At 53.8% G+C, this 55,746-nt stretch overlaps 1 protein-coding gene across 7 annotated transcripts; it reads left to right on the forward strand.

The window, feature by feature from the left end:
* Nucleotides 1-3,759: 3,759 nt before the first annotated feature.
* On the forward strand, nucleotides 3,760-55,430 carry C2CD2 (C2 calcium dependent domain containing 2). 7 transcript variants are annotated; one of them, XM_036351410.1, is made up of 15 exons: nucleotides 3,763-4,454; nucleotides 13,696-13,794; nucleotides 24,447-24,566; nucleotides 30,358-30,462; nucleotides 33,899-34,021; nucleotides 34,719-34,842; nucleotides 36,239-36,476; nucleotides 37,937-38,001; nucleotides 39,600-39,724; nucleotides 40,149-40,323; nucleotides 41,069-41,182; nucleotides 43,969-44,096; nucleotides 46,336-46,654; nucleotides 48,995-49,031; nucleotides 51,730-51,869. In XM_036351410.1, the coding sequence occupies exons 1-14, from the start codon at nucleotides 4,182-4,184 to the stop codon at nucleotides 49,018-49,020; spliced, it is 2,034 nt and encodes a 677-aa protein (XP_036207303.1). In that variant the 5' UTR covers nucleotides 3,763-4,181; the 3' UTR covers nucleotides 49,021-49,031; nucleotides 51,730-51,869. The 7 variants fall into 7 exon arrangements, with proteins under 7 accessions (XP_036207297.1, XP_036207298.1, XP_036207303.1 ...); XM_036351407.1 differs by lacking the exons at nucleotides 48,995-49,031; nucleotides 51,730-51,869 and adding exons at nucleotides 4,735-4,867; nucleotides 47,173-47,567 and having other exon boundaries at nucleotides 4,325-4,454; XM_036351404.1 differs by lacking the exons at nucleotides 48,995-49,031; nucleotides 51,730-51,869 and adding an exon at nucleotides 47,173-47,567 and having other exon boundaries at nucleotides 3,760-4,454.
* Nucleotides 55,431-55,746: the final 316 nt, after the last annotated feature.

The raw sequence follows: 55,746 nt of genomic DNA on the forward strand, positions 1-55,746 counted from the left end.
GCCTTCTGGGTCAGGGCCCGGCTCTGACCACAGGTGACCTTTGACTGCGTTTCGGGCTCCCCCGGCCCACCCGAGGGCATGACAGGAAACTGACCCAAAGCACACCGAGCCTCCGGACTGTGGAAATGACTAAGCCCATGCCATTGCAGCCAAGGAGATTGGGTCAAATGTCCACACGGGCCCACGGCTGAGGGCACAGAGCCAAATCTTAAAAGCATTTTGCTAACAGGAAATTCTCGGAATGTCTTCCCTCAGGGGCCACGGGAGGAAGCAGGCCATTTGTACTTACAGGTCGTCTGTCCATCCCAGGTCATCCATCAAAGCCCTGCCGGGGCCCAGGGCTCAGGGCCGTCAGGGCATCGGGCATAACTTGGTGGTTCAAGCTCTCACCACCACCACCAACCTCGTCGTCACCCTCGTCATGCAAACTGCTACAGAGCAAAGAAGCTCCTCCGCCGGGTTAGAGACGAACGACAAACTCCCTGGACCCCCTCCTTTCCTCTTTCAGAAATTTCCAATAATTTATTGGAAATTTTTTTTAATCAGATTGGTTGGGGTGACATTGGTCAACATGAACATATAGGTTTCAGGTGTGGGTTTCTATGCTACAAGATGTTTATATTGCACCATGTGCCCACCTCCCAAAGTCAAATCTTCTCCTTCACCATGTATTAGGACCCCTTTCTCCCCTCATCCCCTTCCCTCTGGCAACCACCAATTTCATTGTAAATTTAACAAAATTTTGAACAAATATTTATGCATACATCCCAATTTTTGCTAAGTATTTTTATAAACTCATAAGGATGTCTGATTCAATGGTAATGACTAATTTCGAGTATTAATAAGTATTACTTTGATTATGGATATGAAGCATCAATAACACTGGACATCTTTATAAATTTTTAAAAATGCAGCATCATCACGTTTCTTCCGGGGGTGTCAACATCAGCCAACAACCTCTGCCGAGCAGAGCATGGAGGACCCGGCTCTGCGGAAGGAGGGGTGGGCGAGAACCGGCGTCGCTCCTGGGCGCCTTGGGTGGGAGGGATGGCGAGCGGAGGAGAGGGCAGTGTGCGAGGAACAGGCAATGTCACCACGTGAGTGGAAAGTGCTGCCCTTAGAGAGCTGAGCCGACCAGGGCCCTCCACGCCCTGGGTGAGTGGGACTGGGAGCCTGGACGCCAGGCTGGGAGCAGAAGGGAGGACAGTCTGGTGTTTTTCATAGATGTATTCCTCGTGCATATCTTGCTGCATTTTTCCTGTAAGCCCAGGCCATCCCTTATTCTCTCTCTACTTGGTTCTGCGCAGAAGTAATTCGATACCTGAGTGTGTACACTCCTTTGTAAACATTCCAAACCGGAGGTGTTTGTTAGTTTACAGTTTGTTACAAGCTTCTCAATGAGCCAGGGGTTACATGCCTTAGAGACACGGGGTGAGGAGGGAGACTGGTTCCACCAGTCACCCAGGGAGGGCCCTCTCGTACCTGCCAACATGGCTAACAGCCGTGCGCACGTGGACTCATGCTGCAATAGGGAGACGGACAGTCCGAGGTTTCCAGCATCCCTGGATTTTGGCAAGGAGGCCAGTGGGACTTGAATTATTCAACTGCATAGGTCTGGCTGCAGATCGAAAATAATTAGAGGCTTGCTTCAAATAAGAAGAGATTCCCAGCCCAGCCAGTGTGGCTCAATGGTTGAGTACCCACCTATGGACCAGGAGGTCACGGTTCAATTCCCGGTTGGGGCACATGCCTGGGTTGTAGGGGGCATGTAGGAGCCAGCTGATCAATGATTCTCTCTCATCATTGATGTTTCTAGCTCTCTCTCCCTCTCCCTTCCTCTCTGAAATCAATAAAAATATTTTTTTAAAGAAATTTATTAAGAAAGGGAGAGCCCCAAACCCGCAACCCTTAAGGACCTGGGAGCTGAAGAGACAGCTAGTGTTTAATGACCAGGTGACTTGTAGAAAGCTCATAGGATCATTTTAGTTCCACTTTCTAATATCAGACCCACCTAATGACGGCTGGTTCTCCCCTGCCCAGCTCACCTGGGCAACCCGATGATTTCAGCTCCCTGCCAGCTTCCTGTTCTGTTCCCCACAAGGACTCTCAGTCCAGCTGCCTCCCAATTCCCTCCTGCTCAGAGAAGATCGGGGCTCTCAGATGTAAACTTCTTTTGCCCTCCACTGCTCTCGGCCCACAATTTCAAACTCAGTCTCATTTCCTGGCTTCCAGCCTCTAAGCGAGGGATCCCCTCGCCTGTGAGGGCCCCGCCAAACCCTCCTCATGGACCCTGGGGTTACCCTCTAGCTAAACTCGCTTCCCCTCCACTTCCTTCCAACCTTGCCTCCTCCACCTGCTGCTTGGAGTGATATTTACAAAATGCAATTTTTTTTCAGTCTGTGCTTCACATAGCGTGTTGCTTCTCCTTTTCAGTGGCTCAATCTACTACCCATAGCTTACTTAGGTGCTCTAGTTGCAACCCCACCCCACCCCTCACTGCCTCCAGCCATCACACATCCCCTTGCACTCTCTGCCTCAGGGGTGCAAAGCTACATGCAGGCCTCAGGGCCTTTGCGCGCGCGCACACACACATACACACACACACACACACACACACACGCACACACACACACATACCAACCTCCCCCTTCCTAGGTGGCACTTCACTCCTCCTCTTTAATACTTGGTATCCAGGGCAGATTCATCATCATACCTGTGGTACTCTTTGCTCTCCTGTTCCAGGGATTTTGCATAATAGGTGACAATAAATGCCACTGGCCTATGAACCAGATTGAGATCCTAATCTCTGATCTGCCAAACTAAACAGCTTTCTTAGCAAACTTCCCCTGAGCCTGGTTCTAAGGCTTCTACTCTCTCTACTCAGCCCCGTGGCAGGAAGGGGCTCAGGAGGAACCAGTGAGGACCCCCCTGCTGCAGTGGCAGAGCCAGAATCAACACTCGTTTACCCACCAGACTGGCCCATCAGCAGACCCTGTCTAGGTCAGAAGGCCTTGCTCATTCAGGTCTAGCCAACCCAATTCAAGGTCAAATCCCCTTCGTCCAGCTACAGAATACACCAGGGAGTCATTATTGTATTACTTAGGCCTTGGAGAATCTTAGGCTAGTGTTTCGCAGCATTTCCTAATGATGGGGCTCACTGCAAGGTGAGAGGCGCACACGCTTCTTAACAAACAACACATCCACTTGAGGCCCTCCTGGCTTTGGGGTGCGGAGTCACGGATTTCTAGGGACTTTCCAAGTATGTTAAAACCAGGCACCATCTTGCTGGTGGGCAGATGGTGACCCTAGAAATCACTTTTCCACACGCGAAGGCGTGCATGGGAGTGCGCGCACACATGCACACGCACACATGCACACGCACGCGCACACGCGCACATGCGCGCGCACAGGGAAGGCCAGACAGCCGGCCCCACCGTCTCCCTGGAATCCCGCTGACTAATTGGAAAGTCCCGCGCCCCGCGCTGTCGCGTCGCCACGCCGGGAGCATGTCAGCGCTGGAGAGAGCCGCGCCAGGCGCGCCCAGCAGGGCCACCGCGCTGCCGCGGCCGGGGGTCCGCAGGAAGTCGCGGGAAGGGGCTGGTGTTGCACGCACGTGGCGGGGCGGGAGTCCCGGATCGCGGCAGGAGCGGTGTCCACCGGGGCCGGAGGCGCGGGGCCTTTAAGGGGGCGAAGACCGACCGAGCGCCGGCGACCCTGGCCCCGCCCCCGAGGCCCGGCCCCGCCCCCTTCCCCGCCCCCGGCCGCAGCCTCTCCGGCCACTGCTGGGCAGCGGGCGGGACGCCGGGGGCGGCGCGCGCAGGAGGAAGCGCGCTGGGCCGCGGCCCGGGATCTGCCCAGACGCCGAGTCGGGAACGCCGGCCGCCGCGTCCCCAGTGCCAGGTGCGCGGGGTTGGGGGCGCAGTCCCGGGCGGTGGCTGCTGCGCGCGGGCCGGCTTTTCCTTCCGCTCGCCCCGCCCGGCCTCCAGGCTCCCTGCTCCCGGCCCCGCGTCCCGGGCCCCGGGCCCGCTTCGCCCGCCGCCCAGACCAGCCCGCTACGCCCCTCCACGCCCCCCGGCCGGCCGCGCGCGGGCTGATGTCCTGAGCTCGCCGCCGCGGGCTCCGCGTCCCGCCCGGGCTGCCCTGGGAAGTTGGGCGAGGCGCGCCGGGTATGCGCCATCACCATGTCCCGCCTGGACGCGTGGCTCGGTGAAGTCCAGTGGCTGGTCTTGGTGTCGCTCTTCGTCGTGGCCTTGGGCACCGTGGGCCTGTACCTGGCGCAGTGGGCGCTGGCCAGGGCGCGAGCTCGGCCCCCGCGGCGGGCGGCGCAGCCGGCCGAGGACCTGCGCCCGGAGTCGGACGTGCTGCTCTCCTGGATTCTGAGGCTGAACAGCTGGAGGAGCCAGTGGCAGGCCGCCTGGGTGGCCGCCCTGAACCAGGAGGCCAGGCGGAAAGGGGTGAGTTTCTGGGAGGGCGTGGTGGTGCCGCGGGGCCGGGTGCGGCTGCCGGCGGGGTGCGGGCTGGCGCGCGGAGCTCTCCTCTGGAGCCTCCCACAGCCCTTGGCTGATCCGAGGGCGCCTTCCCTGTGGGGGGGACCTTGAGAGTTTGGAGAAAGACCCTGGAGTGCGGACCGTCCCGGATGGGGGGGTCAAGACTAAGTGACGGAACCTTATTCGCCCCAGAGGAGGCGTGTCTGGCTGGTGGAGAGACTTGTCAGAGGGCCCGTTCCCCTTCTAGCTTATGGCAGCCCTTCCCGGAGTCCCAGGTGGATTCTGGTTCCCAGCTGGACACTTTCGGCCTTTGTACCTGATGTATGAATACCTGTGACCCAAGCATGCTTCCATCTAGAGAGCTGGATTTCACCAACGATGTACGTCTAAGAGGTTTGCTCGCGTTCCCTGGCATATAAAATTCGTGACCATTGAGAGCCAGCCGCTTCCAGACATTGTACTGGGGGCTTTGGGTGCACATGTCATGTGAATGCTCACAACTCCTGGGTCTGTCATCACTTTATAGGTAGGAGCTGAGGCCAGAGAGGTTAAGGAACCCACCCAAGGTCACACAGCCTGTGCTGGGCCGAGCTGGAATTGGACTCCAGCCACCTCCTGCCCCAAACAAAACGTAGGGACTTGTGACCCAACTGCTGCCGCACGCTCCCGTGGTTTTGTTTCTTCCATGGTTAAGGACGTGGGGGCTTATTTTTACTTTTAAGGCATCGTAGTTTAATGACAGATTCCTGGCGTCTCCTATTTCTGGTCATCCCCGTAGGAACTGGGGCCTGGTGGGATCGGGAGGTGCCTCCCAGCCTTGGCCCGTCCTCCTTGCTTTCATGGTCCTGCACCTGCTTGTGCAGTTCAGTGGAGAAGCCTGGGGCCTTGCTTTGGACATAGGGAAGGCAGTGGGCCTGTTCCAGAGACTCCCGGGCCTGGTCTTTGCACCAGGGTTTAAAAAACAAGAAAACTTTGCATATAAATGGCCATCCATCCAACAACTTGAAAGACTGACCCTGTTCTGAACTATTGAAAACGAATTGTACCTTTTGGATGAAAAAAAAGGCTTCAAGGTCAGTTGACTGCCAGCTGTCATGGTGCCTAGAAAATGTGCCCCTGCCGTTCAGAGCTGGATGTCTCCTGGCCAGGGACACCACCCCAGTTCTTGTGGGAGCCCTAACGCCATGTGGCCTCCCACTTGGGAGCACACCAGGTGCTGTCATTGACCCCTGATTGAGCTGGTGTCACAGGCCAGGTTCGGGGGCTGAGTGAGTCCACCTTGGTTGGTGGTGTGAGCAGGTGTGAGTCTTGTCCCTGCTCCCTTTAACATTCAGGGGAGCGTTGGGTGCGTGATTTGGCAGATCTGGAGGAGTTTCAGGCATGGAGGCGGGACCCTACCTCAGATGTGTGCGTTGGGGTAGCCCTGCTTAACCCGTTCTGCCTCGTTTCCTGGCATTTCTCGATTGGCTTCAGAAAATAGGATTGCCTTAGACACTGTTTCCAGATTGCTCCTGCGCCCGTGGTGTTGCAAGTTCCTCCTGGAATGCCTGGTTGGTCAGGTAAGGCTGAGAACCTTGAAGGAACTGGAGGTTTTGAAAGAAAACCTTTCACCCAGTCCCCTGACTCTGTGGGAGCAGGGGCAGCTCTGTTCAGGGAGTGGAGACAGGCATCTGGCTGGTTTGCCTTCTCTCTGTTCTATCTGCTTGTTGACCATGCACTGCAGCGTCAGGACCTCCGTGTTTCCACACTCCTGCCAGGAAGGCGCCCTGATGTACGGGGTTCGAGCTCAGAGCGTGGCAGAGACCTCCCAGACAGTTTGGGTGGCTGTGGATTGCATCTGCTTGTGCTCCCTGTGCCTGCGAGTGTTGCTTGATTTGAATTCAATTGGAAGGTGTTGCAGGAAGATAGGATCTGGGGAACTCCCGGCTACAGACTTGTCACACACCCTCCCTGTCCTCCCCCACCACTGTTGCAGCACTGATGACAATAAGGGTGAGCAGGCTGGTGTCTCTGGTGGCTGTCCTGACCCGGCAGCCCGCCCTGCAGTTCATCATTGCCCATTGCCCATTGCCCTCCCTCCAACTCGATTCCCACTAATCCCAGATTAGGGCTGATACTTCATGGCAGAGATGCCCTGCCCTGGCTGGGGAGGAAACCACTTCTTAGCCAGTCCCTGGGGGTTGGGGGCACCCTGGAAGTCACAATCATATCCAGCGTCTTCGTGAAAGGTGGAATTCTCTATCGAATGGAGACGGTAACTCTTGAATTCTGTCTTACCCCAACTTTGCATTTTAAGACCAGAAGGAATCCTACACTCTTCTAGCAAAGCCCCTTTCTGCTGCAGAGGGGAGACTGAGTTCCATGAGGTGGAGAGACATGCCAGGGTTGACCCAGATCCTGGTCCAGGTCCCCTGCGGGCAGGAAATTCGAAGTTGAGACCTACATGATCCTTTTCATGGAGGCCCAGCAAGAAGGATAAAGGGTTTGATTGCTTAGTGAACCATCCCTAGCTGTGGGGCTCCTTTCTCCCAGGACCTGAGGCTTGAGCACCAACCCGTGGAGCCTCCTTTGACTCTGAGTGACCCATGGCCATGGCAGTGCAGGTCCCTCCTGTTGGGCGGCCCTGTGGTTCTGACCCTTACTCCGAAACTATTTTTAAATTAGACAGGATGGTGAGTTGGAGAGACAGAGAGGAAACCATGGCTGCTCTGCCAGCTGGCCGGCCAGATGCCAGGTGTGTGGGGAGCACAGGTGACTTGCCTAGAGAGCTTTGAAAAAATGCACATGCCTTCCCCCTGCAGTTCGGACTTAGCAGGTTGGCAGGGGTGAGGGCGCACACTGTAGGTTTCACAATTTCCCCAAGCTGGCTTCTTCTCACACTGAGAGGCTGCCAGCTACACGCCAGTCCCTAGGCCAGCGGTTCTCAACCTGTGGGTCGTGACCCTTTTGGCGGTCGAACGATCCTTTCACAGGGGTCGCTTAAGACCATCCTGCATATCAGATATTTACATGACGATTCATAACAGCAGCAACGTGACAGTTATGAAGTAGCAACGAAAATAATTTTATGGTTGGGTCACACCATGAGGAACTGTATTGAAAGGGCCAGAAGGTTGAGAACCAGTGCCCTAGGCCAACTATCTGTCATTCACCCCACAGCACCTCTCCACTCTGGCGTCCCAAACACCAGTTCCAATTGATCTGATCACAGTTCAGTCATGAGAACAGACAGCCTAGAACTGCCTCAGTCACTCACTTGGGACGAACACATCTTGTCCAAAAGCAGCAGCTGAGGCTTTCCCTTTAGTTCCCCTGCGTAACTGTGACATTTACAAAATGGTTTGCCATGGCAGTTACCCCAGCGATGGTCCACACCCCGGACACCCACCTGGGAAGCTCTGGGTTGCGAGCTCTGCTGGTGAGCTGGACGGCGCTTCCCTGCCCAGGTGGGTGCCCACACGTTGTGAGTATTGACCTTAGAGTGGGGGCCGCCTTTCGGACTTGTCCAGCCGTGGGCCACCCTGAAGCTGTTGGGTTCTTTGGTCCTTTGCCCCAGGGTTTCTTTTCAGAGGGATGTTCTAGGTGCAGGTGACCAAGGTTGTGGGACAATCTGTGGTTTTCCGAAGAAAACAGGAAAGATGCTGTGTGAACCTAACTTGTAGATGCGCTTCAGCAATTTAAAAAGGAAACACAGTGATAAGACTTCAGAGTTTTCCTATTACATAATGAGCTCCGAGTGGTGATCACAAAAATCCAAACTCCTGGCCAGTGACAGAGGCCACGCTGTAAGAGGTCAGTTGGCAAGGATGTGAAGGCAGCCCTGGATAAGGGACCTGACCGGGCCCCTGCCTGCACCCTCCACCCCAAACCGGTCTCCTTTCTGTTCCGTGAACATGTTCCCTTTGTCTCAAATACTTACTTAACCTTTTTCTTCTTTAACTTCTATAAAGCTTTCAGAAGATCCCTATCCTCCCATTTGCCAGGTTGCTGCCCCACCCCCACCCCAGCAGCCTGTGCTTGTCCCAAATAGCATTGGCACCTGGTGCTCACTGGTGTCTCATGGAATTGTAAGCTAGTCTAGAGCCCTGTCTGCCCAGGCACAGCCCACCCAGCGCCCAGCACAAGGCTGGCTCACAGCAGTGGGTGTGGGGGGTGGGATGAATGGCAGGGCCTGTTAGAAACTTGTCGCCGGTGGGGAGAAACAGTGGCCATGAGCATCACCCCATCTGGACACAGGCCTTCCCTGCTTGGGAGCCAGCCAAGCCTGGGCAACTCAAGCTGTTTAATGTGCTTTGTTTTTCACTTCTAAAGAATCAACATTAAAGGAGGCTCACTGATGACTTTGCAAATTGTCCGCATGAAACCCAGGAGTAGGCGCCAGTTCAGGTTGTTCCCTGCGCTCACCCATTCTCCCAGCCTGACCAGGGCTCAGAGGAAGGAAAAGTGGGTGTAGTGTTCACTAAAATGCAGCCAAAGCTAACTTGACTCCCATCGTGGGCTGCTGAGTTGGGAGGGGACTTCTTGAGCCGCTTGGAAGAACTGTGCTCCCTGCTCAGGCTGAAAGCTCTGGGGCTGTGTGACCTGGGGCAAGTCCTGGCCTCTCTGTGCTTCATTTGGAGAAGAGGGAAGGTTTGGGTTCAATCTGAAGAAGAGAATCCACTCTGGATGAGATGAGATCGTCATGAGGCATTTAGTAAATTGCGTCAATAAAGGTGGGCTGCTTTCTTGTAAAGTCTCTTTTAAAAAAACATGATTTTTAAATTGCTCTTAGATTTACAGAAAAGCAGCAAAAATAATTCAGCCGAGTCGGCATGGCGTCGACCTATGAACCAGGAGGTCACGGTTCGATTCCTGGTCAGGGCAGATGCCCGGGCTGCAGGCTTGACCCTCAGTGTGGGGCGTGCAGGAGGCAGCCAGTCGATGATTCTCTCTCATTATTGATGCTTCTCTCTCTCTCTCTCTCTCTCTCCCTTCCTCTCTGAAATTTATAAAAATATTTTTAAAAATAATTCAGAGTTTCCATGTATTCCTCACTCAGCCTCACATAACCATAGCATAGTGATCAGAACCAAGAAATTAACATTGGTACAATGTTACTGTAATTTATAGTAAAATGATATTAACATTGTAACAGGACAGAAAATTAACATTGGCACCATGTTACTATAATTCACGGTACAATGATATTAACGTAAACAGTATAAAGACATCAATAGTGGCACAATGTTACTATAACTCATGATACAATGATGTTAACATTGTAACAGGACAAGAAATTAACATTGGCACCATGTTACTATAATTCACGGTACAATGATATTAACGTTGTAAACAGTATAAGACATTAACGTTGGCAATGGTCTGTAACCACTGAAGCCCTTATATGAATTTCACAGCTTTTCCACCAGGATCCTCTCTCGTTCCAGGGTCCCATCCAGGCCCACATGGCATTAAGTTGTTGCTTCTCCTTGGTCTCCTGCAGTCTTGAACAGTTTCGTATTCTTTCTTTGTTTTTCACAACCTTGCTAAGTCTGAAGGACATTGATTATTCTTTTGCCAAAGGTCCCTCAAATTTGGTGTTTTTAGATGATTGGACTGAGGTTATACAAACTGCAGAAGTGATGCTCCCCTTTCCATATACTAAAGCACAGGGTTCGTGATGTCATTGTAACTTACTGCTGGGGACTTGGGCCTTGATCCCTTGGTAAAGGTGGTTTGTCTTCTATCTTATGGCCCCTCTTATATCATTCCCTCTGAGGTTAAACATCTCGTGGAGATACTCTGAGACTGTACACATCCTGTTACCCCTCACACTTTGCTCGCGGACTCGGGCATCCCTCTGTGTGACGGGTCTGCAACAGTTACTTCTGGGGAGTTTGCTTAATGATGGTTTTTTTGTTTTCATCTCCCCTACATTTATTCTTTGAATTCCACTGCAAGAAAGGGCTGCCACCTCTCCTCCATCCATATATTTCGTTGGTTATTTCCATCAGGGTGGACTCACGGTGATTTCTGTGCATATAACCAACACTGTCGCTGTTGGCTGTGTTTTTTCACTGACTGTTGTTTGGCCACGGGCAGCCCTGTTAGCAGTAGCCTTTGTGTTCTGCCATCAAGACAGAAAGATGTGTGTGTGTGTATATTTAGCACTTCCTTCCTTCATGGCTCCACAGATGTTTTTTTCCTAGACTCATCTTGTGTTTTCCCTCTTCCGGCCCTGGATTCAGCCCCTTCTCCAGGCAGCCCCGATTCCTGCTTTTGGAGAAGTGTTTAGGAACCGAGATCCGGGGTCATTACTGCTGGGGTTTCATTGCTTCTAGACTTTTTTAGTGGACAGAGCTAGGAAGTGTATGTGTGTACACCAACACACTCACGCACATGTCTGCATTTCTCTTTCTGTCTGTATCTTCAAAACCATGACTTTATACCGATCCCCTGGCCTCCAGGTCAACAGCACAGAGTTCGTTTTATCTTCCCCTTTCCGTGTTTTTAACTTCCTTCTCCAGGAGGGAGGCATTGGGTACTCGCTGTCTGGAACGTATTTATTTACCTGGTCAGTTCTGGCCTCCGCCTAGAGTAGTTTCTGAATTGGCAGCCTGTACCCCTGCGAGACACACATTTACTGCCGAGGTTATGGCATTTATCTGCGGTCAGGGCACTGTTTCCCAAAGTGTCTTAGGTTAGAGCTGTGTTTCCCGCCCCTTCGGGGGTTATGATATTCATTGGTAATGAATGCAGTCAGGTCCATGTGCTAGTGTTGGGGTTCCATCGGGGGCTCCTCCCACATCCTGATTATTAAAGAGAGAATCCGTCTTTACCCAGTGATCTGGGATGCCACCCTTGTCCCCTGCTAAGTTTGCTCCTGTGTCTGGGGCTGTTTGGGACGTCCTGTTCCCGTCCACTGGTGTTTGTGCAGCGGTCCACACAGCTTGAAATGCGCAGGGTCTGCAGTGGGTGCTGATGTTGGCAGGGCTCGGCCCCTCGTGGCTTTCCTTGTTCAGTGTTTCCCTGGCGATTCCCAGGTGGACGTAAAGTCTGGCGCTGGCCTAAGCGGGGTAGCACCTGCACTGGGGCTGTCTGCTCACCGACAGTACGGACGTGTGGCAGTTCGCCGTTGGGTGTCGTACACACGCTTGCCTTCCTGAAGCTCAAGGAGTAGGCAGTCGGAAAGGGAAAGGGAACCTGTGTCCTTGTTTTAACTTAATTCCTGTCCTTTGTGAGACCACCTTTGACGTGAACTTTCCTGGTAGAATCTTTCCAGGGTTTTAATCCATGAGGGGCCTGCCATAGGTAAGAGGCTATGGACAGCGCCCCCTGATGCCCAGGGCAGGAGCCTGCGTCCAGGCTGCTCACAGCCGGCCGGCAGCCGTGCTCTGCAGCCTGGGACAGAAGGTGCATTGTTTCCCTCGCGCTGTCCGGCAGCTGTCACCACTCCTGCTGACGGGTGGCTTCCCTGCCTGGCACTGCGCTCCGTGCTGGAGGCTGTTCTCGCAGCCGGACGACCCCGTACTCGGACCCATGTCATCCCCGGGCTCATGGCTTCCCCCTGGCCAGCAGGCCACACCAAAACAAGCACAGCCTGGAGGGCGTCCGCCGAGCAGCCCGAGACTGTGACTTCATCGCTCTTGGGGAGTAGGTTTCATTCTCCTCCCATGATTTTTGGGGGGTGAGATCGGTGTTGCTGAAACAGGGCGAGGTTGGAAGCATGGAATTGGGAGTGTTCTGTGCCTGTTAGCTTTCCTTTGCGCCCTGGGGGATTCTTAAGAAGTAGCCCCCGATGAGGACATGGCCTGCTCGTGTGGGCTGTGCCTGCCAGCAGAGCTTGAGCGTCTTTTGCAGAATTTTGTTTCCCCACCCCGATCGCGTCTTGTAGCTGGAACCAGCTCACCACGCAGAGCGTCTCTGAGGTAGATAGAAAGTGGAGGGAGCTGTGGGGTGGAAGTTTCTCTTGCAGCCAGTCAGAACTTCCTTGGCCACGATACACGTCAGCCAGGAAGCAGCTTAAGAAGAGTTTCATGCCAGATTGTGTTGTTGGCATAAGTGTTTGGCCTCTCGAGATAATTTATTTTATTTATTATTATTTTAAAATATTTCTTATTGACTTTTTTTTTTTTTTTTTTTTTTTTTTTTTTTTTTTTTTAAAAGAGGGAGGAAGGAAGGGGAATAGAGAGAAACATCGATGATGAGAGAGTATCATTGATTGGTTGCCTCCTGCACACCCCACACTGGGAAGTGAGTCCACAACCTGGGCATGTACCCTGACCGGGAATCAAACCTGCGACCTCTTGGTTCATGGGTTGACACTCAGCCACTGAACCACACTGACTGGGCTCGAGAGAATTTATTTTTAAACGGACAAGCCCTGGTTTGTTCTTTCATAAAACATCAGTCTTGTTGCCTTGGGGGTCATATTAATTGAATTGCACATCTCACACGGTCAGAGTTTTAATTGCAAGAACCTAAATGGACATAGGCTGACAAGCCCCGGGGAGTTTACTGGAAGGGTGCAGAGGGTGCACAGAGCTGAAGGCTGGGTTCAACCGGGAACTCTGGGGGCAGGAGCTGGCAGCTCTGAGGTCTGCAAGGCACAGCCACCAGCCTGGCTCATTGCCAGCCAAGGAGTCCCAAATTCCAGGGAGAGGTGGCCGCCCCAAGAGTTCCTGCCCACCCACCCTTGGGCGGTGGGAAAAGAGAAGGGGGCACCTTAGGTGCAATGCCAGGGACCAGGAAGAAGGAGCTCTCTACAAACAGGGCTCTCACCAGAGGAAGGGAGGACACAGCCCTGGCACCCACTGTGTGTGGCCAGACGCTGTGCTAGAGCCGCAGACCCACAGGCCAGCATGGGCACCCCACCCCCTGCAGAGCCTGCGTTTCCTTACACTGTGAGCCTGAGCATTCAGAACGCCCTTCACTGTCTTCATCGTTAGATTTGCCCTTGTTCCTGGGAGTCTCTGCTTCCCATCCTTGTCCCATAACTGAACCTGCCCCTGAGCGGGAGCCAGCCTGAGCTGGCGCACAGGTGCATGCACAGGTGTGTGCACTGGCTGATAATTGACCTTTGCTACTGCTTAGAAGCCCAGGTTAACTAAAAGGAGCCCTGTTACGTTTTCTTGGATGTGCAGAGCTTTTCTAGCAGAAGCCTGACTTCCTCTAAAAAGCAGGCATCGCCGCTCTGCACACGTCTCCTCACTGCGCTTCTCTCTTCCAGGGCCCGCTGTCCCTGTCCTTCGAGGAGGACCCGCAGCAGCCGCCCCTGGAGCTGGCGGTGCAGCAAGTCTCCAGTGGGGCCCGGTCGGCTCAGGAGAAGGTGAGCTGGGTGCGGTCCCCTGTGAAGGGCCTCTCATCTAAAGCTGATGGGGGTAGTTTATTCTGTCTGAGAATTATTTGAAAACGTAGATGCCTTACATGAAGAACATCTGCTCATCAGCTGGTGGATGGAGACATAAAACGTGGTATAGCCGTACAATAGGATATTGTGCAGCCTGTAAAGGAATGAATCTCTGACATGCAGCAACGCATAAGCCTTGAAGACGTTATGCTCAGGGAAAGAAGCCAGACACAAAAGATGACTTATTGCAGGATTCCTTCTGTATGAAGCATCCAGGATAGAACAATCAGTAGAGACAGAAAGTAGACCCGTGGTCGCCAGGGCTGGGTGGGGAAATGGTGGTGACCGCTGTGGGTACGGGGTTTCCTTTGGGGGTGATGAAAATGTTCCAGTGGTGATGCTAGGCATACAACTCTGGGAAGCGTATTTTAAAAACATTTAATTCTACAGTTTAAGTGGGTGAATTATATGGTATGTGAACTTATATGTGTATGTGTACAATACATATGTATATATTCTGCAATATGACATATAGATTTGAACCATTTAGATAGTGTGGAGAGTTCATTTTACAGTTGCTAACCACTCACAAGCTGAAATGACTTACTAGACTCATCAAATACCATAAATAATTTTATTGATTTTTTAAAAACGCAAAGTGTCTGTAAAACATCCCAAAGAACCACATCCACTTAAAAGCGTGCCACGCAGCAGCCGGGGGAAGGGACACCTTTTGTGACCCCAGGTCAATAGGCAGAGCGCTGCTGGCCCCGGACGCCCGCCCACATGTACCTCCCCCCGTCTCAGCGGGAGTGTTGTTCGTGCATTTGTGAAGAACATTCACCGCTGTGTGTGAGGCTTTACAGCCAGCTTTCTCTGTAGAGGGCGTGGCAGTTCTGAGAGGCATCCGGGTGGACTTAGGTAGCTCTGTTCACGGGCTTCAATACGGTCAGGGCTCTGGACGGCCCGCAGCTTCCTCCTCCGTCCACTGCCGACGGGGCCTTAGGCGGTTCTCTCTTTGTCAAGTGCAGCAGCTGCATGAGCCTGACTGTGCGCAGGGTCCTAACCCTCAGCCAGGCGTGGGACTGAGGGTGGGGGTGGGGGGTGCGGCCAAGCTGTGGGTACGCGGAGTTTTCCAGAACTGGTCCCCAAAGTGCTGTTCCAGCCGACTCTGCCCGCAGCACAGGAGAGCGCCTTCCCCTCCCCTGGCCAAGGCACTCACACGGTGGTACAATCCTGGAGCCAGTGTGGGGAGCCTCTGGAAGGTTTTGGGGTGACAGGAGGAAACCGGCGGCAACAACGCAGGATGCTGAGTCCGGCATGGCCCACAGCGCTGGGAGGGGCCGGGTGAGCAGGGGGCACAGGTGGGCACTGAGGCGCAGACCCCCGCAGGCCTGGCCTCCTGGATGCCCCGGCGTGGGCATGTCGGGGCCGGTCCCTTTGTGGTGGGCAGTTCTGTTTGCTGTTCTCTGCCACTGGCCCAGCTAAGAGAGCAGAGCGTCCGGGCTGGCCCGCAGGTGCAGGGAGGAGCAGAGCGGGAGCAGCCGTCGGGCATTGTCGAAGGTCTGGCTCCGGTGCCAGGGGAAGTGGATGGTGAAAGTTCGTTTGCTTTAATACAGTTGCAGCACGATGCGCGCCCGTGAGGAAGTGCACAGCCGCTCAGCGGTGCAGAAACTCCTTCTTTAAAGTCTGTGCCGAGCCCTCCTCCCTCGGCTCCCTGGGCTGGGACCGCTGACCGCTGTCCACAGGGGCCCTGGAGGCTCCCTGCCGACCGCAGGCAGACGGAAGAGTGCGCGCACGGTCCTGTTTTGTTTCACAATTATCTTCATGTTCTTGACGATTATGTTCGTGGCCAGGCAGGGAAATGAGCCTTGTCATTGCCTCGTGCTGCGGCTAGTGCTGTCCCCCTCGGACAAGCTGGCCAGCGGTTGGGTGACAGGCGCCCGGGGCCCTGCACAGTGTGGGAAAGTGGGTCCGGTGGTGTCGTGTGTCGCAGTAACGCTTGGCAGCCCGGGTCGTGTGCACGCCCACGTGTGGGGACGCCCTGCGGGATCGGCCTGGCTCCTGGGAAGCTGGGCTGGACTCGCCGGGCGCGTGGCTCCTGCGCACGGCCTTTGCCGCTCTTGGACGAGCAGCGTGGCTGAGCTGGGCGCATGTCAGGGCGTCCTTTTGCAAAGGGATCCAGCCAGACTAATCGGAGTTTCTCCTGTAATGCGTCTCCGGTGGGAGGTTCCTTAATCTGTGCATTAAATGGAGGGGAGCACACAGGAGCTGGTGTTCCCCAGCAGCCTGTGGGGCTGGACGCCAGTGGGCTGTCCTCCTCCTTTTAGGATCTGACCTACGCACATGACCCTCCCCCCACTTAGATGGAACCCTGTGTCTGCATCGTCATGTTCTCTCTGCTCAGCATCGTTCTTGAGAAGGAAAAAGACCAACAGACCCCGAAGCCCACAAACACATGTTACGAAAGAAATACAGGTGTGATTTCAAGGACACGGCCCGCCCCTCCTAGGATCCCCCCACAGTGCCAGGCTGTATCTTTCTCGTCTCTCCGGCTCGGCCCCGACGTGGACCTGTGGATGGCATTGGAGCTAGTGACAGAGACCAGCCTGCCTGGGCCTGGGGTCTGGTGTGCAGTCGCATCTCTGGTCACTTAGCCGAGAGCGGGGGGCTCTGGTCAGCCTTCGGAGCATCTTCCTGACTGTGTTTGGTCTTGAGTCTCCCTGCGGGCCCCTCAGGAACAGAATCTGGCCCGCCCTGCTCTCTGGGTGCCCTGTGCGTGGACTTTCTCCTGTGGCCCCCTAAAGACCCTCACGGCCTTTGCAAATATCTTGCTCATCAGCAAACCCACCTCAGCGCCCTGCACAGAGACGGGGTCTCACTGAGAGCGGTTGGGGTCCCCTTGCAGGACCTGTGAGAGGTGGGGAGCCCACACTCGCAGCCTTGGCCGGGCCGGGCCTGCCTGAGCTGTGTACCCTTCAGTGTGGGGTTTTCCTTCTACCCAGCGACCACCTCTCCAACGTCCTGGACGCCAGCTGGGTGCGCAACAGTTCGGTTCCATTTCAGCACTGACTAGTGCCTCACAAGTCTGTGTTCACGTCAGACGCCAGTCCCAAATCAGGGGCCCCTATACTCTGACCGATTGGCTGTAAAGTCAGGGGATCCCACTTCTCCTCAGGTCCGGTTATTTGCTGGAACAGCTCACAGAACTCAGTTTGTAACACAGGACGCGGCTCGGGAAGCGCCGAGGGCAGAGATGCGCGGGGCCAGGTGTGGGGAGGGGCGCAGGCTTCCATCTCTCTCTGCGTGCACCGCCCTCCCCGCACCCCGACCCACAGCTCCCTGCGCCCCTTGTGGAGGGGCACTGATGGAGGTTCCATGGTGTGGGCAGGGCTGATGACATCACTGGCCGTTGGTGATTGAATCCAACCTCCAGCCCCTCTCCCCTCTGGGAGGTTGGGAGGAGGCTGGCGGTATCAGCCCGGTCGGCCTGGTCCCGTCTTGCTGGTTACCAGCCCTCTCCTGACGCTGTGTAGGGGCCCCAGCCACCAGCACCAAAACACACCTTGTCACTTGGGAGATTCCGGGGGTTTTAGGATCAGGGTCCCAGGACCTGGGGTCCAAGGGCAGCTGTTTGTTTACCACAGGCCGCGGCCCTGCAGAGCTTGTGGCCTTTCCCTAGGGAAGTCTCCCTGCGGGGTCTCAGCTTGCCTGGCCAGTGGGGCATCTTCTCACGCAGGCACACACTCCGCCCAGGCCTCCCAGGCCCGTGGAGAGGGGCCCCTCCCTGTGGGGCGCTGCTGGGAGCCGTCACCTGCACACGCCCCCCAGGACCCCCTCTGCCTCCTGCCCGGGCTGACAAGCACCAGGGACTCTTCTCTTCTCCCCGATTGTGGTCACGCTCTTACCCAGAGCAGCGCGCTTCCACCTACCTTCTCATTCCTCACGTCCTGGGAGAGGCTCGCTCTAGAATGCGTGACCCAGAAAAAGGCCTCCTCTATTGCGATATTGCCGGTGGCCTAGGGGCCAGCGCGTCCTCCGCACGATGCGGCCACAGCCCTTCCCGGCGCGTCCCTGGGCTCCCAGGTCCCACGCGGCTCCGTGCGGGCGTGAGGCCCACGAGCCCACGGGGAGATGCCTGTGCGGGGATCGGCGGCCGGGGGTTTGCGCTGTGGCAGGCGCTTCGCTGAGCCAGCCGTGCACTTATGTCTCTTGTGCCGGGGGCAGGCTACGTGTCTCTGAACGCAGCCGGTGTTAGGAAAGCTGGCCAGTGAGCATGCGGGGAGCAACCTTTCGAGACCGGCAGGGTTGTTGGCTTGCTTGGTGTGAGGCCAGGCGCCCTGTGAAAAGCATTACGTAGCTTTGATTTCCAGGCCGTTTGTAAACAAATAGAGGCTTCTAATTAATGAGCAGCTGTGGGTTAGAGTGTTGGATCCTGTCATCACCCACCCAGCATGGGGCGTGGCTGTGAGGCCGGGAGACACTGGTTGGACGGGGCTTGTTTTGGGTGCCTCCTTCTCTCCTCAGCCGCAGGTGCTGCCTGTACGTAGGAACCCCTCCCTGCAGGAAGGTGAGGGCGCCGGCCTGTGCACCCCCGGCACGACGCCTGCCCTGTCATCACTCGTGATGCTGATGCTATCGGGTGTGACCAGCCCTGGGCGCTGGGCGCGTGCTCATTCATACTGCGCTCAGCACCTCCGCCCCAGCAAGTGTCATGCCCACTGTTCAGAGGAGAAAAGCAAGGCAGAGAGGCTGAGCCACTTGGCCAAGGTCGCCGAGAGCTACTAAGGAGCAGAGGCTGGGTTTGAACCCCCGTCGGCCCCCAGAAATGAGCTCCGACCCCTGCACGTCGCACACAGCACACCGGGACTGTTCTTTTTGCATTTTTTAGTGCTGTTTCCCTGAAGCCCTCACTCCCACTCTCACCAGAAAAGAGACAACGAAGATAAGGAAAGGACTGAAAGGCACTAACCAGCCTTTGCTTCCATAAAGCCAGAGCGACACAGGATTGGGCCATGGCCTGGAACTTCCCCCAGAACTGGTCCGCATTGAATGCTGGGGAACCCCACGGCCAGCACTGGGTGTGTATCGTGTACTGTGAGCACATGGTGTTCTCACTAAGCCTGCCTGTTACACATTTACATACTGAAACATACTCCGCAGGCTTCTGGAGTCCCCTCTGCTCTTTCCAGGCCTCAGGGGGTCCCTTGGTTTGCAAAGGTAGCCAGGTTCAAAGTTGTTCATGTTTGTCTCTGTAGTTCAGGGGTGGGGGAACATCTGGCCCGCGGGCCATATAAGGCCCGAGAAATCATTTGGTCTGGCCCTGCGTAGGCATTAGGGGTGAGTGAATTAAACGTTTGACCAAATATAGCAAGCTGATTTTTAATAATAGTTGATAATTTCGTATGGCCCTCGAGTGATGTTATAAATATCCAAATGGCCCTTGGCAGGAGAAAGGTCCCCCGCCTCTACTGCAGTTGCAAAGAAGATGCTTGGCTGACCTGTTTTTGTTGTTGCTGCTGCTTTGTATGACTTGAAGTTCCAGGTACTCCATTAGCCTGGCATTTATGCTAAAATGCTAAGGTTCTGAAATGTTGAACTGGGTCTTTCCAGGGGCAGGTAGAGATTACTCCTGGCAGGGCCGTCTGTTTGGGTTACGGTGTTCAGAATCCTGAGCCCAGTAGCCGTCGGATAGAGCCTGACCTCACCTGGAGAAGACAGGGTGCGAGCACCCACGGGCTGCTGAACACAGAGCTTGGGCGTGAGGGTGGGTGTGGCGGAGTGACCCGGCCCAGACCCAGCCGGAAAAAGACCCAAGTCCTTGCCCTTCATCTTAAAGGAAATGTCTCGAGTGTGTTTCTTTATACAGAGTCGATAAAGGAGAACTTCATGTTCACCTGTTTTGAAGCTGAAGAATGTGCACAGTAAACCGTAGTGAGAATGCCTCCTGGAAGCATAGTGTTACGGAAAGCCTCCTTGTTCGTTGTAAAGTATCCCAACAAGAGAAGGGACGGAGACTGCGGCGGGGGGCAGGTTGTCAGAGCCCGGATTGTCCCAGGCACACCCCCGGAGCCTGTACCCAGCATCCCTTGGGCTTGGCTGCCCTCTTGTTTCCAGCATTTTCCCTCTCAGTCCACCGGGAGAGCTGCATACAAAAGTCCACCTTCACCCGCATATTGTGAACGAGTGGGCAAGGGGGGTTGACTTCATAGATGTCCTGATAATGTTTGGCTCTAATGGGTTTTACTTTTAAAACTGAGTATGTTGTACCAGATCCGCCCTGTCCTCGGGAACCTCGGAGCCAAGATTGCAAAGTCGGGACGAGATCTGGTGGGGAATCAGGGTGATTACTGAAGGATCTTTCCTGCCGTGTTATCTTGGCATCCTCTTCTCAGGATGCTACCAAGGATGATTCAAGTGAAAAATATTCAGTGACATAAACCTTTTTGGATACGGTTTTCTCTTTCTCGGCTGTGTTCCTAGTTCTTTTGGAGACCAAAGTAATTAAATTGTTTCCAGTTTTCCAGAGTGTTCCAGGCAAAGGAGCGGAGGCAGCTGGACCAGAGGCCCGATTGAAAGGGAAAGTGGAGAGAGTGCAGGGGGTGTGAAGACATTAGGGGACTTTCTGGGTGTGAGCAACAGCCCGACTTGGGAGTGCCAGGCCTGAGACTCTTTGGTCCTACTCTGAACAAAGGAACACTGTTTCCAGACAAGACCTATTTGTGTAGGTCTGTGAGTATTCAAGGGGTAAGACCTATTTGTAGAGGTATGTGAGTAATTTAAGGAACAGGACCTCTTGGTAGAGGCATGTGAGTATTCAAGGGGTAAGACCCATTTGTGTAGGCCTGTGAGTATCTAAGGGACAAGTCCTATTTGTAGGGGTACATGAGCATTTAAGGTCTTCGAGCTGGATTCTGTCCTGCAGGTCGTGATGAAATATGCTCACTTTCACATCCTGACGGTGCCTCTGTCAGCTGCCTTCTCTCTTGAACCTGGGGGTGGACCAGGAATGCCCTGACCTTCACTTGTCAGACCAGGTGCTTGTGGGAAAGAAAGAAAAAAGCTTCTACAGAAAGTGACCTCACAAGATGACCTGATTGCAAACTCCTCACTGGGCAGGTCATGGTGGGCAGTCACACCCCTGGCATAGAGCTTCTTTCGTAAAAGGCTTACCTTTGCCTAAGCCAGCCGTGTCCGTGGTTCCTGTGTACCTAGGTTAACACACCTTTGAAATGCGCCCTGTCAGGCCCCCGCTTCTAACACGTGACCACCCTCAAGAGAGCAACAGCCCTAACTCTCCGGTAGTCCCATCCTGCCTTGCTTTTCCCACCTCCGAGTAATCCTCCTTACGTTCCCTCCCTAATTCCAAAGGCATAAAAGAAGCGGCAACCCCCCTTCTAGGAAGCGTCTTCCCAGTCTGTTGAGATCTTGCTTCCAGGTGTATCCTGTGTTTGGCTCAAATACATTTTTATACAAATTCTCTGCAGGTTTGGATGTTTGTTTTTTAATTTTTTTAATTGATTTTTTAGAGAGAGAGGAAGGGAGGGGTTCGATTGAGAGAAACATCAATTGGCTGGCTCCTGCACGGGCCCCTACCGGGGACCGAACCCGTAACCTGGGTATGTTCCCTGATCGGGAATTGAACCAGCGACCTTTGGGGCATGGGGCGATGCCCACCCAACTGAGCCACACCGCGAGGGCTGCAGGTTTGGGTTTTTTATGTCAACATGCTCCTTGAGCACCTTCGGGCCCTCACCACGTGCCGCCCGCCCTCCATTAAAGGCTCTTGGCCGCGCAGGGCGAGGAGATTTGTCTGGAACACACAGCTCAGCCTCCCTGCTTGTCTTTGAAATGGTTTATGTGATGGAGGAGTTCTTTGCTTACCTTGGGAGAAAATACCTCAGGAAGGAAGCAGTGGGTTCGGGGCGCTCCTTCCTGTGCCCTTGGCCCCGTGGAGTCCCGCTCTGGGCCCCGGGTTCACTTCTGTTCTCAGGCCCTCGGTCCCCGCAGTGCCGAGGAGTGTCTGTCTCCATGTAACTCTGAAGGTCCAGCATGGCTCTCAGACTGCTTCCTAAGGAACCCCAAGCACCATGGCTGTGTAACAGCTCCACGTCCTGTCCGTGGGACTCTGAGGAACTAACTAGGCATCCCCACAGACATGGTGTATATGGGGAAACTCTGGGGTCGAGATCAGGGCCTCTACTGACGAATTTCAGAGGGAAGGTGGGGGTAGGGGGGTTAACGGGGGGGGGGGGGCGGCGGCGACTTATAGGCATATATGCATAGCCCATGGACAAAGATAATGGTGTGGTGAAGGCCTGGAAGGGGCGGGTGCGGGGTGGAGGGGGGTCAATGGGAAAAAAAACAAAGGGGACAGCTGCAATACTTTCAACAATAAAGATAAATAAATAAAGACCAGGGCCTCTGTCTGCTCATCGGTATATCGGTAGCTGTCAATCTTGGACATTCTGTCCCCTTAGGTGGGGTCTTGTAGCAGGCAGTCCTGCTGTCTGGTAGTCTAAGGGGGAGGGGGACACCCTGGGGTGGCAAGGCCTTGCCGCTGTTCTCCTGGGTTGAGGGCATTTAATTTAATCCCCATTGTGGATAACTCCTTAATGCACTGAAAGAAGATTACTTATTTTTAAAAGCTCCTTTCCATTTTGTTCTCGTGCATTTGACAAATGGGCCATTATTATTCTCAGGGTGGCCGGGGCAGAGGCTGGGCTGGACAGGGTGGGGCCCCGACCGGTGTCCCTCCAACGGCCTCCTGGGAACAGTGGTAGCATTTTGTGTGGCCATCGTGGCATGTGGAGGCAGGATCGGATGGTGGTTTTAATGAGTGTTTCCAGCTGAATGCTGAAGGGAGGCCAGGAAACCGCTGGTCTGTGGGGCTTGGTTTTATGCGGAGTCGGAAGCCAGCGGGCTGGGAAGACCCTCAGAGGGTCTGTGTGGGGAGCCACTCGGACCTGGAGGTGTCTCACTTTCAGTGCAGAAGTGTTAGCGCCCTTTAAACTCATCTGTTTCTGTTTTTGTGTGTTTATTTGCTTTTAATTGAGCGCCTGAGCTGTCTCTGCCTCAAGGAATGGGTGGGGCAGTAGGAAGCTCCTTGTAGAATTGGATGGAAGGAAACCATCTCTCCCTTGCTTGCGGCGGGCACTAATAAAGCGGCCCGTTTTCCTGGGGAAACTCCGGTTAGCTTCGCAGAGGAGATCCCAAAGAAATAACAGACATCAGCCAGTCAGCTGTCTGTTTTTTTATGTTTCGCAGGAGCGAGGCCTGGGCTGCTGAGACGGGGGACAGCGAATGCTCCGTGTCCTGTCGTTTGTGTGTGAGGCCTCAGGCATCAAAATATGTTCCTCCAGCGAGGATTGTTTACAGAGCATTTATTTTTATAACGAAAAGACGACATTTCTTATACAAACATTTTCCCGTTCCAGCCTCTTGTGAACACGGGAGATGCCATCACGTGATGAAGATACTGTAACTAATCCACATGAATTTGTCTTCTGAGACGAAGGGAGGGTGAAGATAGGGCTGGGCAACTTTCTGCCGGTGTTGGGAATAGGCAAGATTTTCTTCCAGATCTGTGCCATGGACGTCTTTGTGAAATAGGCCCCAAGAAAGGAACTATTTTGTTAATCTTTCTACTTCCTAATAAACCCACCAGAGGATTAAAACATTTTCTCTTTCTTCCCAAGTGACACCCTCCAATGTGGGGCCAGCAGTTCCCTTGGGAAGGTGGGGGAGTCCATCTGTCCTGTTTCGCTCTCAGCCTCCTGATGACCGGGCTGTGGCCAGGCACCCTGGCCACCTGCTAGCCTCCCTCCATCCTCCCAGGCGTGCACACCTGCCACCTGGCCCGGGAGTCATCCCACCCTGGGCTTGCCCGGCGTCCTGCCAGAAGGGTGACTGGCCCTCCTTCTAGATCTGCTTCCGCAGAGGGATTCTGGGACAGAAACTGGATATTCCTCTATCACAGTCATCCCTCTAAAATGCTTTGTGATTTATGTCAGGAGTATGGCCTGGTTATTCCTGGTGGAATTATTTGTCTTCTTAAACGTGCTCATTTGATAATTCTATTTTTAAGTCTGTATAATTTCATAACTGTTTAAAATTTCATATGTTCTTTGAATTATTCCCACATCTTTGAAAACCACGACAGGTTAAAATTTATTTATATAGGGAAAATTTCTTGTGTTCTGGATATGTTTTTTAAGTGTTTTACTTGTAGCATCTATAGCTTATTTTCTTTCAAAGGCTCGTGTTTTAGTGAGAGGTGATGGCTAATGGCTCTCACTTGTATGGATGTGGGATTGTCTGGGGAATTTAAAATCAGCGGGTGTGGAGAAATAGAACAGAGGGATATTTAAAGAAAAGCATCTTTATGCGTGGAGAGAACATAACTAGATTTGGGCAAGAAAGAGTTTAGCTCCTGAGAAATCCATCAGGAAGAAAAGATCTGAAACATTTTCTCCAGTTTTCAGACTGTTACATAACAGAAAAGATGTGGTCTGGATATTTTTCCAAGTTTGGAACTCTGAATTCCTGTCCTTGCTAGTCTCTCTCTCTCTCTCTCTCCCCCCCCCCCCCCCCAATAAAGTCACATTACAGTTGTCTTGTCCCTCCTCCAGGTGGTGTCTTGTCGCGTGGTGGGCAAGGCCATCCAGTTCCTGGTCCGTTCGGGGCCAGCCTCGCCCGAGGACACGGGGCGCCAGGAGTACAGTGTGCGGCTCGCCCCGCTGCATTTACAGGTGAGGTTGGGTGGGTTGTGCGAGTCATGGGAAACAGTTCTCATAAGCCTGTAGGCCAGTGTGGGGAGTCACAGGGCCGTGCACACCCATGTTTTTATTAGTTGTCCTTCATTTCATAATTTCCCAACAATAACCTTCCATATTGTGTCTGTAGGAAATAAAAAGTGCTTGTGATGTGTAAATTATATATGCACACTTACATATATACTTGCTTGTACTGTACATATGTGTGTATATATATATATACACACACACACATATACATACACACACACACGTATATATATATAATGAATTTAGAGGTTTCCCATCTATCAGAAATGGGAGGGATGGTATCTTTCAAGGACTTGAACAGTCAGGGTGCTGCCGACAGGTAGGATCAGGTAGATGGCAGGTGAGTGAGGTGAGCGGGTCTGTCTCAGATCAGTGCTGGACCTCCGAAGTCTACTGCAGCTTGGAACACTGCTTAGGGCAGCGGTTCTCAACCTGTGGGTCACGACCCTTTCACAGGGGTTGCCTAAGACCATCGGAAAACACATATATAATTACATACTTTTTTTGTGATTAATCACTATGCTTTCATTATGTTTAATTGGTAACAATGAAATTGGGGGTCACCACAACATGAGGAGCTATGTTAAAGGGTCGCGGCATTAGGAAGGTTGAGAACCACTGGCTTAGGGGCTGGACTGGGACATTCCTCTTCTTCCTTTTGAAAAAGTCTGCTTCAAAAGGCCCCTTTTTTAATGTTAAACTAGAGGCCCAGTGCACGGATTCATGCACCGGTGGGGTCCCTCCGCCTGGCCTGCACTCTCGTAATCTGGGACCCCTTGGGGGATGTCAGAGAGCTGGTTTCAGCCCGATCCCCACAGGCCAGGCTGAGGGACCCCACCAGTGCACGAATCCGTGCACCAGGTCTCTAGTATGCATATAAGATCTTCGGTTAATCTTTCCCCACTCTTCCCCCTCCCCCCTTCCCTCTGAGATTCATCAGCCTGTTCCATGTTTCCATGCGGTTTCCGCTCCTGCGTTGAGCGTCTGCCCCCTGGTAGTTAGTGCGCATCATAGCTACTGGCTGGTCGCTTAGGTTTTTATATATATAGATGAGTATCACCATTATTTCTAAGGTAATAGACCTTATTATAATAATTATAATAGGAGCAACTAAGATGGCGGCATAGGTAAACACCGGGAAATTATTGCCTCACACAACAATTGAAAATTACCCCAAAGGACTGAGCAAACATCATCCAGAACAACAGGAAGGCTGGCTGAGTGTAAAGTCCACAACTAGAAGGAAAGAAAAGCACGCTGAGAGCCAGAGGTGCTGCGGAGGTGAAGTGCAGAGGTACGGCGGGGCGCGCGCGCGCGCGAGGAAAGGGGGTGGCGCCTGAGGACGCGGCTGTCTTTTTGAATCACAAACTCCCGACGGCTCTGAACTCCGGTTCCGGGAAGTCTCTGGGGACCCAGGTCTCACACGGGGAGAAGCTGGTCTGTCCGGCAGCGAGCGAACTTGAGGGCGGCTTTCCCTCAGAGGTGCTTGCAGCCGTTACCGGAACACTGAGACGCGCGACTACGGGCGGAGAGGAGAATCGGCCATGGCCGCTTTCTCCGCCCTCTGACTCCCTGAGACCCCGCCCCACCCAGGCTGCGGCAGAGGCTTTTGCATGTGAATGTACCTAACTGCAGCCGAACCAGGCAGACCTGGAACTTCCAAGAGAAGGCCCAAGGCCCCGCAGCGGCTTGCATTGCTTCACAGCTGAGCCTCTTCGTGGCTCCTGCTGTGTGGCCTCAGGCAGAGGCTGAATTAGCACCTCCTTAGATCCAGGAGCCACTGTACCCAGTGGTCAGAGGGGGTCCATCCAGACTGCAACTCCTCAGATCCATAAGGGACGCACTCAGGGAGCAGACTCAGTGAGCACCAAAGCCCCACTGAAGCAAGTCTTGCCCCAGAAGGGTGTCTTCAGCACAGAAGTTCTCCCACTTTAGACACAGCTGATTCTCACAGCCAATTGGCCTGGAGGTCAATTCCTCCCAGTGATTCTACAACAACCAAGGCACCAAGAGTGCACCAAGAGTGTCCACCCCAGGTAACTGGGGAGGCTGAGCTACTGAGCCCTACAGGACACCTGGCGCACAGGGCCACTCTATCAACACAGGGAAGCTGCCAAAACGCGGAGACAAAGAAACAGGTCACAAATGGCAGAAATGGAGGAAAGCAAACGATTGGATATAGAGTTTAAGGCCACGGTTATAAGGTTTTTCAAGAATTTTATGGAAACTGCCGATAAATTTAATGAATCCCTCAATAAGTATAGGGAGACCATGGAGGACATGAAAAAGGACCAACTAGAAATTAAGCATACACTGACTGAAATAAAGAATAATTTACAGAGATCCAGCAGCAGAAAAGAGGATCCCAAGAATCAAGTCAAAGATTTGAAATACAAAGAAACAAAAAATACCCAACCGAAAAAGAAAAAAGAAAAGAGATTCCAAAAATATGAAGATAGTGTAAGGAACCTCTGGGACAACTTCAAGCGTACCAACATCAGAATTATAGGGGTACCAGAAGGAGAGAGAGGGCAAGATATTGAAAACCTTTTTGAAGAAATAATGACAGAAAACTTCCCCTACCTGGTGAAAGAAATGGACTTACAAGTCCAGGAAGCGCAGAGAACCCCAAACAAAAGGAATCCAAGGAGGACCACACCAAGACACATCATAATTAAAATGCCAAGAGCAAAAGATAAAGAGAGAATCTTAAAAGCAGCAAGAGAAAGACAGTCAGTTACCTACAAGGGAGTACCCATACGACTGTCAGCTGATTTCTCAACAGAAACCATGCAGGCCAGAAGAGACTGGCAAGAAATATTCAAAGTGATGAATAGCAAGAACCTGCAACCAAGATTACTTTATCCAGCAAAGCTATCATTCAGAATAGAAGGTCAAATAAAGAGCTTCACGGATAAGAAAAAGCTAAAGGAGTTCATCACCACCAAACCAGCATTATATGAAATGCTGAAAGGTATTCTTTAAGAAGAGGAAGAAGAAAAAGGAACTCTTACCATTTGCCACAGCATGGATGGAACTTGAGAGCGGATAAATACCACAGGATCTCACTCATTTGTGGAATATAATGAACAACATAAGCTGATGAACAAGGACTGATCCAGAGACGGAGAGGCATTGATTGGACTGTCGGGACTTGGAGGGAAGGTAGGGGAGGGTGGGGGTAAGGGGGAAAGATCAACCAAAGGACTTATATGCAAGCATATAGGCCTAACCAATGGACATGGACAACGGGGGGGTGAGGGCATGAGCGGGGGTGGGGGGGGTGGGGGGTAGAGGGTAACGTGGGGACAAGGACACATATGTAATATCTTAATCAATAAAAAATATATTAAAAAAAATAATTATAATAGACATATATAACTGTTTTATGATTTATACATAATTATATATAACAATTATATAGAGAGACATATGTAACAATTATAATAGACCTAGTGACATGTCTGGATAGCTGAACTGTTACATAGCTGCGTCTCTGGCATTCAGCAGAAGTTCACTGTCGTTCCTGTTAGTGGTGTATAAAAGTTATAAATTTCTGGGTCTGTTTTAGGGGTCACTGCTGATTCAATCCTGTGTTTCCTCTCCTGTCCTGGTGGCTGATTGATAATTTGCAGGGGGTGGGGGCTGAACCTAGTCATACAGGATTCTCAACCACAGGGGAGATGATGCTCCATAAACTTTTCATGCAAAGACATGGTTTTATGTCAGCAGGGAGAACAAGATTTTCTGGGCACTGAAATGGCTTTTTTCCTGAAATCTAGCCCCTCCTCCCCCACAATGACACCCCCCTTTTCGAGTTGGAGAGGTGAAGTGTTGGCCTCATGGACTTGTCAGATGTGAATGCCTCCTGCTGCCCCCAGTTTTTTGGGCAACGTGCTAGAAAAGAACCTCAAAGCGTGGGACACGTTCACACGACATCTGACACACATTTCAGGACTGAGTCCAGCAAGGACCCCAAACACGAATGGAGCACATGTAGTCTCTAAGACGGGCTTCAGGTGTCATTTGAGCAGCAAGTGACACAATTGTATCTTTGATCTCTTAGCACAGTTTCAAAGCAGCCCATGGATTAGCTGCACGCAGAGGCAGCTGCTAGGGACCGTCAATTATTAATGCTCAGGCAGCAGGCCTCCCGCTCCTCCCTTATTCCTCAGATGAAAGGCGCATAAAGGGACCAGCAGTCGGGCATGCTGCCGCCCCCTACCCCGCCTGGGGGGGGTGACACGGGGACCCATGTCAATGAAATGAAAGTGCACTCGTTCTAGAGTTACAAGGGAGGGCATCATTTCTCCGACCCTTTTGCTCGCGTGAGGTGAGAGTCCTGAGTATTCAGAAATACGGGCTGAGGCCATCCTTTCTTTCCCGTTGGTAGGTGGTGGGGAGAAGGATGGAGACGCGAAGAGATGACATTTTTGTGTCTGGCTGAAAAATGAAGGCCGGTGTATTAGTTTGCTACGGCTGCAGAAACAAATGACCACCAACTTAGCTTAAAACAGCACAAGTGTATCCTGTTACCATTCTGGGGGGTCTGACGTCCCACACAGGCTGAAATCTAGGTGTTGGCGGGCTGCCTTCCTTTCTGCAAGTTCCTGGGGAGAATCTGTTTCCTGCTCACTCGGGCAGAATCCAGCTCCTATCGGTGGTAGGACTGAGGCCCGGGCTCCCTGCTGGCTGGCAGCCGAGGGCAGTGCCCAGCTTCTAGGGGCAGCCTCATCCCTGGGCTCCTGGCAGCACCCTCCACCCTCAAGTCACATCTCTGGGGTCCTCTCTGCTTTCCTCTTCCCTTGTTATGGTTCCTCTGGGCTCACCACGATAACCGAGGCTCACCTCCACACCTGCAGGCTCTCACCCTAATCCAGTGGTCGGCAAACTGCGGCTCACGAGCCACATGCGGCTCTTTGGCCCCTTGAGTGTGGCTCTTCCGACACAAAATACCGACTTCTGCGCATGGGCCACGAAGTTGCAATCGCACTGTACGTGGGCGCCCGCACGTGGCATTTTGTGGAAGAGCCACACTCAAGGGGCCAAAGAGCCACATGGGACTCGCCAGCTGCAGTTTGCCGACCACTGCTCTAATTGCATCCGCAAAGTCCCGTTTGCCGTGTAAGGTCACATTCACAGGTGCCAAGGCTTGGAGTGCGGACATCTTTGGGGGTCATTTTTCTGCCACGATGGGGAGGGTTGAATGGGACATTGTCGGAGACCAGGGTCCAGTTAGAGGTTCTGTGGTGGCCCAGGCAGGAGGCAGGTGACGGGGACCCAGTGTGCTCCGTACACAGCCCTCAGCGGACGTGTGAGCGTGGGGCTGGCCAGGCATCCTGGTTCCTCACTTGCACCCCCCTTACATCTCGGTGAACTCCGCCGAGGGAGACGCAGAGCACCGAGAATTTAAAGTGGACTGCGGAGTCAGTGACATCGGGCCTTCAGCCACCAGCCCTGGGGTCCCTTGCTGAGTGGCAGGTGGAGGCACAGGACAGTGCTGGTGGGGGTGGGACAAGGTCCCTGTAGTGAAGGGGCCGGTCACAGGGAGTGTGGGACCCTCTTCTCCATCTGTAAGTGCGCAGGGTGGCCCAGGAGGCTAAGCACTTACCCAGGAAGTCGGTGAACACACACACACACACACACACACACACACACACACACACACACAGGTGTGCGTGGGGCCTCTGGTGGAGACAGCAACTCTCCAATAACCATTGTTTTTTTCCTCCTAAAGCTGGAGCTCCGCATGAAGGAGGAGAGAGAGGACATTCCGATCCGGTGGTCCTTCCTCAGCCAGCCGGAGATGGCCATTACCATCCAGCCCCGAGCCCCGGGGGAGGTCAGTCCGTACATCCCTATGATGCCTCCAGCGGTGTATTGGGAACGTGTGTGCGTTGTGATGGATTTGATGCCCCCTCTCACCCCAGGCTCTGGGCTGTGCCTGGAATCCCCTGGCAGCTGTCAAGAACCCGGAAGCCTGCCTGCCACCCCATGTGGGTGCCATGGGGCGGAGGAGTCCCTGTGTGGACGTCAGGGGGCTGGGGAGTTTTTAGGTGCGCATGTGCGTCTGCGGTTGCAAACTGTTGAAGGAATGACGTTCTATCACACCTGATGGTCAGATTCGCTCTCCTGTCTAGAAACGGCTTTACTTACAGCACGGGCTGAGCCCAGCCAGCTCCGAGGTCATGACCTTCTTCCTCTCCACGGTTTTTGTAAAGACGCACCCCAAATCTGGAGGCAGCCTCCTCCTGCTCCCCGGGGTCTTGGCTGTTTGGAGAAGTGAATTCGGGCGTGGGAGTGGGCATGCTAGTCAGTTGGCGTCGCCGTGTCCAGTTGCTGAAACGATGATGCAAAATCATTTACCCCAAAGGCTTAGGTTACTAGGTTCTTCCTTTGCAGCGGCTTTTGCAGGGTTTCCTTGTGGTTTAACCCTATCTCTGACTCTTGTTCACCAGCTGACATATGTGACTTTAATAGTTGGTCTATAATAGTCACTGTCCTGCCTTAATCTAGATATGGACAGTTGCTTTTTAAAAAACACTGGCGAGTGTGAATGGTAGTTCTTTCGGCTTGCACGCATCCGAGTGGCATTTGTGCCGGCTGCTTCGTGACAGGAGGGGCGCGTGCTCAGTGTCTCCCTTCGGGCCTCTTTCTCCTTCTTTCCATATTCGTGCCTCCTCCTCCCACACGACATCCTTTGTTCTGTGACTTGCTCCCCTGGCACCGCTGCCGACCTCACACCTGCCAACGTTCAGGGCGCCCGCTGTCCCTCGTCCCAGAGTGCATCCCCCTGAGGGATCCCCAGTTCACGTTCAACAATGACTTGATTTTTTTCCTTCCGTGTGGTTATCATACCCATTTCATGTCTCGTGAGCTGCATTTGTGGCTGTTCGGATGCAGTATTAGGGTTTGTCCCCCATCTTTGTTCATTTATTTATTTTTTAATGTGAAAAATATTAACATGCCTTTAAAGCAGTGGTTCTCAACCTTCCTAATGCCGCGACCCTTGAATACAGTTCCTCATGTGGTGGTGACCCCCAACCATAAAATTATTTTCGTTGCTACTTCATAACTGTAATGTTGCTACTGTTATGAATTGTCATGTAAATATCTGATATGCAGGATGTATTTTCATTGTTACAAATTGAACATAAAGCATAGTGATTAATCACAAAAACAAGATGTAATTATATATGTGTTTTCCGATGGTCTTAGGTGACCCTGTGAAAGGGTCGTTCGACCTCCAAGGGAGTCTCGACCCACAGGTTGAGAACCGCTGTTTTATAGTCAAAGTTACATGAAACATTATACTCGGAAGTCTATCCCCCTTCCTCTCCCTTCTGCCACCATTCTTCTGCGTGCGGCAACACGTTTCTGTGGTTTTTATCTTTTCTGCCTTTCTTTTTGCAAAAATGATCTTATTCCTCCTTTCTCACCCAAATGGTGGGATTCTGTACGTGCTGTTTATACCCTGCCCCACGCCCTGGGCATTTCCCTGACCCCCACGTGCTGCTCATATCTGTGGGCAGTGTGGCTTCGCAGTGAGGCAGTTCCGTGGAGCAGCCAGCCCCCCGCCGCTGGGTCCTGCTGGGCCCCGATGGAGGAGGTGGCGTGTGGGCAGGGGGTGGCGTGGAAGGAAGGTCAGCTGCTCTGGGGTCTAAGATGTAATGGACTCTGACATGCGTGCACCCCAGACTCATCTTTCTCCCTTGGTTTCCTCCTCTATAAAGTGTGGAGAAATTGTGGGGGTTAAAGGATAAAAGTAGACAGCCCTCGACGGTTTGGCTCAGTGGATAGAGCACCGGCGTGCAGACTGAAGGATCCTGGGTTCGATTTCGGTCAAGGGCACATGTCCAGGTTGTGGGCTCGATTCCCAGTAGGGGCGTGCAGGAGGCAGCTGAGCAAGGATTCCCTCTCGTCTTTGATGTTTCTATCTCTCTCTCCCTCTCCTTTTTTCTCTGAAATCAATAAAAACATATTTATTTTTTAAAAAAAGATAAAAGTAGACAAGAAAATGAGGTCCATCCACATAATGGAATGTCATTCAGGCATAAACGAGAGTGAGGTTGTGATACCTGCTGGAACTTGCATGACCCTGAGCACGTCATGTTCAGTGAAAGAAGCCAGACATACGAGGCCACTGCTGTGGGATTCCACGTTCCTCCCCATCACCTCGCTATGCCGTGTCCAGGACAGGCAAGCCCATAGCGACGGGAAGCAGAGCAGCGGTTGGCAGGTCCTATTGGGGGAGGGGGATGAGGGGTGTCTGCCTGTGGGTAAGGGGTTTACTTTGGGGGGCCGGGATGGAAATATTCTGGAACAAGATAGAGGTGATGGTTGTCGAACACTTCGAATGCACTAAATGCCACTGAAATGCGTCCTGTGAAGCGGTTACTTTTATGTGACACAGAATCACACAGTGTGGGCTTTTCTGTGTGTGGCTTCTTTCACTCGACACGGTGTCTGTGAGGTTCGTCCGTGTTGTGGGTGGCTCCGTGGTGTTTGTGCTCCTTGTCCCGTGGCACGCACTGTGTGGCTGCCCCACAGTTTATGGGTCCATTTAGCCGTTGTTGGGCACCTAGGTAGTTTCCAGTTTGGGGCTCTGATGAATAGGGGTGCTGTGAACATTCTAGAATGCATGGGCACAGTTCAGCTGGGCGTTAACTACTGTAGCTTTGTTCTTCTTCTAAAAGCTTGTCTGCGTTCTTCTCAGGCCTTTCCGTTTACTTGAATACTTTCTAACTTCAAAAATATATCCAGTGTTGTGCAGAAAAGGAAACCGCATGTCTGTATGTTTGGGGAAAATGGCTGACAGGATATACACAGGAATACTAACATTTCTATGGTGCACAATGGCTTTTTTTTTTTTTTTTAAACCATTTTACCAGTTTGGCTCAGGGGTTGGAGCATTCGCCCGTGGACTGAAGGGTCATGGGTTTGATTCCTGGTCAAGGACATGTGCCTTGGTTGCTGAATGCAGCCCTGGTAGGGGAGCGTGTGGGAGACAATCTGTGTGTCTCTTGTTGATGTTTCTTTCTCCCCGTCTTCCCTTCATTCCACTCTCTCTGGAAATCAATGGAAAAAATATCCTCAGGTGAGGATTAAAATAAAATAAAATAAAATGGTGACTTACTTCCGAGATCAGTGAGAAGGACCCTCTCCCCCAGGTCTCTCATGGGTCCTGATCTGACCTCCTGGATCCAGGTTCGTTCACCCGTCCTTCCGCATGCGTGCGTGGTTATGAAGTGATTGGGTGACTCCCTCCTCTCTCGCAGGACCGGGCGGTGGAGGTGAAGGCAATATGTGAAACTCTCAAGGACATCCTGAAGTACCTGGTTAGCTCCGCCTCCCCGTCGGTGGTTCTGAGCACCAGGCCCGTGGACGTGCGGGAAGTCCAGGTGAGCCTGCTCACGGTGTGGGGGCCTCGAGGCCCCGTAGGACCATGGTCCGCTGCCCGGAGCACCTGTGTGTGTTTCCGATGTTCCTCCACCCCGCGCGGTGGAGCCCGATTGCGCCAGTGCTTGCCGGCCAGTAATGACCACGTTCTGCGGGAGGTTCCAGTTCAGGGCACGGGGTTCCAAAGCTCCAGGGGGGCCAGGGGGGCGGAAGGAAGAGGGCCACTCAGCATAGTCCCACCCTAACTAGGCTTGACCCTCCGCCTTCTAGGAGCCCAAGCTTGACTTTTTACTGTCCACTCAGAGCCTGAGGCCTTGGACGGCATCCTTCGAGAATTGAGGTTCCTGGGAAAACCAGTTAGCACTGGACAGACCCACTGCCTCGCCCAGGCTGGGGGCAGTCCGGTGACCTGCAGCCTGGAGAAGGCGTCCACTGTCTCTCAGGCACCTGGCCTGGGTCAGGCATGGACCCGCATGGTGGCTCCAGTCTCCGCCCACAGTACGGTTCTGGGGAGCCCTCCCTGGCTGAATGCATTGCTGCTGCTGCTGGGGTTCAGAAGGCTCCCCAGCAGGGAAATGGTTCTGGCCGCTGGTACCCGACCTTCCCATCAGAGGGGAAACTGCCACAGACCCCGGTTCAGGCTCCGCTGCCGCCTCTGTCCTCTGCCTCCCACGGCCACTGCTCCTTCTCTTCCTGCAGACTCTCCAGCGCACCTCGCCGGTCCCGCAGGAACCCTGCCCTCCCAAACCTCCACGGGCCCATGACCTCAAGCTGCTGGTGAAGAGCATCCGGGCCTCGCTGCTCAGCCATCCTGGTGCTCCAGGTGGGTGCCGTGGTGCCCGGCTCGGGTGTAGGCAGGTGCCTGGCCGCTGCAGAAGCCACCGTCCCACAGCACGAGCCGAGTGGAGGGGTGACCTGGGGCTTCTCGGTGGCTCCCGCCAGGTGGGTCTGCAGTGTGATTCTGCCGAGCGAAGAAGATCCCCTGGAAGCCGTAATAATAATGCGAGCCCATTGGAATACAACCTGGGTTTTCCATGCGTGAAGGAAGGAAGGAACACAACTGTAGCTTTGCCCTTTCCCTTGAGTCTGGAAGGCACATTTACTTTTCTTTCCCCCCCACTATTGAAGCTGAAAATGCATGCCAAGCATCCCTGACCAGTCTGCTTTCCTGGGGGGAGGGACCACAGGGGCAGTTTATGCGCCTCAGAAGGGCTTTGGCTCAGCGGGGACCTTTGGTGCAGAGAGGCTGCTGTCTGGGTGGAGACAAGAGTGACCCCCGAAGGAATGACTTCCAGGTGGTTCTGAATCGCTGCTGAGACCCCAAGTGCGTAGTAGCCGGGACAGGACACGGCTCTCCCCTGCGATTCAGTTTGGCTGAGAATAGGAGTGACTTCTTTCTATGGTCGGAGGATGTTGGGGTTACTTCTCTTTGTCTGCGAGGAGTTTCTCTCAGTTCCAAGTGCAGACGGGCCACATTTCACAACCAGGACTCTGCAGAGCTGGTTGTAGTGATGGCTTTGGTAAAAGCACCCTCATGCTGCTCTCTGGGGCCCCAGGCTTGGCGACTAAGAGGGGACTTCCTGGGCCCAGTTGGCCAGGGCTGGGGTCCCTTCGGGGCCTGAGTCTCCCCTGGGCGGTGATTGTGAAGGTTGACTAGGAAGAGGCTGTGTGTGGAGCAGCTGACAGCGCCAGGCGCGTGGAGACGGGCCGGTAGAGCCCGGCGGTGGTTGGTCACACGGTGTATTCAGACTCGTTGCCAGCGGCGGGCAGTGCCCCGGAGCAGAATGAGCTGCTGGGTAGTGGAGTCCCATTACCTGGAAAAACACCCAGAAAAGGTTTGAAGGGAGTTGTCAGGTATGAACACCACACCCAGGGTAAGTAGTCCCCAGATGTAGCCAAGTGGTGAGTCTTGTCCAGCAGTGGGGACCACCTCTCTGTTGTATTCAGGTTGTCCCCTACCTCGAGGCTGTGCCTGCAGCCAGAACCGAGGGGTGAGCAGGCACTTGGGGTCAGTCCGGGCTCTGCATATCCAGTGGGGGTATAAAACCTTTAACCCCAAATGAAGTGGGGTGCTTTGAGAGTTTATAAATGACAAATGAAAGAAAGTGGGTGAGCCAAGACCTTAGGCATTTTACTTAGCCTTTCTTTGAATGCAGAAGTGTCTCAAAGCTGTGAAGAAGCAAAAGTAAAAGGCAGTGCCTGCCTTTGTGTGATTACAGGCCCCGCTAACCTCCGCTGCCAAGTTCAGCTGAACGATCCCGTTCAGAAGCTCTCCAGCGTCCTCCCGAAAAACACTACTGACCTCACCTGGGAAGAAGAGTTCACCTTGTGCGTGCAGCGGTTCCCGCGGGCCTGGGTTTCCATGGTGACACCTACTCGAGACTGCCAACCCCTGAGATCATTTCATAGCACACAAAAATTACTTCTCATTTGTAAAAAGCATATGAAGCATCTGAGGTAGCTTTAAGTCAGACATAAATTTCTTTTGGAAGGCAAATCTATTTATGCCCCAGCGATATCTAGTGACATTTAATACCCATTCCTAATGCTAAAAATCTTCATTAGAACAAGATTTATGGGCACTTCTTCAAAAAGATTTTTTAGAGAAAATCACTGAAAGTGATAAAAACCAGAAGCAGTCCCAGTAACGTCGAGGGAGAGAGCCCACTGTTTGCGCTAGAAGCACTGGTTAGCGCAGTTAGATAAGATAAGGGAACGATATACACGTACCGACAAGAAAGAGGCAGAGCTAATCATTCCCTGGAGATGATAGCATTGCATGATATGACTGCTCAGGAAAAGCAATTAAGACCACCAGAAATAATAATGGACATAAGATAGAAATAATGATGTAAAATTAATATTTCAGGAAAGTGGCTGACTACAAAAATATAGAAATCGATCACTTTCTGATGCTTAATAGACAAGTTACAAAAAGTAATAGGAGAACATAGTCCATGTCTCATATAAAGAGCTCTTGTAAACCATTGAGGAAAAGATGACTCCCTTTTGGAAAAGTGGGCAGAGTTTTCAAACTAGAAAAGCAAAGGCGAGAACTATAGACTGAAAAGACGTTCTGCCTCAGCCATAGTGAGAGTGACGAAAAGAGATTGTTTCCCACCTGCCAGGTGGCTAAGTACTGAGAGCGAGGGTGGCCAGTGGAGTGTAAATTGGAATCGCCATTCTGGAGGTCAGCAGTTTGTAAAAACTAAAGAAAAGCTCTTCAATGCACGGACCTCTTGGCTGGCAGTTACAGTTTTTCTAAGTCGTGCTGAGATGCGTGTCTGAAGGTGATTGGCCAACAGGGTTATAATTATGAGATCTTAAAGCAACCACCTCATTACTAAATGTTGGTTATTAAGGAATTAGCTAAGTAAAATCTCATAAGGCCAAACAGTGGAACAGACACTCATTAAACATGTTGTTGCTCTGTAGTTATTGACGTGGAAAGGTGTCTATGGTATCCTCGGTGGAAAAAAAACAAAACAGGTTACAAAGAAGCAGTGAGGTATATTATGTTCTGTATTTTGTGTTTAGACAATTATATCGCTACCCTTCGGGTGTGGTCACTCATGGCCACGTGGGGCTCTTTAAATTTCAGGTAATTAAAATTAAATCCAGTTCCTCGGTGTGCACTGGCCACATTTCAAGTTTTCTAAAGCCATATGTGGCCACCATATTTGCAGGCACCTGTATGAAAGGGTATGTCCGTCATCAGAATGCCGGATGACTCTAGGAGACTAGGCACTAAGTCCGAAGAGCAGCCCTTTCTGGATAGTGAGGTTGCAGATAATCTTCATATTTCTGGTTATGTGTCTTGCAGTTTTTAAAATATTGATGATGACTAGTCCTTCCTATAGTCAGAAAAAAGTACTATTTCAAACAATAAGGACTCACAGCTTTTTTTCTCTGCACAGTGAGTTGAACGCCAAGTCGAAGGAGTTGCACCTGCAGATTTTGGAGGATGGGCAGTCCTCAGAAGGTGGGTGGCGAGCAGGTGGACGGAGGCCCTGCCCTCGTCATCCAGTGCCCTGACCAGGGCTGTGGGAAGCTGGGGAGGGTGGGAGACCCAGAGGAGGCCTGCCCCTCCCCATACCATCTGGGTCTCCCCAGGGAACGTTTGGTTGAAAGTCCATTCAGTTATTAATAAGGTACATTTTGGGAAAGAGTATATTCAAATAGTTTTTTTGGTTTGTCTTTTTTTTGTTTAACAAATATCTTAAGGCTTTTATTTAACAATTCTTGGTTTAGAGAAGCAGTCCTCAACCCTCTTAGCGTCAACAGACCTTAAAAAATTTTTTGTAAATTATGATGAAATACATGTTGCAGAATTTATCATCTTAATCATGTTTTAGTGCACAGCTCAGCGGCATTAAGCGCATTCACATTGTTGTGCAACCATCACCACCATCCATCTCAGAACTCTTTTCATCTTGCAAAACTGAAACTCAGTCCCCATTGAACACTGACTCCCCTCCCCCTCCCCAGCCCCTGGCATCGCCATCCTGTCTGTCTCTATGGATTTCCACCGGCTTTTCCTTGGAGAATGAGCCGTAGCAGCTCAAATTGAACACATGCTTTAGATGCAGGAAAGCAACAATTAGAGGTAAAAAAAAAACAGCACCCATATCACCAAAGTGAATGTGGGCCTGTTATAGTTCAGTAGTGTCAATATTGATTAGATTTTTAAAAATCCCCATAAACATACCAAAATCGGGAGGGCGGAGGGGCTTACCTGTCTTAACCAGCTGAGCATCCAAGCCCTTTGCTTATCTGCTGACATCACCAAGACCCAGGGAAAGCCGTCCTGCCCGTGAGCAGGAACTCAGGCGGCTGCTTGACCTGCAGTCCTGAGATGATGGGGCTTCCCCGGGGTCAGAGCTGACCCTACCAGAGCCGGGGGCGCCCACTCAGGGCCATTGTTTATCCAGGGGCCCCACTCCTCTTGGCTCCGTTGGAATTCCATCCCAGTGCAGCCGGATGGGGGACTGAAATTTCAAGCTCAAAACAAACACACACAAAAACACAACAAAGAACAACCATAGAGCCTTGACTCAGACTCACATATGTCCACTTTGCCCCGTTTCCTTTGGTATTTGTGTCCACACGCGGTCACTCTTGCTTGTGCGCGTGCTCTCTCTCTGACATGCACACACACACTCGAGGGTAAACGTGGGGACCATCTGAGGGCAATTCTATGCATCATGGTCCCTGCACCCCTCAGTTCCTTAGGGTGTGTTTCACATAGGGCTGTTCTCACACGGCCCTGGGACAGCTACCCGTTTCCTGAATGGACGGTGAACAGTTCTGGAATCCACCGCCAGGTTCTCATTCTTACCAGTTGACCCGCAGCTCGTCTTCCCGGCAGCTGTTTCCCGCCGCAGCGCAGGTGCGGACGCTGCCGGAAGCGTCACATCCCTTAGCCTCCTCTGTCCTTTCTGGACCCTGACATTTGTCACATGTTGTCAAGCGAGCAGGGTGGTGATCAGGAGCCGGCCTGCTTGTAGCAGCTCACCCCGGCCGTGTTGCTGTCCTGGAAACATCCGCAGCGCTCGCTCACTGCCGTGTCCTGTCTTCTAGCTCTGCTGGCGACGACGACCATCCCTTTAGATCTGTTCAAGAAGCAGCCTTCCGGGCCCCAGAGCTTTCTGCTGACCCACGGGCCCGCGGGGGACGGCGCGGCCCTGGGCTCGGTCACCGCGGAGGTACGTGGCCAGGTTCCCACTTCGGAGGAGGAGCACCTTCGTTTTTGTCCGTCAGAGCCTGGCCCTGGCTTGACCCTGAAACGAAGCTCATCCGAGAAGTCTCTGGGCTTGACCGGGAGCCTTCCTGCCCCTGAGCTGGCCGAGTGGTCCGCTCTGTGAAATACCCCCCGAGGCCGTTTCACGAGGGCCTGACCCGGAACGGGCTGTCGGATTGTCTGTCCCTCGGCCTCTGTCCCCATCGTGGGTGCTGCCTGGCTGGGTGGGAGCACGGGACTCACCGGCTGTCAGTCCCCGGGGACCTGCGTTCATTCTAATACTAACGTCACTCATTCTGACACTAACTGAGCGACCGGGTGCCGGGGTCAGCGGGCCGTGCGGGTGTCCTGGCACTGACCGCACGACCCACCAGCGGCCTTCTCCGCAGTTCTGTTACGTGGAACCCGCAGAGGCGAAATCCTGGCACACCCCTCCGCCCGTTCCTGCGGCCAAGATAGAGAAAGACCGCACGGTGATGCCCTGCGGGACTGTGGTCACCACCGTCACCGCCGTGAAAACCAAGCCTCGCTTCGACGCCGGGAGGGCGTCCCCGCTGAGCTCGGGTGAGAGGGTGGAACGGTCTCTCTGAGTCCCGGGAGGGCAGTGCCCGCCCCCGCGTGGTTATTAAGAAAATCCGTGGCACAGGGATCGTGGCGATGGGCAAGACTTCTGTGTAGCTTTTTCTTTCTTTTTTTTCTTAGAAAATTATCTTCCTACTTTGTCAAATGAATGACAACCTTGTAGTCTATTCCGAAGCTAAGATTGAGACTCTGGATGAAAGAGCCAGTTAACATAATAACTCTGTTACGGTCACGGGGGCACCACGCTCTCTGGAACGCTGGGTGCACGTGGTCAGTGTGCAGTTTCTTACGTTAAGGTTGTGGGTTAGAAGGCTTGATGGGCAGTCGTTTCGGATGCAGCGGAATTCCGCACCTGTCCCCACAGCCACGGCCTGGGAGACACTTGTATGATTATTATTTATTTTAATTTATACGGTGTTTCTGCTTATACTGAGGTACCATCTTCCCAGCGCAGACTGCTTTGGATTCTGTTCTCAAATGCAAAACAGAACGTGAAACTCTCCCTCAGTGAAAGCATTTCTGAAATTTTATTTAAACCTGAGCTTCCAGCACCCCTTTTTGGTAACCCCACCCCCCAAAAAAGAGAAAAGAATAAGAGATTGTTAAGCAGTCTTGAGGTTTGGCCGTGCCTTCGCCAACGACATGAGAACGAGTTGACATGAGGTGTGATCTCACGTCCCGGTAATGGCTGTAGGAGCCGTGTGGTAACCAGCGTTTGTCCCTGCAGAGTCTCCGCTGCGGACGCCCGTCAAGGTGCGGGTGATCGAGAAGGACATCTCCGTCCAAGCCGTCTCCTGCCACAGCCCTCCCGTCAGCAAAACCCTGTCTTCTTCAGACACAGGTAACACCTGTGGCCTCCCTCTGCCCCTCTGGCTCCTCCCTCTGCACCTCTGGCTCCTCCCTCTGCCCTTCTGGCTCCTCCCTCTGCCCCTCTGGCTCCTCCCTCTGCCCTTCTGGCTCCTCCCTCTGCACCTCTGGCTCCTCCCTCTGCCCTTCTGGCTCCTCCCTCTGCCCCTCTGGCTCCTCCCTCTGCCCCCCTGGGCTCCTCCCTCTGCCCCTCTGGCTCCTCCCTCTGTCCCTCTGGCTCCTCCCTCTGCCCTTCTGGCTCCTCCCTCTGCCCCCCTGGGCTCCTCCCTCTGCCCCTCTGGCTCCTCCCTCTGTCCCTCTGGCTCCTCCCTCTGCCCCTCTGGGCTCCTCCCTCTGCCCCTCTGGCTCCTCCCTCTGTCCCTCTGGCTCCTCCCTCTGCCCTTCTGGCTCCTCCCTCTGCCCCTCTTGCTCCTCCCTCTGCTCCTCTGGCTCCTCCCTCTGCCCCCCTGGGCTCCTCCCTCTGCCCCTCTGGCTCCTCCCTCTGTCCCTCTGGCTCCTCCCTCTGCCCTTCTGGCTCCTCCCTCTGCCCCTCTGGCTCCTCCCTCTGCCCCCCTGGGCTCCTCCCTCTGCCCCTCTGGCTCCTCCCTCTGTCCCTCTGGCTCCTCCCTCTGCCCTTCTGGCTCCTCCCTCTGCCCCTCTTGCTCCTCCCTCTGCCCCTCTGGGCTCCTCCCTCTGCCCCTCTGGCTCCTCCCTCAGCCCCTCTGGGCTCCTCCCTCTGCCCCTCTGGCTCCTCCCTCTGCCCCTCTGGGCTCCTCCCTCTGCCCCTCTGGGCCCTCCCTCTGCCCCTCTGGGCTCCTCCCTCTGCCCCTCTGGGCTCCTCCCTCTGCCCCTCTGGCTCCTCCCTCTGCTCCTCTGGCTCCTCCCTCACCCCTCTGGCTCCTCCCTCTGCCCCTCTGGCTCCTCCCTCTGCCCCTCTGGCTCCTCCCTCACCCCTCTGGCTCCTCCCTCATCCCTCTGGCTCCTCCCTCAGCCTTGCCCCTGATGAGAGGAGTATTCGTTTGGGGAGCTTGGGGAAGTTCTTTTGAGTAATAAGTTAAGAACTGGGAAAAGAGGGAAATCGAAGACCAGGAAGGGTGAGCACCCTGCTGTAGTTAAGGAGACGCTGTAACAAAATGAACGTAGAACCCAGCTCCGGCCTCACTTTATAAAATTCCTGAACATTCTTTTTTCTCTGGTTCAACATACGAGCTATGTGACTGTCGTGAAGTCAGTAGGACTCGCGACGTAACCGTAAAGCCAACCTCGGTTTGGCCTCCAGCTGTCCCACGAACCTGTTGGGCAGGAGTCGTCTTCCCCCAGCAGCCTGGCTGCCAGTTTCCCATTTTTAGGGCCACTTTCATAATGACCTTGAAGAGGCGTGTGACTGTCTCTAAATCACAGCACCACCTAAATGTGGAGTTAAACGTTACGCCCTTGGCTCGTGGGGCCTGCGGGCGGAGGAGGGGCAGTGGGCAGCTGTCTTCGGGCTCCGCTCCCCATTCCTGAGCCTGTTTCTGATCTTGCCAAGCTCAGGGGTGGGGCAAGGAGGAGCAGGTGGGCTTGGGGGAGCGGTGGGTCTCCCTGGACGGGTGCTGTCTTAGAAGGCTCTGTACCCTCTCAGCCGGGGCGAGTCGAAAACGGTCTCCGTCCCTGTGGGAGTTTTCGTGATTCCCGGGACGCAGCCCTGAGGGTCCCCCAGCCCCACTCCCATCCTGTCCCTTGGAGTCACTGGGAGTCACGGCACCGCTCTCTCCGGAAGCCCCTCCCAGCCCCTTCTCCTGGCCCTCCTGGCCCCTCACCATGGGGCATGGCCAGGCAGTTCTGCTGTGCTCGTCCTGTCACCACAGCCTTTGAAATGGAGCACCTGTCGCCTGCAGGCCACGGCCGAAACTGAGATGAGAAAACTTGCTTTTACATCAGGAACGGGGAACCTTTCTTCTGCCAAGGGCCATTGGATGTTTGTAATATCATTCGTGTAATTAACTCAGCCCTCCGGCCTTGGAGGGCCAGACCGAGTGATTTTGCAGGCGGCCCTCGGGCCCAGAAGTCCCCACCCCTGTTTCACATCCTGCTCCTGTGACATTTTGTCATTTTAATCTTTTAGCAGAACAGGGGCTGGGCATCCCGCTCTGCCCCTGACCTGGCTGCTGGCAATCTCCCCGTTTCTCAGTCGAGGGTTTAGTACCCACTCCAGGGCCTGGGGGACATTCGAATGAAATACCGTGCACTGAGCCCGTGCCGGCGCCTGGCATCTGGAATGTCCCTAGAGGCTGCCCGTGTGTGGCACTGACCATGGGAAGGGGCTGCTAGTGTGCCCTGGCCCCTCAGCCTGACACTAGCCTGTGGTCACCAGTCTCGCCAGAGATGGGGAGTGACCGCACTGCCCCTCAAAGGTCCAGGCCCCCAAAAGATTAGAGGTCTTTTCAGTGGTTCTCAACCTTCTGGCCCTTTCAATACAGTTCCTCATGTTGTGACCCAACCATAGAATTATTTTCGTGGCTACTTCATAACTGTGATGTTGCTGCTGTTATGAATCGTCATGTAAATATCTGATAGGCAGGATGGCCTTGGGCGACCCCTGTGAAAGGGTCGTTCGACGGCCAGAGGGGTCGCAACCCACAGGTTGAGAACCGCTGGTCTACCTGCTCTCATGTCTTCCATCACCTCGATCGCAGAGCAGCTCGCACACAAATGCACCCGTGGACCCTTCCGTGAGTGTCACTCAGAGTCAGGGGCCCTCTGAGGGGCCACAGAGGCGTCACCGCTGCCCTCCCCCCGCAGAACTGCTGGTGTTGAACGGCTCGGATCCCGTGGCCGAGGTCGCCATCCGGCAGCTCAGCGAGTCTTCGAAGCTGAAGCTGAAGTCGCCGCGGAAGAGGAGCACCATCATCATATCAGGGATCTCCAAGGTGCGCCCGCGGGGCTGGCGTTGTCCTGGCGTCCTGGCGTTGTCCTGGCGTTGTCCTGGCGATGTCCTGGCGTTGTCCTGGCGTTGTCCTGGCGTTGTCCTGGCGTTGTCCTGGCGTTGTCCTGGCGTTGTCCGGGCGTTGTCCTGGCGTTGTCCTGGTGTTGTCCGCTGTCCCTCCCTAGCGGGAGCTGGCCGAGCCCCTGATCCATGTTTACAAATGTCCGTGTTTACAAATGTCAGGCTGGGCCCCTCGCCCTGCACGGGGGCGGCTCTGGCATGTCATTCTCGCAGCTCCCCCTGTTGATGAAGGAAACCTGGCCGTTTCCGACCGGGGTGCTGTGGCTGGTGAGAGGTCGGTGAATCATTTGAAGAAAAGTTATTGAAAGAGAAAGGCCGGCGTGAGGTCAGGATCCCCCTGGGGACGGCACCTCCACCCTCATCCCCGCTGGGCTATGGGGAGCTCTCACTTTCCACGTTACACATTTCCAAACCACGTCAACGTTTCGCAATGAGTGTTGCGCCTTTTGCGCTCAGAGGCGTGGAGCTTGTTTTTAAACATGTTCCGATCCCCTTCTTTCTGCTGCCCTGTGACAACATGTCCCGAGCCGATGGTGGGCGCCAGGCAGGCCAGGCTGCTGGAGAGGCCAGCACCCCCCCCACCCCCGCCCCCCCCCGCCCCCCACCCCCCGCAAGGGGCCACGCAGCGGTCCTGATGCTTTTCTAACATTTCAGAATGGACAAGGGGAATGTGAGCAATGGAGGAGGGAGAGCTGGGAGATGCGATGGTGGGAGGGACCAGGGAGGAGGAATTGTTGAACCCTGAGGGCAAGGTGATTCTTTGAGGGCACCCGAGGGTGGGACAGGAGGCCCTGCACTCTCAGCTACGAGGAGAAAGACCAGAATGGGTCACGGGAGGTGCCAGAGGTGAATCACCATTAAACTCAGGGCCTGGGTGGCCGGTGCCCAAGGCCCAGCAGGCACAGCTGGCTGGAGGCCTCAGCAGCATCACCCAAGAGCAGGTCAGGCCTCTCTGGTTTCCTGCGTGCACTTCCAGCAACAGCCAGCAGGCGGCGATGGCGTCTCTGGAAGCTCCCTGACCCCAGGGTGGTTTTTGTTTTGTTTTGTTTTGTTGAAGTTAGGGGTACATGTGAATGAAATAAGGATGAGACTTTGATCATCTCCCCTAAGGCTTTATTTTAGATTATTAGGAACTCATGGATCTTAACATTTGACACAGTTATTATTTGCTCACATTGTCTGACCGCGAGTCAGTGGGCACTTCCGCAAGCCAGCACTTGAACCAGAAAATGCAGTTGGTCATTGTCACCGAGCAGACGCGCCTGTGCACCTGCTCCCCAATCAGAACCACAGACCAGCCCCACGGAGCCCCATGTCCCCCCATAGTCACTTCCCACCCTCGAAAGAGACACGTTCCGGACTCCCAGCCCAGGTTAGTGTAGCACCTACACAGGCTTTACACACGTGTAATTTTTAGGGTACACGGTGCATAGCAATTCGTTTCTACGTTCAGGAAACCTAAAAGTGCTGTAGGAACAAAGATTCAAAGACGGACTGAATCTGGGGCTCCGGGGTCACCCTGTGACCTCCCCGAGACTCACAAGGACAAGCTCTCTCTTCCACCTCACCTCCGGGTTCCCATGGGCGCCTAGCCGGCCCATCTGCTGGGGCAGGGATGTCACCTCCCCCCGACCCCTTCCAAGTTCCCAACTCGGGCTGTGCCCCTTTGCAGTGATGAGTTTCGGCCCCCCGACATGCAGCTGCCCATATATATATATATGTGTATATATATACACACACACACATACATACACACACACATATACATACATATATTTGTAATATTCAGTTCTTTTTCTATTTAATTTTTAAAAATTCTCACTTAGGACATGCTTAGAGAGAGGGGGAGAGAGAGAGAGAGAGAGAGAGAGAGAGAGAGAGAGAGAGAGAGAGAGAGAGAGAGGCATTGGTCGGTTGCCTTGTGTGTGCTCCCTGACGGGATTAAACCCACAACCCAGGTATGTGCCCTGACTGGGAATCGAACCAGCAACCTTCCGGTGCATGGGGACGACAGCCACTCTGGCCGGCACAGCCGCCATGCTAAAGGAGCTGCCTCCGGGGGTCGGGCCTCTGACACTTTGAAATTAGTCAGGCTGTTTGGACTAATTTCCGCGTGTCCTTTAACCTTCCCTCGCACTGACTTTCTCTCTCTCCCCGGACAGACCTCTCTGTCTCAGGACAATGACGCTGCCCTGATGCTGGACTATGCGGCCTCCATGGACAGCAACTGCCAGGAGGGCACCCCGTCCCAGCCGGAGGCGGCCTCGGCCTCTGCCCCGCCCGAAGAGGAGGAGGAGGCGGCCTCAGCCCAGGCCTTGCCGGCCCCGGAGCCCCAGGACTGCGAGCTGGCCTCCTGGGACTCGGAGAAGGAGTCGCAGGCCGAGGTGTGGGACGGCCAAGCCCCGCTGGACCCCGAGGGGGATGAGCTGTCGGAGAGCTCCCTGAGTGTCTGGGAGCCGGGGGCCCCCAAAAAGCATAGAGGTATGTGACCCTGCACCCCTGCCACCGACTGCTGATGGCTTTGCCCCTGTGCTCGTTTCCAAGCTTCTGGTTCTCCTTGTCTGCGTTCCTTCCCTTCCCTGCCAGCCATCCCACCCCGGGGCTGAAGGTCTGAACTCACCTGGGCAGGGGGTACAGGGCGGGGCCTCAGAGTCCCTCTGAATGATGGTGGGATTCATGCTCGAAGGGACCCCTCCTCTGTCTGCCCCACCCCCCAGAATAGAAGGAAACCAGGCAGAGACGGGGCTCCCCTAAGTGTGGAGCTCGGCATCTCTGTCATTGGTGCCCCTCAGACGCCCCTCCCACCAAGACCAAACCACACCTCCCGGCGGAACCTAACACCCCGGAGAGAAGCTTCCCAGAAAGGGACCGATCAACCTAGTGCGTGTCCTGTCCGAGGAGGTGATCACTTCATTAGTGACCGCGCCTCCCTTAGCTCTCAGCCAGGGCTCTAATGTGGGAATTTCTCCCGGTGCCGGTGCGGGCACTTCGGACGACAGGGACGGGAGGGCACTTGCAGAGGGAGTGGAGTTTGGGCCTGGGGCCAGTTCCAGATGCGACTTCAGGACGCGCTGAGGCTCAGCTTCCTCCTCGTAACCGGGGATGTGCCCGCCGCTCTGCCCTCCTCCCTCCAAACCCTGCCCGCCAGGCAGGAGGGAGGCCCGGTGAGGAGGACGCACGGGACCTGAGCCGAGCTGGCGTGGCGGGTGTGACTGGGGTAAGTCCTCGGCCCCGAGTGTGTAGATGGCAGGAAATGCCAGGCGGGAGCCTGGTCGGCTGTCCGGCCTCGGCCTCTCTGTCCTGTGGCTCCTGGTGCTCAGACAGGCGGGTGTGCCCGGGACATCAGCCGTGTCAGGGACAGTTTCCACTGTCACCGTGAGAGTGGGTGCTGCTGGCTCAGGGGTGCTCAGCAGCCTGCCGTGCTCAGGACAACCCCAGCCGCACCCGTGGCCCCGGGTCCGGGGTGGGCACCCACGATGGGGCATCTGTGTCCATCCTCACCACCTCCCTCCCATTCGCTTCATGCCTCTGCCGGGAGCCACCCTCTAGCCGGGCCATAGATGGGAGGAGCTGAAAGTTAGGAGAAGAGAGAAAGGAGGCGGTTCCTGGTGTCTAGACCCTGTGATGAAGGTCCGCGGGCCTCCATTCGCCCGCTGCCTGGTCTGGGTGCGTCATCCGTGGACCGAGTCTTGTGACTGGACTGACTTGGGAAGCTGTGGTCTGTGCACTGACCTCTGGGCTGGGTTTGGGACGAGGCAGCGTGGCTGCCGGCCCACAGGGCAGCACCCCTGCTCTGGCCTGGTCTTTGTCCAGGGCCCGGGCAGCCCCAGGAGCTCACCTGGCCTGAGGCAGGCAGGTAGGCGGCCCCTTCCCTCCCTTCATTTCCACCCTCAGAACCCAGACCTCCCACCCCGCCGCCCGGGTCACTCCAAAAGGCCAGCCTCGCTGACCCAGGTCCATTCCCGGACCCTGATCCTCCTTTTCCCCTCCCCCCCCCTTGGGTTTCCATCCCGCTGTGTGTGGCCCTCCCGCTCCTTTCCCGCCACCAGCCAGGTGGCTGACACCCTCCAAAAGGCGCTTTTGGGGACCAAGGTGCCAGGCAGGTGTGGGGCCCCCGCTTCCAGCTCTTGCTCTGAGCGCCACCAAGGTTGGCATTTGGGGCGGCTGCGAGGATGTGGAGCCTGGAGCCCTGCAGACGGGCTTTCAAGGGACAGGGCGAGGATTGAAAGCTGCTCTCGGTCCCAGTGCTCGAAGCGATTGGCACTCGGCCCTCAGAGATGGTGTCAGGCCCTCGATGTTTCCCTGATACGGGGGCCACATCCTTGCTGTTTTCCACCAAAATGTTTTGAAATGGTGATATAGGGAGCGGGCCTAAAGCTTATTGTTTTGGCGTAAGAGCCCGTATCTTCTGGGGTAGCAAGGAGCTCTGTGCTAGGTCTCCGAGCGTGGCTGTGTGTGCAGAATCCTGGGGCCTGCTGTTTGCAAATGTGACGCTGCAGGCAATACAGGAAAGTTACTCCCCCAAGTCGGGCTTATGTTGAGCTCACCCCGTGTTGACGTGGTTGCATGGCAATGGGAATGTACTTCCCACGCCTGACCCGGGCCCTGGCAATGGCCGAGGTGGTCGAGTGTATGTTGCGTGTGTTTTACCGCAGCGAACACAAACGTGTGATAAGCACACAGAGGCTTGCGAGCGCCCTGCCCAGTGACTCGCGTGTGTGTGTCATGTCAGCGCTTCAGCACTCACCGTCTCTCGTTCTCATTTTGCTCTCGCATGCTTGCTACCTCCTCTCCATCTCGTGCTCATTCCCTTTTACTAAGAGGATCGCTGTGCCAACCAGAATTAATTGCCTGCACAGTAAGTTGTCTTTGTCTTATATGTATTTTAAAACGTAGCCTTGCTATGGCTGTAACATAGCAGGGACCCATCCCCGTCCTGTCCGTTCCCCCTACCTTTCTAGTTTTACTTCCCCGGGTGCTAGTTCACCTCCCTGCACGGTTAGTGTAGCGCCTTTGTCTCGGCCAATCTGGGGTGGGGGGGGGGGCATGTCTCTGTTACCTGTTGGGCCCAAACAACCTCGTGCACACAGACTGGCCCCTAACTTCCTCCAGGTCTAAGGAGCGGTCACTGACACCTGGGCAGTGTGGCTCAGTGGTTGAGCGTTGACCCAGGCACCAAGAGGTCATCAGTTCAATTCCCAGTCAGAACACATGCCCAGGTTGCGGCCTCCATCCCCAGCAGGGGGCGTGCAGGAGGCAGCCAATGGATGTTGGTGTATCTCTCTCTTCCTCTCTCTCTCTCTCTCTCTCTCTCTCTCTCAATAAAAAAAAACACACATGATTTTTTTTAAAAAGCAGCCACCGAGACACCCAGACCGTCCGTGGGTCAGCCGGAAGTCCACGCTGCTCTTTGGGCAGCAGACTGCAGTTTGTAAGGTTGCTTTGGTCAGTTTTCCTTCCCGTTAGGGTTTCAGACAAATTCTGCAATGAGCTATTTATGTCTGTTAAACTCTGTGGACACACAGGCATATATTTATTCAAGCTGTAACTTAGAAAAAATGTTAAAATCCCTTCATATATTCTTTATTCTTTAGTCTTTAACTTTGCTAGAACCAGGGAAAGATTTTGTTCCCTTCTTCCTGTCCCCCTTTACAGTTTTGGTTATTTGCCTCAAATTTCACATAACGTGGCTCCCAGTTTTACCCTCGGGAGTCGTTAAGGTGGTGGGTGAGTCTTGCTTCTTGCCTGTTGGGTGGAGCAGGCAGCAGGGATAAGGGAGTTAGGTTTGGAAAGCCCACCAGCCCGGCTCCTCTCCAGACTGTGGGCCCAGAATCAGGTGCCGTGTACCAGGCTATTAGGCATCGTTGGTCAGGGTTCTCGGAGCACCAGAGCCAATAGGCTCCATACCAGGGAATGGGCTCGGTGACTCTGGGGGCTGACGGGTCGGAAATTGAAGGCGGGAGACGCAGTAGGAGCTGACGAGGGTCTGGAGGCAGAATTTCTTTTCTCCGGGAAACCTTGGATTTTGCTCTTTAGGCATTTAGTGGATTGGGTGGAGCCCATCCACAGTACAGGGTCATCTTCAGTTCAGGCCACTGGGGTGTATGAGCCCCCCACGCCCACCACGTGCCTCCACAGCCACACCCAGGCCAGGTTTGATGGGATCCCCTGACACAGAAAACTGACCGCACAGGAGCGCGAGCCAAGGCAGCTCCATTTAGTATTCCTCCCTGCTGAGGAGCTTGCTATGCTATGGCAACTAACCCCTTACCAGGGTGTTGTTCTAAGAGAATCCACACAAGGGCACTATGGCAACTAATCCCTTACTAGGTTGCTTTTCCAAGATTGTCCACAAGATTGTGCTGTCATGACTAATCCCTTATTAGGCTGCTGTTCCCAGTGCGCCCACAAGAGGTCGCTACGGGGACCAATCCTTGCCAGGGTGCTGTTCCAAGAGAGTCCACATGAGGGCACTATGGCAACTAATCCCTTACTAAGGTGCTGTTCCCAGAGTGTCCACAAGAGGGTGCTATGGCGATTATTCCCTTACTAGGGTGCTGCACCCATCGTGTCCACAAGGTGGCGCTGTCATGACATCCCTTTCTAGGGTTCTGTTCCCAGAGTGTCCACCAAAGAGCTCCATCGCAACTAATCCCTTACCAGAGTGCTGTGCCCAGAGTGTCCACAAGAGAGCGCTATAGTGACTAAGCCTTCATGGGGTGCTGTTCCAAGAGTGTACACACGAGGGCACTGTGGCAATAATCCCTTACTGTTCCCAGAGTGCTGTTCCCAGAGTATCCACAAGAGGGCACTAAGGTGATTAATGCCTTACTAGGGACATAGTGGGTATTTTTGTGAGTCTTGGCTGTTGAAGAACTTGTCAGACCTGTCTATCAGGAAAAGAGTGAATTGCCAAATTATCCATAAAGCTCCCTCTGTGATCTGCAGGTCTGTCTTCTTTCAAAGTCACTAACACCTCCATGAGTGGTAATGAACTTCACAGACTCGCTGGACAGGCTCCCTGACCTTGCTGGGCCTTGGTTAATGGGATGTTAAGCTAATTTGTGAAAGGGTAAGATTAGTGAGTTCTGTTGCCGTGTTAGCTTGCATTTGGTCTTTAAGGAATCCTTGCTGTTGAAATTATTTGTGCTGCTGCTAATTTTTTTTCATTGCATATTCCACTCCCTATTACATACAGATTGGTTGAACCATACCAAATCAGGGGGTAGGGGGCTGGGGACCCCAGTGGCCAAGGCCAGGACAGGCTGCTGCCATCTGGTTAGAGTCAATGATAGAAATCCCTGCCCTGGCATGGATACCAGGTGATAGTCCAGCTCACTGCTTCTACTTTCATAATCCTCCTTTCAGTTCATCTTGTGTTTTGCACAAGCCAGACACCAGCCGTTTTCTCACGCAAACAGCGGTGCTCCTGGAGTAATGAGCTGCTTATTAGAGTCATTCGCGTCTCCTCTTTTCTTTTTCACCTTGGCCCAGTCCCTCCAGGGTTCCTCTCGCCCACAGCCCCGCTGACCAGCCCCTGTGCTTTGCTCTTCCAGGAGGCATTTTAAGGAGAGGTGCAAAGCTCTTCTTCCGCCGGCGGCATCAGCAGAAGGACCCCAGCCTGAGCCAGTCCCACAACGACCTGGTGTTCCTCCAGCAGCCGGAGGGGGCGCGGAGGAAGGGGGCCACGCTCTCCAGGATCCTCAACAAGAAGCTGCTGTCCAAGCACAGAAGCAAGATTGCCATGAACGGCGCCCCCAGGGACCCCGGGGTGTAGGTCCAGGTGGGCGGCCTCCTTCGTGGCGATGCTGGAGATGTGGACCCGCTAACGACCCGCCAGGACGGAGTGGGATGCCAGCAGGCCGGTCTAGCTGGGGTTTTCCCGGCAGTGTCGCTTTTTGAAGGGGAAGAAAAGTCTGAGATTTCCCCAGAGAGAACTGACCGAACCTGTTTACCACCCGACGCCAGAGGAGGGGGGACTCCGCCCGGCGGCTGAAGTTCAATGTCGGGAGGAGGTTTCCATTATGAACTAGAGAACACAGTGCAGTGGGCGTGGACGGGCCAGGCTGGGGCCTCAGTTTCACCCACGCGCTGCTCCAACGGGTATTGCTTGGGGTCCACGCCTGGACCACGTCACAAGGAGCAGACGACCCTCTGTGCTGTCACTGCGAACGATGCATAGGTCACCTCTTCTGTTGGCTGCTCAGGACAGAACAGTGCAGCGGGCCCCGGGGCCAGAGAGGTGGGGCACAGGCAGATTTGGGTGAATAGAGAAATTACGATAGGAATGGAAACACTATGACAAATGTGGGAAGACATTTGCCTTTGCTATTAGCCATAGAACTTGAAAAATTATGCAAATACTAAATATATCCTATGCATATTATGCTGAACACTTTCCTAAGTGTACGTTGAGCCTATTTACAAGTGGGAGATATATAAATTCTTATATGGTTTTTACACTTTCTCTAGTGTCCAAAGCTCTAACGGTGGACTTTCCCCCTGTCTGGCTCACACGAAACGGGTGCAGCGCGCCTCTCCAATGCACTTAGGAGCAGTAAGTGACAGCCGAGAGAACGTGGTACCCACACACACATACCTGGATTTTCTCTCGTCCGACGTTGGTTTGCCAAATATTGCCAGTAGCTGAAACAAAGTACTTTTTGGGCAAAAGAGGAAATTATTTTATGTCTCAGGTGTGAGTCTTAGGAAGGGAAGTTTAGTGAAACACGGGCCAGGCTTGCATCCGATTCCTTCCAGGAGCTCGTCTGAATTCTACTGTGAACAGACTTGGCAGACTTTGGGGGGAAGGTGTGTTTTTATTTCCAGTGGATCAAACGATAAGCTTGCTATACAACTTCAATATCCTCCGTGACTTTCCAAGCACATCCCACGGCAGGAGCCACTTGGGTTCAGTCACAGTTGTCACGCTGCTCCACTCCTGAAAGTGCCACTTGCGGGAAACGGGCTCGTTAACAGGAGTCATCGTCAGCGTGAAGGGTGCTGACGGCTTAATCAGAGTCATCTCCCCCCAGTGAGCTGTAAAAGGCTGTTACGAAAACTCAGCCTCTGTCACGGATGTGAGTTTGGGGGGACTCCTCTGTACAGACACTTCTGTTAATCCTCAAACATCTATTTCAGGGGTAAGAGAGCTCTTGATGAGCTAAAACCTTTCTAAAACCAAAATTATAGAATCCTTTCCTTCCTTTATGTGGAGGGAGGAATTGGAAGACTGCATTAAGAATTTCACTTTAAAATAATACATATTTAAAAATTCTTAGGTGTCCCAGCAATCAAGGGACTGTAAAGTGACTTTTTTTTTTAACCATACTTTGTTTTTAAAGATGATATTCCAATTTTAATCATTGTAAAGTAGCACCTGTCATTATGAAATACATGAATTCCAAACTCATCCCCAGGGTCAGCAACCACTACAGGCCTTTTTGGGACCGAGGGTCGCTTTAACGTTCGTTGTGTTTTGCTTGAAGGATTCCTGTCCTTTCTCATGGTAAGCGGACATGGAACACGCACGAATTAATTCTAAGGGGACTGATGTGTGAGAAGATGACACTGGTCAGAAGTTCTTAGTACAGTTCCGTGTTTAAGTTTGGAATTGAGAGGGACTCAATCAGCTCCAGTGTGAAGGTATCAGAGTTTTAGACTGAGTTTTTCTCGCTCTCAAAAATCAAAACACAACCACAACGTTTCAGCCATTGCCGTCCCCAGATCGGCCCCAGGAGCACCCTGTCCACTGTTTACTCTTCGCCAAGGGCTCCGCTTCCTCAACGTCCTCGTGACTTGAAACCTCTCCGGGCTCCTGGGAAGGTGCCCGGCGGGCGGGCTCCCTCTCACCCTCGTGCGTGAAGCGAGTGAGTGGACGCGGAAGAGAGCGCGTCGTCATGAGGTCCATGTTTCTTCGTGTGTGCTGGGTACACGTGAGACCTCTGTCCTGAGTTTGATCCGGGAGCCCGTCCTCCAGGCGCACACACTGGCCGCCATCCTGGCCTTTCCTGACGTTTCAGAGGCAAATGTAGCGGGAACAGAAGGACAGATGCCGTCAGGCGGCCCCGCGAGGCAGGGCTGTGTCTATACTGTGAATGTGTCCTTCCCGAGCTGTGTATCCAGGTTTGTTTCTTAAAGGTGTCGGGTATTTATGTTAAAGTCAATGTCACTAAGGTGTAATACCAATTACGATAACACACCGGATACAAAACACACTAATTTGTGAGTCACCGATCCCCTTACCCTTTCCACACGCTTTAGTGGCGTGAGGGCTCGAGTTTTGGTTTTGATGAAATTTTTTCAGAGTGATTCCTCATGAACACTCATCGGCCCGGTCCATCTGGACCCGGAGCACACGCTGGTTGTAACACGCTGGCTACGCTTCCGCGCTTTGCGTAAGGACCCCCCTGTGGTCTTTGTGGAGGAAGGAGATGGAGTTTGCGCGGGCTTTAATGTGGCATTAACGAAAGTATCCGTCTCGCTGTTCTGTTCAAAACCTGCTGTGAGGGAGGTTTAGACAGAGACTTCACTTAGATCCAGGCTCAAGTTGAAGTTCAAAGCCAGCCTGGGGTTCCTGGGGATGGCCGCCAGGCCAGGCGCAGCCAGCCAGTCACAAATTAGAAGCCTGCCCAGATGGTGATGGAGCTTCTGGCCACATGGGGAGCAGAGTCGCAAATCTTGAGCAGGAGAGGAAGGTGAATGTGCACTGCTGCGCCCAGTGCGATGCTCCCTGAGTAATAGTCTCACGGCCCTGGGAACCTCACTGTACAAGCTGGTGGGCACTGGGGGTCAGGACGCTTACCTCCGCCAGGTGGCAAGCAGACCCCGATGCCACTGCCCAACCCGCCCAGGCTGGGTACCGAAGTGAGGGGCACAGGGACCCGCCCGCTAAGACCTGCACAGCAGACTTGGGTCCCCCGGGTCCTTTCCCGAGCATCCCTCCTTCCCGTGTGAGGAGGCACCTGCCCAGCCCGCCAGCTTCCCACCGTCGGGAAAGTACCATTTATAACGGAGGCTTGTGCTTTTGTTGCCCGATGTCACACTGAAGTTACATTTTAAAATGGGAGAAAACAGGTTTTCTAGGGGAAAGGGCTGGCTTGCCCGCTGGTTGATGAATTTGCAAGACGATGATTGTATTCCTTGGTAGCACTTTAGAACCCGGTTCCAGGCCCGCGCCAGCCCTGCAGTGGGTTCATCTGGAGAAGATGTGGCTGGGACATGGGTGCTCTTTAAAGAAATAAACGTGCACATGGAACACGGAAATCTGAGGGTTTTTTTGCCGAGACCGTGAGCTCCCGCGTTTCTCTGAGCGGCCCAGCACCCGGCCTTGGTTGTGTCGGCGTCTCAGCCATGACCGTGACCGCACGTGACCGGCAGAGTCAGCTGGCGGGAGGAGGGAGGTGTCCTCCTCGCTGGGCTCCTGCCCCAGCAGCGGCGGCGAAGGCTAACCCACTTACTAGAAGGAAACGTTTGCAGTGAACTCTCGGGTCATGGTGAATTGTGGGGGCCACGTGGCCTGGTCCCCCAGCAGCGAAACCTGGCGCGAAGTGGCTGTGGGACCCTTGGTGACC

The sequence above is a fragment of the Myotis myotis genome, unplaced genomic scaffold, assembly GCF_014108235.1.
Source record: "Myotis myotis isolate mMyoMyo1 unplaced genomic scaffold, mMyoMyo1.p scaffold_m19_p_2, whole genome shotgun sequence".
NCBI classification, from domain to species: domain Eukaryota; kingdom Metazoa; phylum Chordata; class Mammalia; order Chiroptera; family Vespertilionidae; genus Myotis; species Myotis myotis.

Coding starts and splice junctions, on each gene's coding strand:
- C2CD2 (XM_036351404.1), top strand. CDS start 4,182: ATGTCCCGCCTGGACGCGTGGCTCGGTGAAGTCCAGTGGCTGGTCTTG. Junction 36,477..37,936: donor AAGCATATGAAGCATCTGAG/GTAGCTTTAAGT, acceptor TTCTCTGCACAG/TGAGTTGAACGCCAAGTCGA. Junction 40,324..41,068: donor GGCGTCCCCGCTGAGCTCGG/GTGAGAGGGTGG, acceptor TTGTCCCTGCAG/AGTCTCCGCTGCGGACGCCC.